The sequence below is a fragment of the Colossoma macropomum genome, unplaced genomic scaffold (assembly GCF_904425465.1).
Source record: "Colossoma macropomum unplaced genomic scaffold, Colossoma_macropomum, whole genome shotgun sequence".
Taxonomy (NCBI): Eukaryota; Metazoa; Chordata; class Actinopteri; order Characiformes; family Serrasalmidae; genus Colossoma; species Colossoma macropomum.
Genome location: NW_023494792.1, coordinates 39739552 through 39811241, shown reverse-complemented (window position 1 = coordinate 39811241; position 71690 = coordinate 39739552). Strand labels below are relative to the sequence as shown.

Below are 71690 nucleotides of genomic sequence, written 5' to 3'. Positions count from 1 at the left end.
AGAGAGTTAGTCATTTTGTATTATTAGAACAAAATGAAGAGGAGTGATGTCTGTTTATTCAGTTGGAAGCTTTGAATTGATCAGTCACTTCTATTAAATAGCTTACAAACATTTGTTTTTAATAAAAAATACAGTTAACCGGGCTCAAAACTACTTCTCTGACAGGAAACAATGTGTGGCACATGATAACTGCCAATCAGATTTAATGCCTGTCACTAAAGGGGTCCTGCAAGTTTCAATCCTTAATCCATTCATATTTAATTTATATATCAAAGGTCTTGCTATATGCCCCCTTAGTGACTTTACATACTGCCCTGTAAAAGCATAAGCTAATTTTAAATTTATATATATTTGGAAATGGCTCTTTGGTTTCACAAAAGTACACTGACAAAATGCATCAATGCTAACTCAACATACAGAGAAGTAAATACACAATGGAAATCCTCTGCACAAATCCAAGTCTATGACAAAGCTAAAAACAAAACTATTTACAACAGAGCAAGGAGAGCATGTCATACCACTGCCAAAGAAGTCACCATCATCAACACTCAATGACTACCGCCCTATAACACTCACTCCCATCATGATGAAGTTCTTTGAAAAGCTGGTTAGAAATCACATAACATCCAGACTCCTGACAACGCTTGACCCACTCCATTTTGAATACTGCCCAAAACTGCAGAAGTAGTAAAAATTGTAATATAGTACACAAATCTTCCAGAAGAACTGCAGGACATTTCAGACGGAAGTCTTCATGATCTTTAGCAGCAAAGTGTTTCTGAAGCTGTAGGAACTGATATTTAACCAGTAGATGTTGAAATCATAACATTTATTCAATGGGATTCTAAAGTTTCAAGCATGTAGATCATTTATTTATGCTGAAGTTTTCACACCTCATTGCTGGCATAACAAAAACTGGCATCCCCCAAACAGGGATGTCATTAATATTGTGCCCAATACCGCAAAAATGTCTCAGTACAGGAAAATGAAAGAACCTTAATTCTGATGGTTAGTAGATTTTCAGTGAAGTGATCAGCATGTCTTTGTTTGGTTTCTCTGACGTATAATTGATTGTGTCCAGTACAGGAGATATAATGGACAACTCCTGTAGTAATGCATGAGGAGTGATGGGAGACAATTTATCCTTCAGGGCCTGTGGCTGTGTTAATAAATTTACATATGCCACATTTATGGCAGTTGCAAGCTACAGTACAGCAGCGTACAGTCCCACAGCTAATTCTATTGATAGTTGATACTTCTGAGTGCCAAGTTGTTGGGGTTTTTGTCTCACCTTTAGGACATTAGCATGGTCTTCACATCTTCCTGGAGGATTCAGAAGTTTTAAGTATAATTTGTATTAAAAAATTAAAAAATAACTGTTTTATTAGTCTGAATGTACTTAGATGAGCTAAAACATTATGACCACAGATTAAGCGAATAGTGCTGATTATCTCACAACAGTGCATGTCAAGGTCTGGGATATATTAGACTGTGAGTAAGCGGTCTGTTCTCATAGTCGGTGTGTTGGATGTGAGACCTCAGCAACTGACAAGAGCAAAAATGTTATAGCCAGATGCCTGGGACAAACCAGGAACCGGGTGTTGGGAGCTTAAGGTTAATCGATTTGCAAAGGCAAAAAGGCTGCAACGGCACAAGTTAAAGAAATCATCACACCCTGCTGAGTACGGGGCTGTGTATTCACAGACCAGTCAGAGTGCCAATGCTAACTCCTGTCCACTGTCAGAAGTATCTACAACAGGCATACAACCGTCAAAACTGGACAAAGGAGCTATGGAAAAAGGTTGCCTGGTGTAAGACCTCAGCAACTGCCAAGAGCTAAAACGTTATAGCCAGATGACTGGGACAAACCAGCAACAAGATGTTGGGAGCTTAAGGCTCATCAATTTGCAGAGGCAAAAGGGCTACAATGGTACAAGTTAAAGAAATCATCACACCCTGCTGAGTATGGGGCTGTGTAGTCACAGACCAGTCAGAGTGCCCATACTAACTCCTGTCCACTGTCAGAAGTATCCACAATGGGCATACAACCGTCAGAACTGGACATAGGAGCTATGGAAAAAGGTTGCCTGGTGTGATGAGCCGTTTTTTAGCATCACGCGGATGGCTGAGCATGTGTGTGCTGTTAACCTGGGGAAGTGATCGCACCAGGATGCACTGTGGGAAGAGGACAAGCTGTTAGAGGGAGTGTGATGTTCTGTGCGATGCTTTGCTGGGAAGCCCTGAGTCTGGGCATTAGTAACAATTAACATTGTTGTGTTGTACTTGCAATGGAAGTTGCTTCTTTCAGCAGGATAAAGTGCCCTGCCACATTGCACACATTGTTTGGGAATAGCTTGAGGAACAGAATAAAGAAATCAAGGTGTTGCCCTGCCCTCCAAATTTCCCAGATCTCAATCTAATCGAGGCAATTTGTGGCAATCTGTGTCCGATCTGTAGCAGTTTCACCTCGCAACTTACTGGACCTAAAGGATCTGCTGCTAACGGATTGGTGCCAGATACGATAGGGCCCCTTCAGAGGTCTTGGCAGTCAGAGCGGTTTGGTGGCACAAGAAGGACCAGTAGCATATTACACGGCAGTTATAATGTTTTGATATACATAGTTTGTCTTTTGTATTTATACATACAAGGCCATACAAGTTCACAGAACAGGACCACAGAGTTCTGAACCACTTGGTGCATAAAGTCTTTGGTTGCAGCACTTTATACTGAGTTCAAATCTGGAAGAAACATCAGCACAAGAACTGTTTATGGGCAGCTTCATGGATTAGCTGTGCAAAGATCAGCAGCCACACACAAGCCTAAGGTCACTAAGCGTCACTTGGAGTGGTGTTAAGCATACCACCATTGGACTCAAGACATGGCTGTAACTAGCCGTTACAGGAGGACTCCGAGGTGCAGGCCTCAGTAGTTTCAGCATAGCCCTCACAGGCCTGTCCAGTCAAATGGGAAAATATGTATTAAGCCACATTTTAAGATATTTGAAATTTGACATTTTATTTGTTTTCTGTGAGTGCTCCCGCTGCGTTATGGCTGATGAAATCATTACGCGTTGAGGCACACTCTGCCTTACTTTCTTAACCCTCCAGTCACTGCTTAGCAACCATTGTAATCCACAATTGCTTCAAGCCTATCATGTCCATAACTAGCATTAGGACACGGAGGTCTTCGGATGTTTTTGAAGCATTTTATGATGAGACAACATGTTATGATCCCATGTTTTGTCTAGGGTTCTGTGGGATCTTTAAGATGTGGAATTGAAACACTGAACTGGTGATGTACGGTTAAAGCACAAGGAACACATATGAGCTTTTAAAGCTATTTCATTAAAACCAACCACAATACAAACTGTGCTATGATACCTAGTACCATCAAACTGTGGACAGCACCAAAGAAAAGAACGAAAAAAACAACCACGATTGCCTACTCTGAAACAAAAATTACCTAGCTAAACTACAAAATAAAACAAAAGCCAACTATACTAAGCATGCCTGGCTAAAACCAAAAGTACAAGGGACAGTGCCCACCCTCTGACCAGACAGAGCAGATGTGATGCAAATAAATAGGCATGCCCCTCTTACCTGTCTGAAACCCCAGGTGGTACAAATCAAGCAGCTCTTGTTGGGACTGTGCTGGTGTGACCTACCCAACAAAAGCACACCCCCAACGCTATCTCTTAAAAGTATGCAGGCAAAAAAAACAAAACAGAATTACTCCACTAACCAAAGAGACAAGCTCTTGTAAACCAAGTAAAAGGATGTACTTGTAAAATACCAAAAACCAAAAGCACAACCCTAACACAAGAAATTAAATCACAAACAAAAAAGCAATCCTATCTCCCTTCTGCCATCCTGAAAGCCTCCTTTGAAGGCTTAGGCTTTTCCCCTAATTACACCAGCCAGGATTTTGATTGGTTAGAGGTCCTCCTCACATTACATTTACATTTATAGCATTTAGCAGACATTCTTATTCAGAGCGACTTGCTTTGTTGTGTGCTCAGAGAAAGTATCTTTGCTAGTTACAAATAGAAAGCTAGTCCTGAGCTCAGATATTGCTAGAAACAAAAGCATATGTTGATGCCTAGAGAAAAAAAAAACAGAATTCAACATAGCACAATACAATATGCTATGACTGATGGCAAAAGCAGGGACACCTGTGAAGGGAGAGGCCGGGAGAGAGAAAGAAACACAAAAAAATTCGAAAATACATTAAGATGACCAGATTTCCAGATGACCAGGTGACTGAGATAAAAAAACTGGAGAGATTTCCAGTTCGGTAGTCAATATATCATAAAAATATCCAATATTTTTAGCTATACAAATATTGGAAATAGAAAAGGGGGGAGACAGATCCAGTTTCACATACTTTCACCTAAACTATGGTGAAGGCCGACTGATAAAATTGGGCACTAACAAACTTTGTAAACCATGTCAGAAAATCGTATGGTAGCCTATTATGGTGCATGAAGTCACGGTAAAGTATGAAACACTCAATAAAGTTTAGAATGTAACTGCTGCACCAAGGTGGAACGGGAAAATTTAAACATACATGTTGTGTTATGCAAGTGTCACAGCTATGGCAGCTGGGAAGGTCATTCTTGGCATTCTTTTCAGAGAATTTCTGGAGCCCAAAGAAATGGGTTTAAATATGTCATAAAATGGGTAGTTCTGGTCCTAAAATCTGATTGGCCAAGCCTGTTCGAAGCCCAGAGCCATGTAGAGAGGGAGTCGCATCAACAGAAGTTCAAAATGCTTGATGGTCAAAATGCTTTTGGCAATTAGCAATCAATAAATGCATTGATTTACAATATTTATATAACACACCAACATTTGTATGTAGCTGCATCAATATGATTTTTTAACCCTTGTGTGGTATTCATGTTTTTCTTACTAGGTGGGTCTGGTGGACTCACTGAATTATTGTTTTTTTTTAAACAATACAACCATAACAATTTATGTAAAAATACCAGATGTTTAAAATATCACAAGTGGTCAGCATAGGGTTCTCCTTTAGCAGCTGTAGCCAGTCAGCAGCCTGTCCATGTTGTCCACCTTCACACACACGCACACGTATACAAACACATACAAGGGACACAGCACCTCCACACTTTTATTCCCTGCAGGTTTTCAATGAAGTTGCTGTGGATTTAATCTTTCTCTTTTTATTCCTACTCTCTGTCTCTCACTTCCTCTCACAGATATGCACACTCACAAAGTAAGAGTACACTGTGTGTGTGTGTGTATGTGTGTGTGTGTGTGTGTGTGTGTGTGTGTGTGTGTGTGTGTGTGCGCACTGGGCTGTCCCATATAGTGGCGCCTAACAGGTGAACAGTCCCTCTCAAGGGTAAAGTAAAATTTGCTACTGTTTGAGGATTAAACAGCTATCATTACTTGCCTTCTTGACATGTTAGGTTAACGTAAGCTACGTAACGTAAGTACATTTTATGTATTATGTATAAATATGTATAAACATTTTATGTATTTTGTCTTTTTACTTTTGACACATCACCAAGCACTTTTATTACTCCTGACCTAAGAATAGGAATACATCGTAATTGATTATTAGATTTTTTAATTTTTTTTGTATACTTACCTGTAGTGAGTTCAGGTGAACCCAGTTTCCTGAGGTCCTGGGAGGATCCACCATGGCCCATGGGAAGGGGAGAACCTGTAAAGGAGAGAAGATGGTTAGAAGCATGTTAGTGATCATTTCTGGTAATAAAGATACCTAGCTCTCTCTCTCTCTCTCTCTCTCTCTCTCTCTCTCTCTATATATGTGTGTGTGTGTGTGTGTGTGTGTGTATACACCACATCAGCAATGGATAATGGATAATGGATCAATTGGATAATGGGATAATAATGGATAAATTAATGTACATGTTGGAACTGACAATGTATTTGCTCTGTATTGTGAATCTGTTACTCCTTTTTGTTTAGAGTTGGTATCGTCCTGAGCAGGTGGGGGAGGGGCTACCAGGTTAAGAAGGGGGAGACTCATGGTACAGGGGAGATCCATATCCACAGAGAGAGGAGGCAGAGCTGTTGCCCTGTAAAGGTTCTGACCTACAGTCCATGGATAGCTAGAGTTCCATGTGACTAGAATAAGGCCTGAAACATACTTTACGCAAGGACGCGAACGCAAATGACAGTTCTCAGCCAGCGCACTGCAAACGTTCGGTCCTTCTGTACAAACTCCCCGCGCGTTCTTACATTGCTGTAGAGGTTAAAACACTAAAATGTGAGAGTTATGATGGCAACTAACAGATTATAATTGTAAAATGCAACTCACATAACTTTTTTTTATTTGGACCCCTCATAATGTGGCTAGCTAACTGCTAAGTTTATGCTACATACTCATAACATACTACAACATGAGTAAGTTTACTGTTAACTAGCATATAGACCACTGTAGTTGTATCATCATTTTGTAGTCGGCGCCGTGCTCTTATGCCCATAGAAGGAACTCCGGGTCTAGAAGGAACATGTAGGCTAATGCTGTGGCGCACTGAACTGACGTCTTTAGACTGGCAGACTTCCTAAAAACTGCGCAAACCAGCACACTTAGTCGGTGTGATAGTGTATTTCCATGTAGAGACTGATGGCAGATGAAAAGAAGTCAGAACAGAAGAAGCAGGCTTTCCTGCAGTTCTCTGTTCTTCATCTGATACTCACTGAACCACAATAGATCTTTCCATTCTGTTATAGCTTGATTTGAAAAGCTCTATAAACTTACCTACACTCAGGCTAATTCAATACAGACTCTGGTTAATGTTATTGCTTACCACCTGATAAGCTGATTTAGGCTATGAAAATATCCTAATTATTATTTTAATGCTGGTAACATTTTCTGGAGACATTTTCTCAGGACATTCACCAGCTACTTGTTAGAATTTTCCCGTTCCACCTTAAATGTTATATTTATATTCTGAACTGCGGTGCCATTTAAGTTGGAACAGGACAATTCTAACAAGCAGCTGGCAAAAAAGAAGCTGGCCTTACCTTCATGGAGAGTCTAAAGGCATGATATGAGCAGGTAACTCTGCTTGACAACTGAGCAACTTATTTTTGCTGTTTCACAGAACCAACAGGTCAGCATTGTTTTGCTGTACTACCAGAGATTGACTAATGTAATGTTCAGCCAGTCATATCAGACCTCATACGCTGTAAGCCGATCATATCAGACCTGGGCGGAGGGTCTCTGGTTATGCCCAGCAAAGTAATTGGTCACCAAGCTGAAGACAGGATTTTGGCTGCAAGCTCACTAGGATAAACATTAGACCTTATTAAAAATCTATACAGAGTAAAACAGTATTAAACAGAGCAAATGTATCCACCTACAATATGGACTTGTGGCAAATTATGATCAGTATAGCTGGATATCTGTTTTTCACTTGGTTGCTTAACTAGCTAACTAGTAACTTTAGTCACTTTTGGGTTAAAAGTGAGGTAAAGAGAAAAGACTAGGCTAACACTAACATTAGCTAACTAGCTGACAAGCCAAGTAGTTTCACCTCACTTCATAGTGAGTGTGAGAGTGTGGAGGAACAAGAGGGATAGAAATAACATTATTGACAGCTTATTGTATTCTTTGTCTGTAAATTTCAGTATTTTGAAACAATGACATCAGTATTTGCCATATATTTTGTTTATAGTAAGTTAATGTCAGTGAAAAGGACAAGGCTGAATTTGGCTTCTTATTTGGCAGATTCTTGTTCAAACTTTCTCATTGCAAGGTGCCAGAATGTAACTGCTGAAGGCTTTAAGGTGAAATGAGAAAATTCAAGCAAGGAGCTAACTTCAGCTTTGTCTGAAAATGCCAACACAACACAGTTTTATATCCCCCAATTCCTCAACCTGTGGATGGAAATTAAGAGGCAGCAGCTCCGTCGAAGGCCAGTCAGATGAGAAGATTTTTACCAGTTAAAACGAAACAAAATAAAAGATTAAATTACAATTCTTGTAAATCTGAGTTTAATAAAATGAATGTATTACTTAACACAGGAAGAGAAGGACAGAAAGAAGCTGAAGGAGAGACAGGACTGAAGTAGCAGATCTGATCGAGGTTGGTGATCAAGAAGAAAGCAAGGGAGAGTTGTATAAGATTTTGGTTAAAATTAATACTAAATTTATTGTAGCTTAGCTGAGAAAATATTTGTCACCATGACCATGAAATTCTGTCACCTAGCTTATTACACATGCCTGAAGAGCAAAATCGCACTCTTTCTGATTGCACCAACTGAGATGGAACTTATCTATAATCTGTGTGCTTGAATAAAATATTTAGGAGTTTGTTATCTCTGTGCTCAATGCAAACTACAAAAAGACAGGTCCACTGTGTACCAATTGGACCAAAAAAACATTTTTGATATACTTAACACGCCTGATGTACTTGACATTTTCTGGCTGTTGCTACTCTAAAGTGCATTATAAACATTTTGGGGCTATTAAAAAATATTCTCTTTGGGGACCATGCCCCCAGACCCCTCGAGTATAGGCTTAGCCCCACTATCCATGAACCTCTAGTGATACCCCTGACTGCTAGTATTTTTTAATCTTACCTATCCTACCTAGATGTTTTATTTAAAGGCACAAAAATGCACTAAGGTAGCACAACTCGCCAGAAGACCACCACAGCCTGCCTTACTTTCGTTTAGCTTAGTGACATCAAATTGATGCGCAGTAGCTTTAGCTTTTGACTCTTTAATGACCTTGTGAGTCTAAGGATCCAGCGATATTCGGGAGAAAAATGTAAACTGGACAAAACATCAGCAACATCAGTAACAGGTTCAACAGGTCAGCATTGTTTTGCTATACTACCAGAGATTGACTAACATAATGTTCAGCCAATCATATCAGACCTCATACGCTGTAACATGCTTGTACACATATGCTGTACAATGTCTACAGCACAAATACAGCCATTGTATTCACTATATAGTTCTTCCAAAACCCTATTCTTAGGATATTTTAGGATACGATAGCTATGGTAGTGAAGTAGACGTTGCGGTGGTGTTTATATTATCTAATGTAAAAACACAGTGAAATGGTGAATGCTTGCTGTATTATCAACTACCATAAGTGTTTTCACAAACGGTCTGGAAAACATATTGCAAACAAAGTGGGATTTTTCAGTTTTCCAACAGTGGAACAAAGAGATGTTGCATGGTGTGGGTAGCAGCTGTAAGATGAACAAACATCACCTTTAGCAACGTTTTCTGACACATGTTTGGGTGTTCATGGCATTGTCACACAGGTAAGTTATAATCAAAACACATTTAACTGTTATTTGGTTACCACTAGCTGTGCATAGATGGCGTATAGTTGTTGGGTTGTTGCTACCCAGCTAACTTTGCACAACCAGCTGGCTGCACAGGTACTACACTATCTAATTAAAGAAAGTCTGTCTTTTTTCAGGCAAACCAGCCAATGAACTGCTAGAATGCCTTCCTGATTAGGTACCATCATTACACCTTGGGCACACAGAAGTCAAAGCAATATACCAAGCAGTTTAACCGTAGGACAAAGTGGCAGCAAGCTCTCAAAGGGGACAACACTGCACCTGCAACACTGCCGGATCTAGCTGGCCAGAGATCAGAGATAGATGTAGCTGAACAGAGGTCAGAGTCGAATGAAGCTGCACCAAAGCACCACACTGGAGAACAGGAATGCATTTTTTTTTGTAGCCATAGGCGTGCTAAACCACAGACAAGCCGCAAAATGCTCTACTTAACTCTGATGTGCCTGACACTGAATTTGCTAATTCAGCACATTGCACACCTCTTCTGCATAGACTGAAAGAATATGTGTCTTCCACATTCAGAGATATCAATGTTTACACACCTCAGCTCTTTGGTTCACTGGCCAGAGAGACATTGCCTGCAAGGCAGCATGCCATATCAGTTTGTGGAGGCTTCTGGCAATCGTCTTGCAGTTATTGTGAACTGTTTTGAAATTGACATTGAGAGAGCATCTCATTTGCCTTACACCTCTGGGAGCTATCTCTTTTATTTCCAAAGGTTGGGGAGGTCATGTGACTGACAAGCATGTGACTAAGAATAGTGGCCTTCTTCAAAAATTGTTGCCTGGAGCCTTGATGTTGCTTAATGTGTGCAGAAGCGAAAATCCCTGCATTCACTAGAGGACACTGCCAGCTGGATGCAAAAGATGTTGTGGAGTCACGACAGATAGCTCGCCTCAGGGTCCATGTGGAGAGGGTGATTGGATGAGTACATACCAAATACACCATACTAAGTGAGACTATACCAGTGAGCATAGTGATCCCATGTGAGTACATGATTTTCCTTGACAAGATTGTGACTGTGTGCTGTGCCTTGACTAAAATGTGCCCTAGTTTTGTTATGAAACCATAAACCATGTGAACTGAATATCAAATGCATGTGTTGCATACCATGTGTTACCATAATAAATGATGGAAGACTACTTCAATTCTGAGTCTCTTTGTGTAACAACGTTGATTAGTGCTATGTTTAAAAATGTGCAAAATTCACAGTAACAGAAACTGAACTGCAAATACAACAGGTAAAAGATGTGAAGTGGCAATATAAAAAGTAAATTACAAAATGAAAACAAAAATGAGTACAGATTATTAACATATAAACTGAGCTGAAAACATATTGCACTAAAAAGTTCATAGTACCAATGTAGTGCAAATAAAATGAGTAAAAGAAGTGGCAGTATAACCTTCAAAGTATTGACATACACATTAAAACAAAATTTAAAAAGGAATAAATACATAAACAAGTAAAATACAAAAGGCAAACAAAAGTAAATACACTTATATAAAGATACAAACTGAACTGAAAACCTGTTGCACAGAAAAGTCCATAGTACCATGTAGTGAAATGGTTAATTGTAGAGAAACTTACAGATTTAGAGTTATTTACAGTGGTGGTGACAGGAACCAGGGGTCACAATGTCTACCGCACAAGTATAGCCATTTTATTCACTATATAATTTTTACTGTTTATGCTTTCATATGGAATGTTGATGATGGTAAAATAGTCATAAATCTGAAGAAAAAAAAGTTTTCTTTGGGAAGTGTTTTGCCTTACAATGCTCTGAATGTACCCTTCCACTATGAATTGATTAAAATAAATGAATTAAAATACATTTTAAGGCACAACTTTGTCACAAAACTATTAAAGCAATGTGTCAGATGTCAGACAGTATATATCTAACCATTTCATGTAATAACTTTGTGTGAGGGAGCTTTTAGAGACATTAAACTCTTCAGATGTCTGGTTTCTATTACTACTATCACAGTTCTGCCTCAGCAAGTTTCTCTAGAATGCAACATTTCACACCAAACGACTCTGAAGTGCAAGTAAAACAGTTAACAAGTGGCAGTGTACCCTTCAAGTGCTTACATGATGCCACTTAAATAAAAAAGACATTAAAAAACTGTAACAACACAAATTAAAGACAAAAACTATTGAACATAAAAAGTGTTCAGCAATCAACTGGGAGATATAAATACAAAAACATGCTTGTGCTCCACCTTATCAGTTTGCCTTGGAGTGGGACAGAGCCATGGCTTGCCTGTTGAATGTGCCTGACTGAGTCCCCCACACCTGAAGTGGAACCACTGGATTGCACAGTTTTTGCTGTCACAAGCCAGCATGTCGTCATGGTTTTCAGGCAATTTGTAAAGGCACCACAATTTGTTTATGTTCTATAATGCCTGTTTTCTTAAACTTCTTGTGCAAGATGGTTGTAACTTGATTAAGGACTTAGCATGGGGTGTTGTGAAGGCTGCTCTAGTGTAGTAACAAGCCAAAAGCTTGGGTAGAAAGCTTGAAGAAAAAGTTCTGTGTCACTGTCAGAAGTGTCGTCCAGAAGTCCATATCCAGTAAGGTTCGAACCACAACACAGTCTTTCTGTTGTCCATGCTACAAAGTCACAAAACTCTGACCCAGTCACAAAGATCTGTGTTTATGTTTGGCTGTAGTACTTAGATGTCCACTTGAAGTTTAAATTCAGCCAGAAACAAAAATTCCTGTCATCTGCACATGCCTGCAGGATGACATTGTTGTGCTTAGAGGTGCATGTGATTTCCAGACAGACTTTCCCACAACATATCCGTAAATGAGCCCATCAGATGATGCCCCAACTTCAGGAAGTGGATTTATTAAAAAAAACCCCACATTGCTCCACTTTCATGTTCCTGTGCTGGGATGCAGTTAGTCTGGCATGGGTCTGCCTTGCTTGTTCCTCATGGTCTATCCCCCATTTAATGGCAGCTGTGGTTGTTGTTTTTTTTTTTGGGGTAGCACACCTTCTTCACAGTTGATATAGCTGGTCTGGCAACACTGGTTGACACAACAGCATGGATATTGGAAGCTGTTATTCTTCCTGCTCTTGATGTGTACCAGACAGGGGATTTATCTTGCTATCTTGTCTAAGCTTCCACTGCAGCTGCCTGTGTCTCTGTTACTGCTACCATATGTAAGGCCATCACAGTACTGGTGCAGGATAGACAGTTCACATCCATCCTTCACCCTTAATAGAAGCAGTTTTATTAGTGGATTTATTTTCTATTCTCTATGAGACACTTACACACTTTGTCCACATTATTATTTAAAGAGGCTCTGTTCATCTTAACTGAAATTCTTTTTTTAATAATATTTACTACAACCTCATTTCCAAAAAAGTTGGGACCCTGTGCTGAATGTAAATAAAAACAAAATGCAATGATATGCAAATCATGTAAACCATATTTTAAAAGAAAATACTACCATGACAACATATCAAATGTTGAAACTGAGAAATTTTATTGTTTGCTGAAAAATATGCCCATTTTGAATTGTCAACAACATGTTCCAAAAAAGTTGGGATGGGGGCATGTTTACCACTTTGTTTCATCACCTCTTCTTTTAACAACACTCTGTAAGCGTTTGGGAACTGAGGAGACCAACTCTTTTGAAAGTGAAACGTTTTTCCATACTTGTTTGATATATGATTTCAGCTGCTCGACAGTTTGGGTCTCCTTTGTCATATTTTTCATTTCATAATGTGCCAGATGTTATCAGTGGTGACAGGCCTGGAATGCAGGCAGGCCAGTTTAGCACCCACACTTTTGTAATACGGAGTAATGCTATTGTAATACATTCAGAACATGGTTTGGCACTGTCTTGCTGAAATAAGCAGGGCCTTCCCTAACATCATCTGGATGGCAGCATATGTTGCCAAAATGTTTACGGCATTTGGCAGATGCTCTTATCCAGAGCAACTAACAATTTTATCATTTTTTACACAGGTAGGCAAAGGTAACATTAGGACTCTTGCCCAGGGACTCTTATTGGTATAGTGTAGGGTGCTTATCCAGGCAGGGATTGAACCCCAGTCTGCAGCATAAACGGCAGAAGTGTTACCCACTACACTATACCAACCACACACATATATATCGTTCAGCATTAATGGTGCCTTCACATATGTGCACATCACATCATGTCATGTGCACTATGTACCCCTATACCATCATGAATACTGGCTTTTGAACTGTGCATTAAATGGTCTTTAGCTCAGAGGACACAGCGTCCATGATTTCCAAAAAGAATTTCAAATGTTGATTCGTCAGACCACAGGACACTTTTCCACTTTCCCTCAGTCCATTTTAAATGAGCACAGGCCCAGAGAAGGTGGCAGTGTTTCTGGATCCAATTTATATATGGTTTCTTCTTTGAGTTTTAACTTGTATTTGTGGATGCAGCGATGAACAGTTTTTTTCACAGGCAGTGGTTTTCAGAAATGTTCCTCAGCCCATTCGGTGATTTCCACTACAGAATTATGTCTGTTTTTAATGCAGTGCCATCTGAGGGCCCAAAATCATGGCCAGCAAATACTGGTTTTTGGCTTTGTCCCTTGCATACAGAGATTTCTCCAGATTTTTTGAATCTTTTAATGGTATTATGTTTGGTAGACGATGAAAAGCACAGTTCTTTGCTATTTTATGTTGAGAATTGTTATTCTTGAATTGTTGCACTATTTGCCCACTCAGTCTTTCACCAAGTGGTGAACCCTCCCCATCTTTACTTCTGAAAGCCTCTCTGCTTTTTTATACCCAATCATTTTACTGACCTGTTGCCAATTAACCACCAGGTGTTATTTTTAGCGTGACACAACTTTACCAGCCTTTTGTTGCTCCCGTCCCAACTTTTTTGGAACGTGTTGTTGGAATCCTATTCAAAATTGGCATACATTTTTCAAAAAACAATAAAATTTCTCAGTTTCAACATTTGATATGTTGTCTTTGTATTATTTCAATTAAATATAGGGTTTAAATGATTTGGATATCATTGCATTATGTTTTTATTTACATTTTGCACAGCATCCCAACTTTTTTGAAAAGGGAATATATATATATATATATATTGTGGCGGTGGAGAGCGGAGAGACGCAGCCACTCCCCCACACACGTGCGAGCTGCTCCTCTCCCTTGATTTGACGCAGTTGTGGCTAATGAGCAGAGGAGCATAGACTCTTTAAAAACAGGCCCCCTTACTGGCGTGAGAGAGGGGAGGACACTGACCTGCATGCCACACGCTGGAAAAGCGAGCAAGGGCTCAAGAGCGAGAAAAATGACTCTTTATAGTAAGGCTGAACAAACCCGGTTATCTTTGGTTTTGTTTCACTTAAATATTTGTAAATAATGCACTTTGGTTCACTCGCATTGGTGTCTGTCTGTCTTTGAGCTCTCGTTGGGTTTCTATGTGTTGCAAATCTTGAGAACTTGTAGAATAAAACCTGTACTTGTATTTTTGAATAAAAATCTGAACTTGCATTTTAAAATGTTCACAAGCTATACGAAGATAAATACAAATATATTTGTACACAAATTAATTATTGGCTCTACAACCACAAATTCGAGCTCCCAACCTCGTATATGTGACTGCACAACTTCAAATCTGCCCGCCTCGACTTGTGCAACACTTCTATCTGTAGGCTTGTTGCAAAATTGATTTGTGCACTTGTAACTGCTTCACAGAGGGGCAGGGTCCAGTGTGAGACATAAGCTTTTGATTGGTCACAAATAATTTTAGCGTGGGGGGAAAAAAAAACCTGGACACTGAGACGCAGAAAAACGAGCTCTGATCTGCCTCCATCAATGACGGCACACCAAACGACCGCATGTTTATTTTATCTGACCTGACTCCCCATTGGCTGGCTTACTCCAGCAGAACTAGTTCTGTTTGTTACCAACTGAGTGTGGGCTGCTGCTACGCCTTGTAATACAGCTAATAAGATTTTTCACTGCATCTTCAACGTGCGTAAATGTGTTTAGCTAGCTTTCTACTATAGCTAGCTGTTGAACTACAGCAGTGGTCACCAACCCTTTCCCTGTAGATCCAGCTTCCTGCAGAGTTGCCCACTAAGAGAGTATGACCAGGAACATGCTTTTTATTGACATACTTAAACTGTTCCCTTTATCGTTAACCCTGTCATTGTCTTGAAATATGGATAATGTTTTTGTAAAGTGAGGAAAATGGGTTTATTGGCCTGAGGAAACATAGGGTTGAGTGCAATAGAGGGTTATTTATTTATTTATTTTTTTACTTAAACTTTTATCATTAAACCTGCAGATAATGAACTGACTACACACCTTTTGAGCCACTTCTTGACCTACATCTGAACTGTCTGCTTTTGCTGGCCTGCTTTATAATATAATAAAAAAATAAGGCCATACTTTTAATCAATTATTTCTTTAATAAACTAAGGCAAGAATGCTTTCAGTGTTGCTGTTTCGCTCGGTTTTCTTGATTCTGCGGGGTCATTGTTTCTGACTTGCTGGATTTAACCATGTCTTTCCGCTCTCACATAGAAGGCAGTAATCTCACTTCATAGGCCCCCAAGTTTGGCTTGTGGTTGAACGCTCGAGCACTCAACCCCAAAAGCCTAGGTCAGTAGCTAACTTGGAGTTCAATAAAGAACGTGAATTGTATGTAGTTGTCTCCCCAATTATTATAGTCCTGTTTTTATGGATATGAGGAAGGTTCCACAAAATGTTCCGTTGCTATTTCTGTTCTCAAAAAAAAATGTAATTCCCCCATTGATTGAAAGGGCCCATATCTCACACCTTTTCCCCCTCCACTTTATTCCTTTCCTACTGAAAACATTTGAGTGGGTTTATGTACCGAATGCAGCCATCATTTATTTTTACAGGACCTTTTTCCAAGCTCTCTTTATCCCTTAGAACATTGATTCCCAACCTGGTCCTGGAGAACCCCCTGCCCTGCATGCACATTTTTAGCGTTTTCCCTCCTCTCAACACACTTGATCCAACAAATCTGCTAATTAACAAGCACTAGTTGAAGTGGGAGTGTTAAAGCAAGAAGACACAAAAAATGTGCAAGGCAGGGGGTACTACTCCAGGACCAGGGTTGAGAACCTGTGCCTTAGAATTAAACAGGCTGTTTTGTACACTCTAAACTGTACCATAGCATCATTTGTTGTTAAAGTGTAATCCTGAACTTAGACACACTAAAATTAGATGAAATTAATCTTAATTAAAATCATGATGAGAGAACCCTCAAAACATATCTACAAATTCCACCCAAAGCTTCCTAAAACAGTTTAAAAGGGAAAACATGAAAATGCACCAACAAAAATCATTATTTGAGTTTCTGTGGGTTGAAGGAAATTCTTGAGTCATTTTCCAGTGGTGAATCTGTCAATGTGAAGTGTATTCACGGAGTAGTGGTGGAAATAGTTCATCGGCACAAACATCTGTATTAACTTCTTTCTCATATTTTTTGGTGTGGCTACTTGTAGGGACAAGATCAATCTTAAGCCCTCAGTGACCACTTGCTCTATAACGTGCATTACAGCTTTGATCATGGAGATCATATTATGATTAACAATATCATCTCTGCCAACACTGCAAAATTGTGCACAGGAGCTCCTTAATGTGGATCATCTCTCTCTGGCTTATTGATGGGCTAATGATGGACTGTTGAAGGAGAATGTGTTTTTGTATGTTGTGATGTATGTGTATTATATGTCTACAATTTAAATAAAGTTTTTACAGTACAGAAAAACTGAACAACTGCAGAGAACAAATGCATCCTCACATAGGATTCAAAAGATATAGTAACCAAGAGTGAAGCGACAAAATAAACACCTGTCACTATTTCCTTTCCAGATTACATTTATTTTAAGTAAAACAAATAGATGCACGTACCGCAAACAGTCATCATGGCCATGTAGCCTTGACAACACATAGGAGAATGAGTAGTTGAAGGAATGAGCAGACAGGTACTGTTAACTAAAATCATTCTTTGTGGCATTTAATGCTGTGCAATATAAAAAAGAAAACAACAAAAAAAGAATAGAACACTGAATTAATAGCTTAAAACAGTTTTATATGACACAGATAACCATCAGCTGGCCTGTGTTTTCCCGTTGTGTCATTTTTACTCATTTTAACCAGTGTCACCAAGGTCAATTTATGGTCGTCTTTCATAAATAAATACATCTCATACTCTTACAACGACAAGTTTTACCTCTAAATGCTCATTAGCTTTGATTTTTCCCAAGTCACCAAAACACACTTGTTTGTAAATAAAACATCAGCCTCCTGTGTAGATGGTGTAAGCACTTAGCAGAAGGTGTATGCATTAGTATTGTCCGTGCTTGCATGTCCCAGGAACATGCAATACTCTAGAACCCATGTGAATCCTGCAAATGGCAAATAATTTTACAATTTCAGCCACAGTCTTGATTTTTTTTCAGAATTCAAAAATTCACAGTACAGATAAATTCAGCTGATTCTAAAGTCTTTCCCTGATCACTGGCTTTTAACCCTAAAATTACTTTCTGTACAGTATAAACAGATTCCCATAAAAGCCCAGAGTATTTCAAACAAGACATAAACCGTTAAATCCTGTAGTCATCTTGCCATCTAGTGAAGCAGCTTTTTAAAAAAATATCATTAGCTAACTGTTTTAAAATGAGTCAGGTACAGTAGCAATGCAGAGGATGGGTGTTTTATGTTTTCTCTAAAAAAAAATGAGTACCTTTGATATAGTACAGGTAAAGTGTGAGCTCTATCATCAGGCCAAAAATGGTATTTACAACCAATTTTGTTAGCTAAAACTATTAGCTAAGTAAGTGCACCACTCACACTACGCACAAGTTAAAGGCTTTCAAGCTAATCAGCGGTTGTTTAAAATAGATTATGACTAATAATGTAACATTAAGAATGAAGAACCAATAAAAAAGATCAAGCGTGTAAAAAGATTAAATGAAGGCAAGAGAAGAAAAATATTGAATAAGAGAGATGGAATGGGAGAAAGAGCAAAGGATGAATGGATGCATTGTTTCGGGTTTTTTTTTTAGTGTTTAGTATTCATCCTGGTCCGGTGCCTGTTCATCGATTTCATTATCTTCTGGGGGAGCAAAACCATCCTGAAATGAAACACGTTTCACAGTCAGAAATCCACAATCAGCACACTCAAGCAAACAGTGCATTGACTCAATAATGCTGTCAGCAGTCTCTTTTGTAGCTCATCCGATTAGCTATCTAGTTTGGCTTGCAAAGTGTAAAGTGTTCTAAGCTGAGGACATGTGAAAGTGGCAGTGGTGGTAAGAACCAGTTTTCCTAACATAAACTACTAACTAGACTATCAGTCACAGGCTAACAAATTTGTAGATTAACCAGTCGCAGACTATCCAGTCATGGACTAATTATAAGCTAACAAATAACAGGCTAACTAATTGCGAGCTAACCAATCACAGGCTAACCAATCATAAGCTTAATCAGTCACAGGCTATCCAATCATAGATTAACCAGTCACAAGCTAAACAATCACAGATTAACCAATCATACAGTAACCATAGGCTAATCAATCACAGACTAATCAAAAATAGGCAAACCTAACCTTTTTGTGGCCCATCAAATTACCTAGTTTGGCTAGTTTGCTCTGGCTTGCAAATCTGTCTCAAAACCTAGTGAGCTCTCTACATAGTCAGTTTTACGTCATAATATGCATGCTCCCGACAAGTAGGCTGTCCCAATTTATAGATACCTCAAATATGCTGCCTACTGGGGTATCTCATTTTGGCCGAATATCAAGATGTCTCCTCAGCTGCTGAGGCAATCCCGCGATGCAACGCAGCGCAACTTTTGTTTGAAGATGGCGGGCAGAAGCGGCTCAGCAAGTGGCGAAATCATCTTCAAATGTAAGTCATTCTGATTTTCTGTAGTATTTTATTTGTTTTCTTGTCATAAAGGTGAACAAATAACCTATAGTTTGCAATTTAGGTCCGTCAGTGACCATTTTACAGTTTTGGAACACTAATCCATTAGCATGCATGCTAGAGGATTTTGAAGCCTTATGATATTGTTTTGAATAGCCAGTTGGCTAACAAACTTCCTGGCCAATGACCAAGTAGCTTAACTAGCGACAGGTTTTGTCAAACATTAACTAATGACAAGGTAGTGTGATCTTAACATTGATCTGGTTGTGTGTGTATTGAATGATTTGGCAGAATTCCCCTTTTTCAGGGACCAGATCAGCGCTCGAGGCATTTATAAGGGCTTGTATAGAGAGAGGCTGTATACCGGGAGAGAAACTCTGCTTTGTCAGCTAGGAAGTGTAAAAAAAGTAGGGTGTTGGGTCCCCAGTTAGATCAGGGGTTTTCAAATCTTATCCACATAGGCTGTAGCTGCAGGTTTTCATTGGAAACAAGTAGCAGCTCCCCTGATTCCCCTTAATCAGGAAAAACAATTACTGATGAAAACCTGCAGCCACACTCTGCGGATATGATTGGACACCAATGAGTTAGTTATGCATACTCACTTATAGTATAAAATGTAACAACAGCCAGAGGTGTAAAATTCAGGCCCAGAAAGTAAAAGTCCTCCCAGGATTTTGTTCCAACGGCCTGGCTTCTCTAGTTAGATCAAACCACCAGCAGAGCTGTCCAGGCAGTTGGAACAATATTCTGGGAAGGATTTTTACTTTCTGGACCAGAATTTTACACCTCTGACAACAGCTAATCATAACTAAGCAGAAGTAATATGTTTGTGTGGTGAAGCACTTTCCTAATCTAGTTGAATAATGTTGGATCTTTTAATATCTTTATCTATTCTCTAAGAAAGTTAAAACCCCTAATTTGATTTATTTGTTGATAGGACTATCCCTTGGAATTGGGGCTACAGGAAAAGGTGGCAAAACCTAAAAAACAAAATACAAGTTCCAACACGGAGCTTATAATTAAGATTAAATTAGCACCGTAATTGAAAGATTAGGAAATTATGTATTTTAAACCTTAGTGTGTGTTTCAAACATAATTTGAATATTTTAAAAATGCTTGATTATAATTCAGCTAGGCAAAAGTAAACTGAGGTTAAATTACAGGTCTGCATTTATTTTAGGAACTGAAGCCTCGACCGTCCAGGAGGGGGACTAACAACCATCACCAAGGATCATGCTCGCCTACTGTGTGAAGGACGCTGCATCATGCACTGATCCAGGAAAGCCTACAGAATCATCCAAAAACCTTTGCCTGATGATCACATACAGCCTGCAGCTGCACAGATGGGTAGAGCTTCTAGTTACTGTAACACTGTGCATCAGGTTCTCACCATGTGGTGGTGATGTGTTAGCATTGCTGTCTGATCCACTTGTACCAGCGCAACACACACTAACACGCCACCACCGCGTCAGTGTCACTGCAGTGCTGAGAATGATCCACCACCCAAATACTACCTGCTCTGTGGTGGTCCTGTGAGGGTCCTGACCACTGAAGAACAGGGAGAAAGGGGGCTAAAAAGTATGCAGAGAAACAGATGGACTACAGTCTGTAACTGTAGAACTACAATACAGTATACCTATATGGTCAGTGGAGCTGATAAAATGGACAATGAGTGTAGATACAAGGAGGTGGATTTGATGATGTGGCTGGTCCATGTGTAATTGTATGAATAGTTATATAAATTAATTGTAAATTAATTAATAAAGTAATTATGGTTAAGTATATAGCTGTACAAATTATTTGATTGCTAGTGAATGACTGTATTTAACTGTATTAAATTGTGTAGTTGTGTATATCATTGTTCTGTTTGGTCAATGAAAGTTATCTGCAGTTGTGTGTGGAGTATGTAGATTTTAATTTGATGTATGTATTAATATATATGTCTTATTAAAATAATCAAAACAAATAAAACAGTATCTGTTTTTAAAAAACATCATTTATCTAACTGGCAGCTATTTTGCTGTTTCATTCAGAGCAAATACAATGAAAATCACCATATAAACCGCCAGAGCAGGTAAGTAAACGCTGGTCTCGTGCAGTGGGCGGAAACTAGCGGCGACGTCATTGCTGTCTAACTACAGCGTCTCATTCATCTGTCTTGTAAGGATAGGTGACAGATGGAACGCTGCCTACTTAGACAGCTGCCTATGTAGACAGCAGCTACTAAGAGAGCTCACTAGGTTTTGGGACACACCCATGGAATGTTCTAAGCTGAGAACAAGTGAAGGTGGCAGTGGTGGTGGCAACCAGTCACCCTAACCCAAGGGTGTCCAATCTTATCCCCAAAGGGCTGGTGTGGCTGCAGATTTTCATTCCAAACAAGCTAAAGCACTCCTGATTCTACTTGTTTAATCAGTTGGTCTCAAAAAGTCTTCAAACAGCTGATCTCATGTGCTTCTGCTTTGTTGGAAAGAACTTGCAGCCACACTAGCCCTTTGTGGACTGCCCTAACCAAATCAACTATCTAGACTAATCAATCACAGGTTAAAACATCATAAATAAACCTATCATAGATTAACCAGTCGCAGGCTAATTTATTATAGATTAACCAGTCATAGGCTAATCAATCATAGGCTAACTAGTTATACACTGACCGGCCGCTTCATTAATCATACCTTCTTGTATCTACGCTATTTGTCTGTTTTATCAGGTATTACCATATAGGTGCACGTTGTAGTTCTATTAAACAAAATGTAATCCATCAGTTTCTCTGCATAATTTGTTAGCCCCTTCTTACCCTGTTCCTCAATGGTAAGAACCCACACAGGACCACCACAGAGCAGGTATTATTTGGGTGGTTGGTCATTTTTAGCACTGCAGTGACACTGATCTGGTGGTTGCATGTTAGTGTGTGTTGCACTGGTAGGACCTCCATTACCTAGATCAGGTGTGTTAAATTAGGGTTGGCAGTAAACTCTGCAGGGTGGTAGATCTCCAGGACGAGGACTCAGAACCCCTGACCTTGTGGATGTGAAGTTAGAGACAGTAGCTCATCTGTTGCTGCACAGCTTGTGCTCCTGTCATCCTCCAGTCCATCAGTGGTCACAGGACGCTGCCCACAGAACACTGCTGGCTGGATGTTTTTGGTTAGTGGACTACTCTCAGTCCAGTCCAAACACTAAGGTTACAAAAATCCAACAGCACTGCTGTGTCTAATCCACTCTTAGCAGTGCAACATACATTAACAAGCCACCACCACATCAGTGTCTTTGCAGTGCTGAGAATGATCATCCAAATAATACCTGCTCTTTGGGGGTCCTGACCATCGAAAAACAGGGTGAAAGGGGGCCAACAAATTATGCGGATAAACAGATGAACAACAGTCTGTAATTTAGAACTACAAAATGCACCTACATGGTAAATGGAGCTGATAAAATGGACAGTGAGTGTAGGTACAAAGAGTTGTACTTAATGAAGTCACTGGTGGATGGATATTAACCAATCACAGGTTAACCAGTCATAAGCTAACTACTCATAGCTTAACCAGCCACAGGTTAATCATACACTAACTAATCATAGGTTAACCAATCACAGGCATACCTATCAAAGCCCCATTCGAGCTGGAATAGATTTATTAGAGGGGGTCCGGTAATTCAATTAATCTGTGATTTGACCAGTCGTTTCATACAGAATAAAGGATCTCTGTAATTTCCCCAAATCACTCTAAATAGCCTATACGCAGACGTTTACAAGTTTTTTTGATGCTAATAACTTTTAAATGGACCATAGTAGCCAGTAAGGACTGACATATCCATGACAGATGACCATAGAAAGTGATGCACACCTTTTCTTTTGTGACATTTTTTTCTGTGGGTGACATTTTGGGTGACATTTAACTTACCCCTCTCTTAGTGTTAATACTGGAAAACTGGGACAAAATTTCCAATTAGAATAAAATGCATGCATTTCTAGACCACGCCTACATCTGTGCACACACATTTCTTTTCCAAATTTCAGTGCACCTAAATACATATTTTATTGTTCCTGTTAACAATAGATAATGTTGGATAAAAACAAATAGCTCCAGTATAGCTCCATAACCTCTATGTCTATACACATCTGACTAATTGTGTTATTTGCTTTGATCTATGGGGAGAATTGCACACAACTTTTAATAGACACTAATTTTGAAAATGGATATTTATTTAACCAGTAACTAATATGTACTTGCCAATACTTATTCTAACAACAGTGAGCATACCATACCTGTAAAAAGTGATATTATCTGTATATGATATAAAACTGGATGATCAATATTCAATATTCACCAGACATTCACAGTCTTTAAGGTTCAATAGATGCTTAGTCATCTAGAATGTTTGCTTAAAAATGGGTAGTTTCCTATCACATGAGAGTGTAGAAAAGTCTTGTTTAATTTATTTCAAGCGGAATTTTTTTCATTTTGAATTTCAATAGTATTTTAGCTGCATTACATTCAACATTGAAATCAGCGGTGTTTGCAGACAGGTCTCAGTAATAATGCACAAACTTGAATTTTACTTTTGGATGTAACGCAGCTGATCTTAGTGTTATATGTAATGCATCTAAAAAGCTATTTAAACTCAAAATGGAAAAAAAAATGAAGCAGTTATTGTATTACATTCGAAATCCAGAGGTTGTGCATCATTGCTCAATTTGGCAACAACATTTGCTTTGTTTTAGTGTTGTATTTAATACTGCTGAAATGCTATTGAAGATCAAGACACATAAAATTAATATAAAGTAGTTATTGTATTACATTCAAAATCCAAATGTGTATGATTGTTGATATCCAGTTGCACCATATACAATTGTTTTTAGTGTTGTATGTAATGCTGTTAAAATATTATTGAAATTAAAAATACATAAAATACATATGTAAGTTGCAATACATTCAAAGGTTGTGCATCAATGATACTTTGCTGCACTATACACAATTGATTTTAGTGGTGTATGTTATGCAGCTAAAATGCTATTGAAATTCAAAATCCATAAAAATTAATATAAAGAAGTTATTGCATTACATTCAAGGTTGTACATCATTGCTGACACCTTGCTGTACCATAAACAGTTGTTTTAGTGTTGTATGTGGATATGTTAAATGTCACCCAAAATGTCACCCAAACTGCAAAAAAGGGTGCGCATCACTCTCTGTGGTCCTACTGTTGTGAATATGTAAGTTTTTACTGGCTTTCATAGTCTGTTCAAAAGTTATTAGCACCAAAAAGACGAATATCTAAAATAAAACTAACTTCATTGTGGTTTACACCAACAATATGTACAAGCGGCCTACTTCTGAACAATAGCACATTGCTATACAGCAAACAGGCTAGCATTAAGGCAGTAAAGTGGGTTCATTCAACTTACCAAACACCGCCCAACAAAACACAAAACACATTGCCTTTTTCCTTTCGTTTGTAAATCAGCCATCACTAAAAACATTATGGATTTCTGTATTCTTGTCATAAATTTGAGGATTCATTAATTGGGTCTAATCAACCTTCATTTTAGCTGATACTCTTGTCTTCAGATCATAAAAAGAAAACAAAAGGCAGTTGATGCTGAAGTCAGCTTCTTATTTGCCAGCTTCTTGTTTATTTATTTATTTTTTTTGAAAATTGAGGCACCAGAATGTAACTGCTTCACCATTTAAGATGGAACGGGAAAATTCAAACAAGAAGCTGGCAAATAGGAAGCCAACAAAGTCTAACCAATCACAGGCTACCCAAATAAATGCACTAAAAATTTCAAAGACTGAGTTTTCAATTCCAAGAAGCCTGGATCAATTACGTGAGTCTCAAAGTCAGTTCTTTAGGTTGGCAACCCTAACTATAAAACTAACTATTCAAATTCTGTTGGTATAATGGCGAGGAACCATGGACTTCCAGAGTTCAAAAGGTTAATATATAGTTGGAGTGTTTATCATTGGGAGCTCATTATACCTCAGTAGCATAGAGAATGTCGACAATCTTGGTAAGGATGGGATTATTCTTGCTTTCATGCTCCTGGCAGATGAGCTCAATGTCACGGAGTTTGCTGAAGTAAAAGTCTCTCTCCTTCTCCAGACCATCTATTGTCAGCTTCAGGTCCATCAGCTACATAAAGAGGACAACACAGCCAGAGCAAACCAAAGGTTAAAAGCAAGAAAAAAATTCTCTTTTAGTGCTCAGTGTTGAGGGTGGGAATCTCTAGTCACCTCATGATTCGACTCAATTACAATTCAGAGGGCTGCGATGCGATTATAAAATTATCATTGATGCATCTTGATGCATTTTTTTTTCTATACAGGATTTCTTTTTTTCTCACTGTGTGACAACTTGGTACTTTCAAAGCAAAGCATGTGTAATAGTCCATAATGAATTTACTTCCAATATCGTTCATTAATGAATCAAATGGAAGCAATGTGCCAAGTCAAGTGGAAGGCTCTCATTCACTGCTCTTGTTTGGAGCACATGAGAGGCTAGCTGCCACTCATCTGTGATAAAATGCGCTGTTACGGTGACATAAGATCCTGTGGAAATGGATGTCCAGGCATCACGTTACAGCTATCCTACCCCTTTTTTTGTGATTTCATAACTTCGGTTTTGGTCTCATTGTAGAAAATGAGATCAAAAATGAGGTCTCAGTGAGTTGCAAAAATATTAAGATAATGCAAACAAAGAAGAAAAATTGTGCTACCTTTTTTCTCTTGCAACGTTTTTTTTTAGGATAGATCTTTTGCGACACTATTTTTTCTTTGCGTTTTACGCTCATATGTTTTTTCCTGCAGTACTTTCCTCGTTTGCATTACTGTTTTTTGTTTGCGGGTCAGTTTTGACCTTTTTTGGGGGCGTGGGAAGAGGAGAAAGGCGCAAGATGGAAAGTCGTGTCATGGATGTTTCACGTCATCAGCTGGAGCCGCTGCCGCCCAGCCCGTCATTTCAACTAATGCCATCATGACAGACGCTAGCCAAGCTGGTCCACAGGTATATAAATATATGTTGTATATATTATTTAAATATATGTTATAAGTTGACACAATCAATAACAAACGGCCGTGTAACATTAACATTTCCTGAACTTATTCTTTTTCCGTAGTTCCAGTGTTGCTTGGTGTTAACTTCTGTGTAAGTGTAGTGCTGAGAAAGCCCAGGGTCATAAGAATCCTTAATTCTATGCACGTGTTTGTGCTTTCCCTCATCTTGTACACCTGATTGAACTCAACTGCTAATTTACAAGCTCCTGTTGTGCTGGTTGATCAGTGTAAGGAAAGAGTAAGGTGTGTCAGTGTACGGAAAATACAACACTATGCAGAGTCAATTCTCAATTCATTATAAAGAAAGCAATGCAGATTCTTCATGATGAATTCATAATGTTTGTACCCCCTAAAGTAAAGTGATGAACTAATCATACTTTATTACTGATTAAATATAGATTTTTCATGATGAATTCATAATGTTTGTGCCCCCTAAAGTAAAGTGATGAACAAGTCACAATTTATTACTAAGAGCTTACGAAACAGCAGGGGTTAATTATTACTTACCAAAATGGCAGACATTCGTTTACCCTCACAAGAACAGTAATGAGTGATAAGTACAATATGGCTCATATAAAAAATGACAAAATTTATAGGACTAAAAAAAAAAAATTATCATCATCTTATGACTTTCACACAATACACAGAACCAGGGCATGTGAATATGTCAGTGTAGTGCATAGAAAATGAAGAGGGGCCAATACATACTGGTTTTTCACAAACATCTGTAAAAAGGACAGAACTGCTACTTAACGTCAAGAAGATATATTAATATTGCAGCATGCGGTGTTTCCAAAGAACTCACACAAGTTCGAATCCATGACTCAGCTTTACTGAAAAACTCAGAACGGCGTACAAAAAAAAAGGGAGAATATTGCGCTAGGTTAGCGCACAGCTGTGTGCAGTTGGCACGCCCTCTTGCTGTCTCGGCTCAGTCTGTTTACTACTAGGCCCTGTGACGCACTGCCACTGCACGCACAGAGCTCTTCAGGATAAGGGTCCCTGTCAAAGAAGGAATAACAAATGAACCAAGCAGCCTAAAATCAACATGTAATTTTTAACCAAACAGAACAGACGTGCCTGACGCCACATATTAATGGACTCACACAATGTTCGTGAAAAACACAAACTCCTTACTACTCTTAAAACCAAAAAGGTTTACTGCAAATAAGTAAGCAACAAACCAAATATTTAAGCTACTTTACAACAAATTCAGAAAAAAACAGCATCTGAAAATCTGTTCTGTTTCACCAGAGATAACAGCTGCATGTTTTACATTAGTCTAAAAAGATGTGAGGCACGAAAATACATACTAGCAAACACTCACAACACTCAGATAACTAGGCAATACCATGTGTAAACATTATATCTGCAATGTAACTTGCGTATTACTCCAGTATGCATATGCATAACTCACCTGTTAAAGTACAAAAAATGCTTTCATGTTTAAGTTTTTCTTTTTCAATGATTTTCATTCTCTTGTCTTAAACAGTTTCATAGAGATATTCACTCAAGAATCTATGGCCGCTTGACATATAGCAATTATTGCAATTGCTGCCACCTTCTGGCAAAAAAAGCAGCTTTAATTTTCAGCTGCGGAAACAGTTGAATAGTTTCATTCCAAAATGCTGTGTTTCCATTACTAAAAAAAATAGATATAACACATTTAAAAAAAAAATAACAGATGTATATGGGAAACACATTTTTAGTTTACTAAAGGTGGTATTTTTCATAGTAATGGTGGCATATATTAAGATAATTCAGTTTTAATTAAATCAAATGCCTATTTTCAGTAAATAAACTAAACAAAAACAACAGTTTACGTTAATGTTGTAACAGTATGACATTGCAGTATGACATAGGTAATCATGAATTGAATGAATAGAATGACACTAACAGAGCTTCTAGCAGCACGCCAATGTGTACTAAATTTTTTTTGTATGCTTAAATAACACATGAATTCCTGATAAATTCAGATGCTGAAGAAAGCCTTTATTACCATCATCTTTATTTATTAGTACATGCATTAGCAATTTAACCTTATGGTTGTTAATATATAACTTATTTGTTTGTTCCTGATTGATGACTCATTACTTTCTGATTAATTAATAATTAGTAAATGCCTTAATTACTGGCAGGTCATGTACCCCTAATGTAAAGTGTTACCAACAAATCTAATGAATTAGATCTTATGTCTATAAATAAAAAAATCAATTATTAAAGCATCTTATAAACTATAAATACCTGTGGTCCAGCTTGGCTGGCATCTGTCATGATGGCATTAGTTGAAATGATGGGCTCTGCGGTGGCGGCTCCAGCTGATGACGCAAAACATTCATGACACGCCTTTCCGTCTTAGTCGCAAACAAAAAAGAGTAAAATAAAAGGGGAAAGAACTGCAGAAAAAAATAGAAGCGTATAACGCAGAATGTCGCAGAAGATTTATCCTAAAAAAATGTTGCAAGAGAAAAAAGGTAGCACAATTTCTCTTCTTTGTTTGCAACATCTAATTATTTTTGCAACTCACTGAGACCACATTTTTGTGATAGTTTTATTTTCTCGTCACTACTAAAGACCTCAATTTGACTCCATATGAGACGGGGGAGCTGTATCTCAGCTCCAAAGTGTGCAACATAGCGTGAAAGCCCTGCTTCTCAACGACTGAGAATGATCCCAAATCCTTGGCAATAAAAGTTGAGATAGAGTTCGTAATTTGCTTGGCCCTTTCCGAGTTGGGTGGAAGCTTTGACATTGCTTGCTTGTTGGCAGCAACTACAACTGGGCGTAAAATGGGTGGAAACATTATGGTTTCTCAGGTTTGTTGTGTTTCCAAAATATTTAAGTTTAGTGTGACATAGAGATGAAACGGTTACCGGTTTCACGGTAAACCGCGGTAAAATTAATGACGGTTAGTAGTACCGTTTGAACTTTAAAATATCGTTAAAACCGCGGTCGATTACCGCGGTGTGAAAAACTCGGAGATTCGGAGATATTTCAGCCTTCTAAGAAGACCAAGTCTGACGTTTGGTCATGTTTTGGGTTTTATAAGGATGCAGAAGGAAAGTTAATTGAAGATGACCACCCTGTCTGCAGAACAGGCCGAAGGAAAATAGCGGCGAATGGGGGAAACACATCAAACCTTACCGAGTCATCTTCGCGACCCCCACCTGCTACTTGCAAGAATGCAAGGTTAACTTTAAAGTCTGTGACGGGACTTCGAAATAGAAGAAATGTCATGGTCTGTGTGGTTTAACCTATGCTTATGGTTCGTTAATAATATAAAATGAAGCTTTTAGCATCAAAAAAAAAAGAAAAACAATCGGTGAATCAACTGTGAATCGAAACTAAAGCTTTTAACACGTATTTCTGTGGAGCAGAGTCTCCAAAATGAGCTCTGGAACGAGACGCTGCAAAAGTTCAATCTGCACAGCTCCGCTTTCTCGTCTCGCTTTCAGTGTTTACTTTCTGAGAAGAGAATTACACCATCTCAAATCCCCTACATAGTGCGCTACTGTTCAAACAAACACGATCATCATTAACCAGCAGCTGAGCTTTAAATAGGGAATTTGTAACCTGTTGTTAATGTTGATTATAGATGACTTAGTCGAACATTTCTTGCACTCTTTGGGTGAAGGATTTGCTATTTCATGATCCACGAAGTGCACTACATAGGGAAGATAGTGTGCTTTGAGACGGGCCCTTGCGCGAGTAAACGCTGTGTTTCAGAGATTAAACTTTAGGAGTGTTTCTGCCGCAGCACAGACGCATGTTAATTTTAAGTTATGTTTTAGTTTTAAAATGCTTTTAGAGAAGCAGCTCCACAGGTGAAGACACGCTGTGTGAGTTCTACACTGTCTGCAGCTCACAGCACGGTCACGCAATTCCTCTGTGATTTTGTTTTTCCTGGTGCACTGTATTGATTAGGGGTACAGCGCCACAACGGCACAATAATGCTGCAGCTGCAGTTCGGACAGAAATCCCCCGAGTGCAGCACTTCTTAGAAGTAGTAGTTTTCCATTAAGACCCATCTCAGAGTTGGTCCAGATTTAATTCTCTATGCAGGGAAATCCCTAGTTATTGTAATTAATAATAATAATAATAATAATAATAATAATAACAGTAATAATAATACTTTTGCTATTCTTTTGTTTACAGAGAATTACAAGTATTGTATGTAATACAAAAGTAATACTACAAATGTACTGACTATTTTTTAATGTTTATGCAAACAAAAAGTGCATATTGCTGCCAATTCTATTTGTGTTAATATAAAAGTTGGTGAAATGAGTTTCAGTTTGTGTATCAGTATTGATTTTTTTATTTATTTTACTTTTCAACACATTTGAACAATATCGTGATAATACCGATAATCGTGATAATTTTGGTCATGATAATCGTGATATGAAATTTTAATATCGTTTCATCTCTAGTGTGACACAACTTGAATGTGGCTCTTGTCCAGGTCCTTTTCCCATTCAAGTCCATAGAAGCCAAAGTGCTTCCATACGCTAACTCAGGGGTTGGCAACCTGTGACTCTTTTACTGCCCTGTTGCAGCACCACATCACAATTAGATTTCTAGGTGAAAATAAAAGAATTCTCTTTTGCTGTAAAATAAAGCTCTGCTGATTGTTCTAACACAGTTTTAACAATAAATGGTCTTAGACACTGCAATTAATGTAGCCTATGACTGCTACTTTACCTAGCTAGTAGCTAACAAAAAGGCAAAAAGAAAAAATTAAGACAAACATTGATAATTTGGAGACGAATAGACTTGCATTTATAATCACTCCAGCTAGTTTCTTGATACGTTTAATCTGCACTGAGATTCAACTCAACTGTCAAACACTAAAATAAATGTGAAGCTGAAGTCAGCTTCTTGTTTCTTGTTCCACCTTAAATGGTGCAGCAGTTACATTCTGGCACTTCAAGCACCATTTAAGGTGGAACGGGAACATTCAAACAAGAAGCTGGCGAATGAGAAGCTGACTTCAGCCTCGTAAAAAGTAGAACATTGAGACACATGTTACAAGAAACTGTTCTACTTTTGTGAAGAAGTTTCCTGCTAGTGATGCGGCTACAGCTGAGCTAAAGTTTAAAGCAGAGCAAAGTAAGTCTGCGTTTTGGTTTGTATTATGTTTTTAGCCTACGCTAAGACATTAACATGTAATGGTAAAATGGACTCAAAATGTTGTGGCTCCCAAGGTTGTTTGATTTTTGTTGAAAGGACAAAATGACTCTTATTAACATTTGGATTGCCGACCCCTGCACTAGCTTTTAATGTAGTGTGCACGCCACAGACTGTCCGGGCGCTGCACTTCCTCACTTCCCTCAACATAACGGTTATCAAGTAAAATTTAGAAAATCGATTTTTGACATTTGTGAATCGATTCAGCATCATCCACATCCTCCATCGCGATGCAACTAAGAATCGATTTTTTCCCACACCCCTACTCAGTGTAGGGCTGCCTTGATACCAGTATTTTGACACTGATGCTAAGTGTAGAATCACAGTGTTCATACCACAATTACATCCTGACAAAAATTAAAAACACTTCATCACCCAGTGCTTAGTGGACTGAACACAGAAAAATTCTAGCTAAAACAATCCTTATAACTTCACGAGCGGAGCCAACCTGCTGTAGGCTGAATACGGACATACGCTATATAGCCAAAGGTATGTGGACACCACCATAATTATAGAGTTCAGGTGTTTCAGCCATACCCATTGCTAACTGGTGGATAAAATTAAGCACATATCCTTGCAATCTCGATAGACAAAAATTTGTTGTAAAATGGGCCACATGGAAGAAATCAGTGACTTTAAACATGGCACTGTCATAGGATGGCACAAGTCAGTTTGTGAAATTTCTGTCCTGTTAGATCTGCCCCAGTGAACTGTAAGTAGTATTATTGTTAAATTTAAGCGTCTAGGAGCAACAACAACTCAGGCATGAAACTGTACACCACGCAGACTCACAGAGCAGGGCTGCTTAGTGCATCTTCTATTGAATAACTTACTAGTTCCAAATTGCTTCTGGAGGCAACATCAGCAAAATAACTGTGCATTGGGAGCTTCATGAAATGGGTTTCCATGGCCAAGCAGCTATACACAAGCTTAAGATTAAAACGCTCAATGCCAAGTGTTGGGCAGGGGAGGGTGACGGGTGTAAAGCATGCCACCACTGGACTCTCGATCAGTGGAAATGTTTTTTCTGAAGTGATGAATCACTCCTCACTGTCTGGCAGTCTGATAGATGAATTTGCATGGTGAATGCCAGGAGAATACAACCTATCAGAATGCACAGTGCCAACAGTAAAGTTAAGTGGAGGAGGGATAGTGGTCTGGGGTTGTTTTTCAGGGTTTGGGCTTGGCTCCTTAGCTCTAGTGAAGGGTAATGTTAATGCTACAGCATGCAAAGACATTTTAGGCAAATATATGCTTCCAACTTTGTGGCAACAGTTTGGGGAAAGCCTTTCCTGTTTCAGAACCAAGCTCCATAAAGACATCGCTTGACGAGTGGAGTGTTGTGGAGCTCCACTGGACTGCACAGAGCCCTGACCTCAACCCCACTGAACACCTTTGGGATGAATTGGAATGTTGATTATGAGCCAGGCCTTTTTGTCCAACATCAGTGCCAGACCTCACAAATACTTTTTTGACTGAATGGGCACAAGCTCCCACAGACACACTCCAAAATGTTGTGGAAAACCTTTCCAGAATAGTAGAGGCTGTTATATCCACAAAGGGGAGCCAAATCCATATTATTCCCTACAGTTTTGGAATGGGATATCCAAGCTCATATGGGCGCAATGTATAGGTGTCCACATACTTTTGGCCCTAAAGTGTATGTAAATGTCTTGTTTTTATAATGTACCAAAAACAGTGGAGTGTTTTTCCTGCTTCATTTTTACATATGGACTGTTTAGACTGGGAAGTAAATGGTACATTTTAAAACTTCAACAGTATTAACATACTACATACCATTTTTATTTTTTAAAAAAAGGAAAATTCAGTTTTTCACAGTCTTTTAAAATTAATACATAAAGGATTATACTTTATATTGTTTCTTGAAATGTAATGTCTCATGATACTCAAACTCTTCACCGTTATGTTTCAGATACGCTAATAACCATCTCTGCCCACCTGAATCAATTAGCTTAGGAAGTTTCCTTAACTTAGGGAAAACACAATGTCAACCTGGTGTTTCCCTATTTAAGTGAAGAACTGAATGTATCAAGAGTATTGAATTATTAACCAAGTTGTAGTATAAACAAAATATTGAACTTTTTGATTTTCTAAGTTGAAATAAGTGCACATTCTCTACAGAGAACACTTATGCACACTTTAATACACATTTACCGTTTATTTGCTGAATTTAACACACTGGAAAAAAAACATACTGGCACATTTCATATTTTATGTTTTAGTTTTTCCAATATAGGAAAGTCCTTATGGGGAAGTCTGTTCACTTAGCGGCCGTCTTTGCAACACCGTCAGGCAGTTATTTTCAACCATACAAGATGCGGCTGCTATCTCTCTGAATGGAGAAAGACCTAAAAACTTAAACTAAAGGTCAAATTTCTAAAACATATATGAAATCACTGGTAAAATCTGAAGAACAAAAATGTTTTGTGGTGTTTGGCTCAATAACATAAAAAATTAGTTTTTTCAGGTTGTTGTTGCTGGTGCTCTTGCATAGATTTAGACAACGAGGGGGCTTTACCCACTTGTGGCATAACCAGCAAGTCAACTGGCGGGACTTTCCCTGTAAACAGATGCCATGTTGAGTGTTATGAGCTTTCCCATTCATGTTTCAACCAGTGTCCAGTTTCCTCTTTCATAACGTCTCTGGTAAAACTTAGCAAGCAAATAGAAATTGTGCACTAAAATTTGCAGACAGAAGTGTCATATTTAGGTTTGTTTGCCATATTTGAGTATGTGTTTGAGTATAACTTATTTTCACTTAGCAAATCAACAAAACATCTAATCTGACCAGGGGTGTTCAAACTTTTGCATACAACTGTATTTATAAACATCTGTGTTTGGTTTGTGTGTGTGTATTTGTGTAGACCTGTTGGTTGAGTTCCATGATCTCAGCATCACTGCCTCCATTCCGTAACATGGGTGTGTTGCGTCTCACACCAGCGAAAGGGGCAGAGCTAGGCGGCCGCTGGGGCGTGGGCATGTTTTTAGGTCCTGTTGGAGAAGTCCTTTGAGGCCCTGCACCAAACCAGCTCAGTCAATCACTGCACAGAGGTGAATACAACAACCAAAACCAGACATCTCACTAATAACTAGTGAGAATCAAATGTTTAAAATAATCAAATGGTGCATGGGTGACTATGATTATTATTTGAGTAAATCAGGCTAATAAAACATACAGCTCTGTGCAAGTTTTTGGCATTTGAAAAAATGAGATGTAAAGCTATTTATCTTTGCCAATATACTTCAAACAAAAATGACATTTCAAAGCAAAACCAGAGGTGTCTAGGTCTCAATACTACGAAGTCAGTTATGAAGTTGTAGATTAGTAGCATCAGAAAAAAACAGAAAAAAAAATAGAAAAAAATGTTTCGTTGTGCGTCTGCAACAGCATTAGTTTTATATTATTGAAAATGGTGATTCCACTTTTGAGAAGCACTGTATGTCAATATAAAGTGAGTTTTACAATTAATTAAGTAAACCACTTCTATTGGTTCAGTCAGCATAAAATGGTCATGCAATGTAAACTGGAATTTTCAAATGATTTCAAAAATGGGAAAAAAAGAAAATTACAAGGAGTTAAAGAGTTACAAGGTTTTAATGCGACAGCATTGATATCCTTAATAAAAACCTTTTCATACACCAAAAAAAACTAAATTTGTTTGCTAGTTGTTTTAATGGCCCACTAAGAAACTCACATGGGATCAGGTATAATCAGTTTAGTTTTGGACTATGGTTGCTCCAATATTTCCTGCTTTTCACAGAAATATTTTTAGGTTATTAAAGAATGAGTTTACCTGGGTTGGACAAAGGGATGATATCCTGGCCTTGTCGTGCTGCCTGGGGGTCGTACTCTTTGCCATCATAGTTTGCATCAAAGAATTTCTTAAACCACTGAACAAACTCAAAGTTATCCTGGAACTTTCCCTTCACCAGCTTTTCAACTGGGATGATCTGCATCAAACACAAATAATGTACATAATAAAACACAGTGATAATAATAATAATAATAATAATAGTTTTCTGATAACTTTTTTTTATATTATTATTAATGTATCTGTTACACTGAAAATTTCTTCTCATCCTACAGCAGTGTTTCCCACCCCGGTCCTCAAGGCCCCCAAGACGGTCCACATTTTTGTTCCAACCTAACTCGTAACACATAGGCATGAAGGAAAAATGTAGACCGTGTGGGGTTCCTGAAGACCAGGTTGGGAAACACTACTGTACTGTAATTTGACAGTTACAGTATTCTTAGGTCATTCCTTAAATTGTAAAACGGATTGTCAGTCCAACCTTAAAAAATTACTTCATGTAGTAAGAAGCAAAATTAGCAGTAGATTTATGCTCCTAAAATTCCAAGCTGCTGTCTGCTCATAACTGTATGGTCATTTCAGAAAACAAACTGTTTGACAGTGGCATCTTCAAGGCAACATAAGCAACCCATGACACCATCAATTCAGTGTTGTTCAGTCCTACACGTTTGAGCAGAAAAACAGACCACTTTGCTCTTCTTGGTTTCTGAAAGGTGAGTAAAAAATACAAAATGGAGAACAAGCTGTCTAATGGATATTTTAGAGATCTAACTACATTTTACACCCATAACCTATTGCTATAGATTTATATTTGTGAATATACAGGTGGAGAAATTTCTCGTGTGCCGTATTTTGTGCCACTCCTGTAAAGCACAATTGTGGGGAAACACTGTGAGCTTTGATGTTCAGGAGTTTGCTAACATCATTTTATACAGTTAAGGTGGACCGTTAGCAATCGAGCTCTCTTAAATTAAGTTAATCGCTTATAACAGGATCCTGCAACAGGTGGCAAATGCATGTAGGAAGCAGCATCTAGCCATGCTACAAACAACATCGTAGTTAACCTTCATAACCAACACCATTAACAGATATAGAAAAACTTAACCTACTCAGAGTTTTGGCTGGGACTTGGAGCATCAGCAGAGAAGTCACTTTATATGAGGACGAGGAATGTGAGTAGCTGACGTATACATATTGCTAACTCTCAGTGGTACTTTGGCAGGTCTTGCGACACCCAACTCAAATCAAACAGAAGAAACTGGCAGAAGGAATTTGAAAAATCTCTCAACAGAAAACAACAGCAGCGTTCTTCTCTTCCAGTTCATTTTAAAAACATCACAAAAACTACACATAATAGTTAAGGCAAAAAACATGAAATTGAGCAGACACCTAAAAAATTTCATGTGGCAACAAGCAATTGAACTAGTTTTATTCAACTCAAATAAATACTCTGATTAAACAATGGTTCATTGAAAATATTTTCTTGAGGTTGAGCTGACAAACAATTTTTTTTACAGTGCAGGTTTACCAATGGCTCTCACCTTGTCCACATTCATTTTCTTGAAGGCTGCTTGTAGTACTTTGAAGTTGTGAATGTACTCATGCTCCAGTTTTGCTTGAAACTTCACTTTCTTCAGTAGAATGCACCCAGGAAACAACATGTCCATAAACTGGCAATATGCTGCACCTGAGAGACAGCATATGGGGAAACAAAAGATGTCTCTCGTGTGTAGAATGAGTGATTTAACCATTGTGCTGTAAAGCCAATTACAAAGCTTATACACACTCAAAAACAACTTTATCCTTACTAATCTGTGATAATACTTCAAATGTGATGACTGATCTCAGTCCCAGTAAAACATGTGATGCAGTAATGGCCACTGTCACATATTTCTTCATTTTTGTAGTTTTTTTTTCCCATATTTTTCCACATATTAGAGATGCAGCGATACCACTTTTTCAATACCGATACTATCTAGCTAACCTAACCTATAAGTCTTAATATTTATACAACTGCACTTTAAAAATATTTTATTTAGGTAAAATCTATGTTCTGCCTAGAAGGAATTGATATAACTTATCACTTCACATCACCACAATATCCTAATCCTATCCTAATATATAATAATTTGTGGTTCTGGACATAGCCACAGTCTTTGATTAGCTGGATCAGGTATGTTAGATTTAGGTTAGAGATGAAACCTGCATGAAAGTAGATCTCCAGAGGCTGTGAACTACTGGTCTACTTCGCCAGAATCCCACCCCCCTCAGTGTAAATTAAGCGGCACTAATCTTAGGTTACGCTTCAATGACAAGGACATCTACACTGCATGCTGTATAAAATACAGTATCACTAAGGATCTCTCTCACTCCTCACATGAGCTGATCACACTCCTTCTGAAAGAAGGCTACAGAACATCCAGGTCCAGCCCTCCAGACTCGTGAACAGTTACATCCTGCAGACAGTGAGACTCCTGAAAAGATCTACTTGATGGACTTTGACATTAACACTGCACTGATACCTCAGCCTAAATATTCACCTTTATGGACTGCCCTATACCTTGGTCACTTTACATGAGAGACATTATATTTCAGTCCACTTTACATGTACAGGACTCTCTCCACTGTACAGTCACATGCAAAAGTTTGGGCACCCCAGTCAAATGTTTTGTTGATTGTCTAAGAGAAAATAATTATACATACTCTACAAAGAAAACACATCACATTCTTCACAATTACTCTTTATTTAGATTTACTATATATTATAACTATATACTATAGTTATATATCCACTTTATTTATGTTAATCATAGCTATTAAATAGATATTGTGCATGACAATTTGCAGAAAAATTACATTACATTACATATATCTGTAGAGAATGTAGTAACTTATTTATATAACATTACATATCTGTAAAGAATGTGCTACTGTATTTTCATTTAGAAAATCAATTAAACATGTCATTTGACTGGGGGTATTCAAACTTTGGCATACAACTGTACATCTTGCCTGCATTTTTGACAAAGATGTCTGCTACTAATTACCAAGGGTCACTTACTAAGGATTACTTTTATTATAATATTGCATAGACAAATAGTCTCTAGTTTCTGCTCACTGGCTGGTTATTCTTTTTAAGTGGTCTATATTCTATTTTCTTTGTAATTGGACTGTATTTCGCCCTCATTAGAGTAGGTTGACAGCAGAGAGCTAACAACAAATTATAACAGCTAAACAAAATTAGACCTTACCAACTTTCAGTACTTGCTCAAATATGAAATCGAATTATATTTGTAGTAAACATTAAATTATATTTTATATATAATTTAACAATTTCAGTGGCTGTGTATACAGAAATTGAAAACATCTGTATTTATTAAAAGTTGTGGATGCTCCATGACTCCCCAACCCCATAACATTCACCATTCAAACCATTACTGCCCCCCTCGCCCCCCCCCCATATGGCCTGCTGAAATATCCTTCTAATGAAGATGTAAAATTTGCAGTGTTATCATTATTATTATTACAACCCCATTTCCAGTTGGAACGCTGTGCAGAATGTAAATAAAAATGCAATGCAATTGATTTTTTTTAGAAAAATACTACAAAGACAATATATCAAATGTTAAAACTGAGAAATTTTATTGTGTTTTGAAAAATATATGCCCATTTTGAATTTGATGCCAACAACATGTTTCAAAACAATTGGGACGGGGGCATGTTTACCACTGTGTTGCATCACCTCTTCTTTTAACATCACTTTGTAAGCGTTTGGGAACTGAGGAGACCAGTTGCTGTAGTTCTGAAAGTGAAATGTTTTCCTGTTCTTACTTGATACAGGATTTCAGCTGCTCATCAGTTCGGGGGCTCCTTTGTCGTATTTTTCATTTCATAATGCGCCAAATGTTTTCAGCACCCGGACTCTTTTAATCCAAAGCCATGCTGTAGTAATGCAGGCAGAATGTGGTTTGGCATTGTCTTGCTGAAACAAGCAAGGCCCTCCCTAAAAAAGATGTCGTCTGGATGGCAGCATTTGTTGCCAAACCCTGTATATATCATTCAGCATTAATGCTGCCTTCATAGATGTGCGCGTCACCCATGCCATGTGCACTAATGAACCCCTATACCATCATGAATACTGGCTTTTGACCCGTGCACGGATAACAAGCTGAGTGGTCTTTAGCCCGGAGGACACAGTGTCCATGATTTCCAAAAAGTATTTCAAATGTTGATTCGTCAGAACCACAGGACACTTTTCCACTTCCCCTCAGTCCATTTTAAATGAGCTTGGGCACAGAGAAGGTGGCAGCATTTCTCAATCTTGTTTATATATGATTTCTTCTTTGTGTTTTAGATTTTTTATAGACAGTGGTTTTCAGAAGTGTTCCTGAGCCCATGCAGTGATTTTCTCTACAGAATCATGTCTGTTTTTAATGCAGTGCTGCCTGAGGGCCCAAAGATTCTCTGTATCTTTTAATGTTACTATGTACTGTAGATGATGAAAAGCAAAGCTTCTTTGCTATTTTATGTTGAGAAATATTAGTCTTGAATTGTTGCACTATTTGCCTTTGCAGTCTTTTACAGAGTGGTCAACCCCTCCTCATCTTTACTTCTGAAAGACTCAGCCTCTCTGGGATGCTCTTTTTATACTCAATCATGTTACAGACCTGTTGCCAATTAACCACCAGATGTTTTTTAGCATTACCAGCCTTTTGTTGCCCCCGTCCCAACATTTGGAAAGTGTTGTTGGCATCAAATTCAAACTGGGCATACATTTTTCAAAAAACAAAATTTCTCAGTTTCAACATTTGATTTGTTGTCTTTGTACTATTTTCAATGAAATATAGGGTTTAAATGAGTTGCACATTATTGCATTTTGTTTTTTATTTACATTTTGCACAGCGTCCCAACTCTTTTGGAGATGAGGTTGTATTATTATTATTATTATTATTATTATTATTATTATTATTATTATTATCTCTCTTTTTCTGGCGTGGGATATCAATTGCACAGAACAGCAGAATGCCACTGCTGTCAGAATAAGATTAATGATTAGCCTACTGTTTAAATTAAGTAACTTGATTTACTTAAGAATTAAAAACATTAATATTAATTTACTAAAAAACTAACCTGATCAAAAATAAACTGAAATTATCAACTGATTTAATAGACAGGCTTCAATATGTATTTTCACCTGAAAAGATTGTAAATAAATAGTTATGAACAAAAACAGTCTAACTGGAGTTAAAGTAGTTTATAGTTGGGTGAAGCAGTGCATGGAAGAACAGAGGTAAATGACAAAATTAAATAGATACATAACAAACACGTAAAAAAGGAGTAATAAAAAACATAACACATTTCTGCACATGCACGTCACTGAAATATCTTTCCTGTTCACAGCCACACTAACTGGCAAGGGTAGCCTACTGTGATTATTCCAGCATCACCACCACTACGACATGGGTTATCTGGTGATGGAACATCTGTCCGATTCTCAATATCAGCATTAGCTGGTTCATGTGTCAAACTGAATCAATTCTAATTCTCCTCATTCTGATTGCGTCACTGTGTGTAGTTCGACATTGTGGCGTACCAGGCTGGAATCAAGCCTCCTTATTAGAACGTTAGGCCATACCAACATCAGATGGGTCTGATGCTCTAATTAAAGTGGTTTTTGAAGTTTTATTATGTTTTTTTTTTTATTCAAACGTTGCTAGATGTTTAATATAACACTGAAGTGTGGTATCATACAAGTATGTTTCATATTTTATACTATATTGGACTTTAAACCTCTCAAGTATTTTAGATTTTTGTATGCACATTTGTTGCATGCTTTGGTCTGGAGGCTGATGGCCTCTCTCACATACTGCACCCAGGTATGGACAGGATCAAATCACAAATGAGGCCCCTCATCGCATTGTCCATGCTTTTAAAGAGCTGATAATTCATTTGTTTGCTTGGCAGCTTTCATTCTGTCTAAATGTGCGAGTGTGTGGAGTGGGGAGTGGATTGGGTGCTGTGTCGTTGGTACTTGATGATTCATGCTTTGTAATTGCTCTGAATAAGCTTACGGCATCCTAAGTTGCTGTATTTTAATGTTTTGCTGCTCAGGAGGAGTAAGCTCTATTTGTACGAGCTTTGTAATAGATGAGCTTTGTAAAATATTCATTGTATGCTGTGACAGAAAACAATTAAGATTTAAACTTGGGGGCTTAAAATAATATCTAATGCCCTATCTGTTTTCCATCTTTGACTTGTCGTGAAGATGTAAGTACACTCCATGAAATCTTGTTCTTTTTTGACATATGTGGACATATCAGTATTTGATCTTCAGTTAAACAGTATGTATGGATAAACATAATATAATAAAACAAAAACAATGGAAATTTGACATTGCAATCATTTATTAAACAACAAAAAAAGAACTGAGATGTCATTTGTCTGTTAAAACAGTAGTACACCCCTGTCTTCAGTAACTGGTACAGCCCCTTTTGGCAGAAACAACTCTATGTAGGTGTTTTCTGTCTCCCAATTTCCGGCATCTACTGGGAGAAATTTTCACCCACTCTTTCATGCAGAATTCTTTCAAATGTGCAATTTTTGAAGGCTCTGGGGCAGCAAAGCAGCCTCAAACAATGATATTAGCAAATATTAGTCTTCCCTGATGTTTTTTTTAGACAGCAAAGGCTTCCTCCAAGCACACCTCCCATGTAGGTCAAATCTGTGTAGTCTTTTTCTAACGATAGACGCATGCACTTTTATATTAGCAGTGTCAAGTGCGACACATGATCAAATTTTGGGATTTTCAGAGACTTCTTTTAGCATCTTACAGTCTCCTCTGAGGTTAAATTTGCTGGGGCAGCCATCTGGAAAAGTTTGCAGTGGTTTTAAATCCTCTCCATCTATAGATGATCTTCTGGACAATGGAATTATTGATTTCCAATAAAACCCCTTCCGAGACTCACTGGCATCTACAATTTTCTTTCAGAAGGCCTAAGAGAGGTCTTTTGATCGAGGCATGACAATACCCCACATTCCAATAACAAAGAGCAAACGAGACCAGATATCTGAGGTTTGAATGCATTCTTCCATGATATTTTAATACCCACAACATGTATAAGACTGTTCTAAGCATTAGCACCTGATTGGGTGTACTTAATTTCAACTTTACACGTTTGAAGTAGTTTTAGATGTTAGATTAACCACCAGCATAATTAGGAAGTGACAGAGTAATCAACCAATCACATTTTGATTTCCAATAGACAGGACCAATTTTGTGAGAAAAACACATCACTCTAGGCCTTCTGGAAGTCCTAGAAACATCACTCACTGTTAATACGAGTGGCAGCCTAATCAGTCAGAAAAGTGGTAAACAGTGTCAGCAGCTCTGTACCAGGCCTCTCTACCAAAACAGTCAGTGTGAAATTGCTACATGGTAAAATACATGCTAACATCTATTGTATGCTTCAAGTAAATCAGAGAATGTTTTTTAGAAGCTTCAAATGTCTGTGGTTAATCTAGAAAACACATTCATGTGAATCGCCATTAGCTTAGCACTAAAAACTATTAGAATCTCAAAGGGTCACTAGCAGAAGTAAGCATTATTGTAGAGCTGGGCTTTATCCTTGTTTTTGACCAAACATTGACATCCCAAATTGAAGGCACAGCACTAATAGTCATGTTTTGACACTGCTTGCAGACATTTTAATATAACCACTGCACTTTGTTTTGTGTCAAAAAACTTAACTGTGATATTACTGATGATTTGGGGTGTCATTCTGGTAGTCTGATCATATTGATAGTCTGATGTTAGCAAGTCAGACAGACTTACTAATATCAGAATTAAAGCATTTATGTTCTAAATATGTAATCCAACTAAACATCTAGGGTTGTAATTGATACACTCTATAAATCTATAAAACCTATAAATCAATTAAATTCATGATATTGGGTTCATAATTCAGTATTTTCACAATATTTTGAACAAAATTCAAAAGAAGAAAAATGATGAGTATAGTCATGTTGTTGGACAACTTACTAATGACCCTAGAGCTGAGAGGCAAGGGGAGGGCTGGGGTGAGGTGCTGATTGGTGCTGATCGTTTTCATATTTTGGTATTGACATTATTAATTGCATGTCCACTGTCCACAGTGCATCTTGTCCCAGTTTTGCATTGCGATATCACGTCATGATACTTTATTCCACCCCTACAGGCATCACATTTTTCCATGCTAACAAACTGACAAAATAAATAACAATGTGCAATATACCCTCCTTGAATTTAGTTTCTGGTCCTGGATTTTGCTATAACAGATTGGTATGACACTAGGTGACCAATTAGTCACATCAGGTCAGTTAAGTACCAGTGATTACAAAATACAAGAATATCAGAAACTGGATTCTGGAACTGGATTCAAGATGTGGATCTGAAGACCTCTGCACTGGACAAAAGCAAAGTGACAATGTAATGGCAAGTATGTTAGCTTGAAAAATGACTTGGTATACAGGAGGCTGCTAAGGCATTACGAATGATGAAAATAACTCTGATTATCCAATAAAAAACATTCCTAAAAATGAAGACTAGAAGACAGTGGCAGTTCAATAAGAAGAACCAGCTAAATCTAAGTCTAGCTTCACATGTGGCTCATTAAAATTGAACGTTCAGAAGTTCAGGAGATTTTTTTTCCTCATGCTCTGTTGTGTAAATGCAGTGAACCTACCTGAGCAAAGCTGCTCTATCTTGGTGTAGGTGAGCTGTAGAGAATCATTGACCCAAGCAAGCATGTCATGTCTGCTCAGGTTCTCTATGGTCATGGATGTGGAGTACACATTCACCGCCATCCCCCAGCTAAAGAGAGAGAATATGATATGTCAATACCACACAGTACAAGTAATGCAGACCAGATATTAGTACAGTAATCTTATACTCTATGCTAAAAACACAAAGAATGAAAGAGCTCATTTTGAGCATTAATCAAAAACTTTAGCCAGTACAAAACAGCTTTGAACAGTTGTACACACATAAAATACTAATATTTTTTTTTTTTTCTAATTATGTAATTTATCAAAACAATGGGACCTAACTGCTCACCATGTGGCCATGAGAGGCAGTGATGCAGTCCCACTTCCTTCTTTAAAGTGCAGGGGTGTGGCTAAAGCAGGGCTCTGTCTATGGACTAATACTCTTTGTGTTGCAGTTGTGACATGAAAACCTGAGACATGTCACAACTGCAACACAAAGAGTTTTTAAAATGTGAAAGTGCAGCCTTTTTGTATGTAACATTTACCGTTTGCAAATATCTGTGACCTATCCATCCAGAATTTTTCATATGGAATTAAAAATAATGTAAATATAAGTAGGTAGATCTACAGATCATTTTACTCAAGATAGCTGCTGTTCTCAGAACAATCCATTTTGCAGCAGGAGATTATCTAAACATTGCAACTTTGAGCATCAAAATCATTAATGTAAATGTCTAGATGATGAGAAAAAGTATTAACATGACTTCAGATAAGGGATCCTTTAGAAGTCTGTGGCTACTGACTAAAAGTACACTCACGTTTCATGTTTCCATAAAAATTGGTGGACTATGCATATTTATCCTTTGTGTATTTTTCAGATTTTTTTTTAAACAAGAGTAGGCTAACTTTTACCATGCTCATGCCTTTGCCTGCATTCTTGGGGGTTCTCTGGCAATTCTCAACTGGGTTATTCACTTTTGTAACTGTAACAGAAACTAGCAGCTTTACCATAACAGAGCTTGCTGCAAAAGCCTTAAAAATGCTCTCAGGCAACTACCACAATTTATTTGCTGAATTTGACATGTCCAAAAAATATGATGAATAACAATGATAATATTTTGTATTTTAATATTTTTTCCAATATCTTAAACTTGGTAAATAACCTAAAAAACTGCAGAAACGTTTGTTCCCTACCGAGGATATGTTAACTTTTTCACTAAGAAAATCAAAAAAACATGTAATTTGACCAGAGTCTACAACTTTTGCATACAACTGCATGTGACAAGTAACTGAGAATCAAAGATCTGTTATTGTTGCATGTCTAGAATTACAGACCTTTCTGCCCAAACAAACACTTCAAACAGTAGGGGAGATCAGGGCACATGGAGTAAAATGTAACATGGATATTTTATGCATTTAAACACGTTTAAATGGAATGTGCTTTTGGTCACCTTCCAGTATTCCCATAGCAACCTCATGTGTGAAGCCTGTAACAGTAGAAGAACCCTTTTGGTGCTATATAAAACCCTTTTCAGAAAGTTTCTATACACAACCATATACAACACATTCTCCATGAATTTGAAGAATCCTTTCATGATGTAAGGAACTATGCAAAGGGTTCTTTTAGTGTTCATGGTTTTATATAGAACCATTCTCTTTACTAAAGAACCCTTTAAGAATCAGGTTTTTTAAGTGTGTGATATTTTATTCACATTCATGGTGGCTGTAATAGAGCACCGTTTTGAACCATGTAAACAACTCACAACAAGTGCTAGCAAGAGTTAACTACAGCCTCCACACCATAGGGTTAGTTTTAATGTAGTGTTACCTCTAAGCCTCCTATAGCAAACAATGACAGAGGTCCATGTTCCCTGCATATCAATTCAAATAGTTCATTTTCTAGAAGACTTTATGCATAGATTCATCCAAAAACATACTACTCATGTAAATGAAATAATGCAACAATAATTCAACTAAACAGCCTGATTTTCCACTCGATCAAGTTAAAAATGTTCAACTTCAGCTGAAAAGCTCCGCTCGTCATGTGTCACTTTTAACGAGGTAACATTTAAAAAAAAGAGAGTAAAACTGAGCTGTAGAGTGAATACGGGCTATACAGTAGGACATACTTACTCACATTTGTGATTAAAAATGTTCAGCTCCAAGACAAATATTCACTGTCCTCTCCACTGTAGCTTGGTGATTAGTAACAGTAATGTAGAAATATGATACTGTGTCTCTGTGCTGGTTATGGTATTCAGGGCACTTGCTAATGTTGCTAATGTTTACATGGACTGAGTAGGAAAAACTAAACCTGGTGGACTCCTTCTACTCCAAAATGAAGCGCAATGAGTGCAGATCTGTTCAGGGAAGTGTGATGTGGTGCTGAACATAATAATTCGCTCCGCTCCTTCTCTGCCTTGTAAAACCTGTCTCAGGCAAATTCTTCAAGGTTCCGATGCAGACACTGGTGGAACACTAAACTTTGACCAACAGGATTTGCAACTTGTAACTATTACTCATATAAACAAACACATGAAATCATTTTGAGATCATATCCTGCTGATGTGTGAACCCACACTTCAACAAAGTGTGAATATGACTTGCAAAAAGTGATTTAGGCTATATTGTTAACATGATTAGACTATTCTTTAGAGTAAAGGGCCCCTGCACCCATTATGTTATTTGGTATTTGACACATGTTAAGTTTATCATAAAGTTGATTCAAAGAGCTTAACTGTTTTTAAAAGCAGTTTTAATCCCTGTGCTTGCTTTCTGTAGCTTAGCTACTTTTGAAGGGGAGCAACCTAGCTTAAGCAACTTCCACAAAACGACTCCTAATTACACTTAGTAAATAAAAGTTGTGATTAAAAGGAAATAAAGTAAAAAAAAAAATCAATTTACAAATAAATAAAAAGTAAATAAAGCGTTAAAATGAGGCATCTTTTCCTCAGTCCAAATTTTTACACTGTAGTTTTTTTTCAAAAAAGCAGTATTGATGCCCTACCTCTTATTCTTTAACAACACCTTTTCACATTTTTACACTGAGACAGTGAGACAGTATGTGTATTGGTTCATTTTTAATAAAAAGATACACTGGTGTGATTTTGTGCTCAAAAGCATACTTTTGAATTGAGCTTATCAAAGTAGCTGAATGCTACGTGACTGCTACAAAAAACATCGTCACTCTCAGATCTCAGTGGTCATTGTGACTACATAAACGGTATTAAAATCTAGACCTCAGCTCTAAATTGGGTTCAGGATTTTTGTTGGACTACAAGGTGGCCAGCCTATGAGAGTCGATGTCTCTTACTGAGTCAGTGGCTAAAAATTAACAGAGGACTGCTAAAACTAATCTTGGGGTCATAGGGAATCATGGGTCTTGAAACATAGATCTTACAACCCCATTTCCAAAAAAGTTGGGACGCTGTGCAGAATGTAAATAACAACAAAATGCAATGATATGCAAATCATGTGAGCCATATTTTAAAGGAAAATACTACAAAGACAACATATCTAATGTTAAAACTGAGAAAGTTTATTGTTTGCTGAAAAATATAGGCCCTTTTTTAATTTGTTGCCAACAACACATTCCAAAAAAGTTGGGATGGGGGCATGTTTACCACTGTGCTTCATCACCTCTTCTTTTAACAACACTCTGTAAGCGTTTGGGAACTGAGTAGGACCAATTGCTGTAGTTTTGAAAGTGAAATGTTTCCTGTTCTTGTATGATATAGGATTTCAGCTGCTCAACAGTTCAGGGTCTCCTTTGTCATATTTTTCTTTTCATAATGCGCCAAATGTTCTCAGTGGGTGACAGGTCTGGACTGCAGGCAGGCCAGTTTAGCACCCGAACTCTTTTAATCCGAAGCCATGCTGTTGTAATACATGCAGAATGTGGCATTGTCTTGCTGAAATAAGCAAGGCTTTCCCTGAAAAAGACTGGATGGCAGCATACGTTGCCAAAACATGTATCTATCATTCAGCATCAATAGTACCTTCACAGATGTGCACATCACCTATGCCTTGCGCACTAATGCACTCCTATACCATCATGAATGCTGGCTTTTGAACTGTGCACTGATAACAAGCTAAGTGGTCTTTAGCCCGGAGGACACAGTGTCCATGATTTCCAAAAAGAATTTCAAATTTTGATCTGTCGGACCACAGGACACTTTCCCACTTAACCTCAGTCCATTTTAAATGAGCTTGGGTCGAGAGAAGGCGGCGGCGTTTCTGGATCCTGTTTATATATGGTTTCTTCTTTGCATTTTAGAGTTGCATTTGTGGATGCAGCGACGAGGTGTGTTCACAGACAGTGGTTTTCAGAAGTGTACCTGATCCCATGCAGCGATTTCCACTAGAGAATCATGTCTGTTTTTAATGCAGTGCTGCCTGAGGGCCCAAAGATCATTGCCAGCAAACACTGATTTTTGGCCTTGTCCCTTGCATAAACAGATTTCTCCAGATTCTCTGAATCTTTTAACGATACTGTTAATATGTACTGTAGATGATCAAATCCCCAAGTTCTTCACTATTTTACGTCGAGAAACATTAGTCTTGTATTGTTGCACTATTTGCCCACACAGTCTTTCACAGAGTGATCAACTCCTCCCCATCTTTACTTCTGAAAGACTCAGCCTTTCTGGGATGCTCTTTTTATACTGAAACACGGTGCTGACCTGTTGCCAATTAACTACCAGGTGTTTTTTTAGCGTTACACAACTTCACCAGCCTTTTGTTGCCCCATCCCAACTTTTTTGGAACGTGTTGTTGGCCTGAATGAAATTTAGGGTTTAAATGATTTGCTATAGACTTTGTGCAAATTATCACTTTGTAAAAACTGCACCAAGTTAACATCAGCTTGTGAGAGTAAAAATCTTCTTAGAGTCTGAGTATGCAGGCTGTGTTTATGTAACTTCACAAAGTGATTATTCTAAAAAAAGAGACTGACACATCAAAATACATCCTATCCTATATCCATAGGCTTGTCTAGTTTTGTTTAGTCTCTGATATTTAAATGAACAGTTTATGTATCGGCTGGCCACCAGTCCATCACAGATGAAGGGTCTGTGTGTGTATACAGTATACCTCTGGACAGCATCAACATGCTGCATGAATAATAATATGACAATTTCGATTACCTTTCCAAAAACCTTCCAAAACTTTGTGAAAAGTCTCCAGGCTTCTTCTTCTGATATAGTTCTAACAGTCAAATTTTCCAAATGCAGTGTGCTTTATGCAGTACTAGTCACAAGTGGATAGTAACTAGCTCCTATTTTGGATGTTTAATTTGATACTATTTTGTTGCACCTGAACTGCTTTGCTGTTCCACTTACTTTGAAGCTTTAGCATTTTATGTAAGGGTAAAAGGATGCTAAAAATAGAAGAAAAGCACCTATAACAAACTTTGGTTCTTGTGCTGATGCTGGATGTATTAACTACAGTTCCGTAGGAAACTCATTATTTGAAGCTTTTATTGACTTGACTAACCTGATTTTTTAAAATTCCAACTCTGGTTGTATTTTTATAGAACCTGAGTAAGAATTTAAAGCATTTACTATACACTCAAGTCTTACAATAATCTTACTTTTACTTCTACTGTAACAGTACTTAAATATGGTTAAGACTACTCAACTCATCACTGGTCCTAGTTAAAATTACACTAAGCTAACTTGACTGTAAGTACATCATCACATTAAAGGTCTAACTCATTGTGCAAATCAGGCTAGTTAGTTAGATACTTGGCTATTAAGCTGGCTAGCAACGATAACGATATCAAAGACTGCAAGAGCATGTTGGACAGGACATTAATATTTAGGTTTTACTTATTACACCAGTATATTATAGAGCAAATAAATACCATTACACTCCTATTAGCGACAACAGCTCAGTAGGTGGCTGTCATGTAATTAGTAACGTTAAACTTACTCAGGGGGCCTTTAGCTAGAAACAGACTGGTCAGCTGACAGTTCAACGGATGCACTAATCAGGACTCTCATACTGTGAAGAATTCAAGCTAAACTGTTTATCAAACGCTTTAGTCTTACGACAATCAGCAAGACTACGAACGTTTGTTCAGTTTACATTACCGAACGGCAAAAGCTTCAGCTCAATCCTTAAATGGGTCAGGATTCTCACCTTAAGAACATATAACGCTAATGTATATATTCTGTGTTTGCTAGGTCGCACGATATTCACAGTAACATTAGTCCAATTTACACACCATCTACATCGTGATAAATGTTTTAAGAGTAGACATTTTACTCACAATCCTCAAAAGAGGTCCTTTTTTGTTGTGTTGCGTGTCCCTCGGCCCGTGGCTGTGTGCGTTAGCGATGTCCGAATGGTGAATGAGTCGTTCTTTTGAACCGGTTGTTTTCAACACATTGGACGAACCGATTCACAAGTTAAACTGAATCACACTTTCTGTAGCACTTACGCAACTTTGGCCCATCATAGGATGACTATGTCTTGTAAATTCGAATTCCATTTTTCACATTATAACAGCATACGATCTTACATTGTAACCATAATCTCTTTGAATTTACTTGCAGTTTCCAGCATTAGTCTGCTCCCTCTTTCAGTAAATAATGCTGACTTAAATTTTTGAATCAATGATTCTTTGAAACGGACGTTCGATTCATTGAAACGGACAGGTTGAAAGAGTCGGTTTGATAAAACTGAATCAAATTTCCCATGACTACTGAGCGTAACATAGCGACCGGCTAAGCCAAAGCAGCGCGTACTGAATAGGCAGAGCGCAACCACTTTTTTCCTGGTTCGTCACTTTAAGCAGACAAGACGAAACGGGCTACGCTATTATTTATCTTTATTGTAATGCTTGTGCTTACATGTAACAAACCAGTAGATTACCTCTAGTCGAAATCGGAGTTTTTTGTTTTTTTGTTGTTTATTCTGAGGAACACTGCAGGGCCGTGTGAGTTCTACACATGCGCAGTAGTGTTTTTTCCACATGCTGCTAAGGAATGAGGTAAGCTTGACGCTACGGATGGACGAAATGAAGCCAACTTTATAAACACAATGTTTTCCCTTATTCGGACACCAGTAATATGATATCACGATATACAAATAACAATACTAACAAGAACAAGAACAGCAATAACAACAACAACAACAATAATAATTATAATAAGGTGTGCGTATTTTAGCCTAAAATTGTTGTGGTCATTTTATTTCTGTTGTTGCTGCTTTTATTATTATTATTTTATTATTATCAGGTTTTTCTCATCTCCACGACCATTAATGTTTGGTCATATAGGCTGCCATATTACTCTCATTTAACCATCTGGAACATTGATGTAATGTCAAATAAACAGAGATCCTCCCCCCAGGTGCAGGAACAATCCTTGGCATAAACAGTAACAGGGTGCAAGCAGGTAGGCCAGATGCTCTGCCTGGATTAAAGGGAGTGAATGAATGGAGGAAATTCCTGAAAACCCTGAACTGCTGTTTTGTGGAAGTAGATTGCAATATAAGAAACTGACTGTCCTTTCATTTATTTTCAACTTTAATCATTCTATCATATATCTATTTCTTAACTAGTCACAATGTGTGTAATAAAAAAAAACTACCAAAAAAAGTACTAGCAGATAATATGACAATTATGGTTCATTTATGGCACAAAGCCAGTGTCTTGAAAAACTCATTTTACATTGCCAAACAGAGTTGATATGACCAACAAAACATTAATAGACGTAGTTCCTGTTTTTCTAAGTTGCTGGCAGGAGTGTTTACTGCTTTCTCTGCTCTATCTTGCTAGTCTTTTGTGGCTTTTTACATTTTCAATTTGCTGTTGCATATTACTCGCAATTAATTACAATCACCGACTTTTGGAAGTCACTTCTTCTCTCATCGGCTTCACGAGACACCTGGGAAGGACTTAACTCAGCCGACGAAACAACGTAAGTATCAGTATGGCAGACTGCGAGCTGTTGCTTTGCTCTGAGTGCAGCATGTTTAACTAAGCTTCTCTGTCTGTCACTAGTTTCTGAGCGAAACCTACAGAATCTAAGATGGACATAAATGCCCTACGTAGTGGATCCTGTGGTTTATCAAAGTGGATATTAAAATCTCCGAGAATTATTACTTTATTCAAAAACGTTATTAAATTTAAGAGAAAGTCAGAAAATTCCTGTAAGCACTGAGAAAACAGCCCTGGCGGCCTATCTATTGTAATTAATGAAAATTAATTCTTATTTGTTCCTCGATCACTTATATTAAGAAAAGGAATTTCAAAAGAGTTAAATTTTATGTCTACTTTTCATGCCTAAAGCTTTTGTATAAATGGTTGCTTTACCTCCACCCTGGCCGCTTAAAGGAGGGCTATCTGCATAACTGTAGCCTGTGGGGGTGGCTTCATGTGGACCAAAGTATTCATCAGGTCTAATTCACATTTCTTTGAGGCACAGAGCATCAAAATCATGATCAGTTATAATTTCATTTACAACAAAGGCCTTAGATGTAAGAGATCGTATGTTAAGCAGTCCTAGTTTTACACCAAAGGTGCTGTCACTGCAAAATGGTTTAACTTGTCTGATATTAATCAAATTAGTAGAACAAACTTTTCGAGGATTTTCGTTTTATTTGGGGAACAGACACAGTCTCAATTTGGTGGAACCTATGTGGCGTCTCAAGGCAGCTAGCAGATGGTTGGTTTAGCCTGTTTGTCTGCTGCTTGGCCTTGGCCCTGGTTTGTCAGCGACTGACTGTCCTACACTGATGCCTATCTGAGAGATTACAAGCTATGCTATGGGAAATGAGAGCAGCACCCTCCTGCGAGAGGTCCATACCATCCCCACTCAAAAGACAAGACTTGCCCTCAAAAGTACTCCAATTATCTACAAATCCCACATTGTTTTCTGAGCACCACTTTGACAACCAGCAGTTCAGCAACCATAACCTGCTGTAGTTTTTGGTGCCACATCAAACTGGGATGGGGCCACAGTATATTACGGCATCGAACATTGTCTGGGCTAGTTTACACACCTCTTTAATGTTATCTTTAGTTATTTCTGACTATCCTCGAATATCTATGACTAGCTAGCAGATTCAGGTTCCCTCTAATGTCCGAGGCCCTGGCTCCCGGTATACAGCTAACCGCTCCCGGTGTCCCTAAAGGAGAAGCTGTTTTCATGTGTCATAAAACAGAATCATCAATAACCAGAGCTCTTTCAACAGGCATCTCAGAGGGTGTCTCACTGAGTGGGGCAAACCTGTTGGACACGTGAATGCAAGATAAGTGGTGCTCGTGTGGGTTAACTTTAGCATTAGCTTTAGCTTTGCGACTATGCCGCCGAGATGCCACCCATTTGCCCCGCTGTGAGGGCTCTGCTGCCTGATTTGAGGGCGTGCTAGCTCTCCCTGAGATACCTGGAGCTTCTAACAGCGAGTCCGAGCCCTGCTGACTAGCCCTTCCGGATGCACACCCCTAACTGCATAATCTTCTCCGTCAAGCAGGAAACAAGCACAAACAAAGCTCGTAACACTGCTGTCACAAGGGGCCCACTCATTATTGCAGACACACTCTAGACTTAATTTTGACCCTTGGTGTAAACATAGATCATGTAGCCATCCTCCCACAGAGCACAGCAGTCTCAGATCCTACCTAATCTCATATGAAATTTCCTTTAGTCATAATATACGTTCATTGCCATGCTATTGTGTTAAGCGGACTATAACTTCCTCCACAGCTGGTAGCTTTATCAGAAACCTCCTACAATTTTCAGCTTTTATCAGCTGTCTGTCTAATCCTACCAAATTAGATATTATGACCAAGGGCTTAGAGGATATTTTTTGTTCTACTCTATATATTGTGGCTCCATTAAAAAGTAAAACAATAAGGCAAACAGTCTGTCAGACAACTAGAGTCAAAATGGTGCCTGACTAAGTTCAGTCAAAGAAATTTTGACAGAAATAACTAAGCTTATTCTGTCAATAATAAACTCCCCTCTTAGCTTTGGCTATATTCCAAAAACTTTTAAACTAGCAGTAATTAGACCTCTGATTAAGAAAGCTAATCTTTATCCCTGTGAACAATCAAATTATATATATATTAACTTTATATCAAAGATCTTGAAAAAAGTTGAGGCAAAACAACTAAGTTCCTATTTGCATAGGAATCATATTCATGAAAAAATTCAGTCTGGTTTTAGGCCACATCATAGTACAGAAACAGAACTAGTAAAAAAAACAATTACTTATTATTCTCTTGGCTTTTACATACATGTCTATTGTTCTTTTTAAAAAGAAATTAACTATGCCGTGTGTCATATCTTAGGCGTTATCCCATTATTAATACCTTAAATGACAATCTAAACATCTTAGTTGTCCAGGATTTTACTTTACCTCAGCTAGCCAAAGTGGTCTTACTCATGTCGAATCAACATTACTAATCACTATCTCCATTCCATTTTATAACAGAAAAATGAGCTGAATAGGAAAAAGTAGCGTACTAATGGAAAGCCAGCAAGCATCCAAATTGTGTTTTTTTTTTTTTACTAATTTCATTTCAATTCACAATCTTTGAGCAATAAAAGGGATGTTCACGTTACAGCTTGTAGCAGACAGTAACCCAGAAAAAGTTCTCATAACAATGGCTCCATATACTATAAAAGCCACATTAGGTAGGACTGAGAAGAGAATGGCTTAGCTTGAAAATTTGAAGGAGCACAACTTCCAGGTCCCTACCGCTCCCTTTCCACTGTGTTCCAGCCCTGGCTCCAAAGCCCCTCCCTGCAGAGGAGGCTGCCGGCATGTGCAGGCTGGCAACCATGGCAAACAAAGAGACCAGGTAAACAGCATGGAGCACACAGCAATAAGAACACGAACTAAACACCACTTAGCTAGACATAATATGCTTTACAGTAATTTTCACCTGGCTGTACTTCGTCAGTTTAGCAATAAATAGTTGACTTGACTGATTGAGAGCATGTGCAGGCAGAGACTGTGCAAAGGGGAGGGAGGCTGCTCGTAGTGTGTGAACAAGCAGTGACTGACACTCCGTCAGACACTCGTCCCGGCTCAGTTTCAGCAAATATGACAAAATGTTATTTTTATACAGGTTATCTACTGCAGCTTTAAGGTAAGTTAGCAGAGGGTAGTCTGATAATATCCATAGAACGGGAGAAAGGAAGAGATAGAGATTGGGAGTTCAACTCCCAGTTGTACACAGGCCAACCAGATCAGCTTTGGAACATTTTGCATGTGTGAACTTTAGGAAAGGGAGAATAGCTAGACTTTGTGATTATTCTTGCTTTAACCCATCTGACCTCTTTCTCTCTCAGTTCATCTGTGTTCCTCCCATGTTGCTGTAAATTTTATCATTCATCTTTTATCGTAAGTATTCATTGCATGTTTTTTCTTCTACATGAGAACATATTCAAACATGCTTTTGTTTTCTAAAATAGTTGACTGTTTTCAACATATACTGTTATCTTACAATGACAGACTATTTTGATCTTTTAATGGTGAAGTTATTATCTGGGTAGGAAAGAAACAAAACATTGTTCAACCTTTAGTTATCCCCTGTGTGTGAACCCCCTGGTATTCGGGAGGTCCCATGCGGACTGGCTAGTTCTATGTTGGCTTGCTGCTAACTTACTTGCAATAGCAATGTTGATGCTTGTTTCAGTGGCAGCAAATGTTTGTTTTAACAATTCTTCTTTTGGAAATAAGTAATACTGTCTTCTGCGCATCATGTGTCTTCGATTTGGAAAATGGATTTTTCCACCAAATTTACAAATGTGCTGCATTTTGAAAGGTTTTTAGAAGTATCCCAGCATAGTTACATTTGCTAGGCTATAAAGGACCAACTGGATGAACCAGTTTGCTACAGCACTACCTCAATAGTAAAGATTACCAAACACAAAAGCTTGTCATATTATGGGTGAATTGCAATTTGAGTGACTATTTTTACATAACAGACATCATAATGTCATAATAAGTTTATTTTCAGGGATCTCCCCCAGAATTTTGATTTTGAGACATTCAGGGGGTGCAAGAGGTTAACAAAGGAGATCCCAGAGCCTCCCCAGGACTCCCTGTGTTTTGAGCCTTAGTTACCCCAACAGAATACCAAAAAATGATCACACAGTTTAAACTGTTGGTGCACTAAAAATCAAATCTACTCTGACTCTTTCACAAACAAAAATGACAAATCATTAATCAACTTCCCTGAAATGATCTGTTAATATTATTCCATATTTTCAATGCATTTTTAAGCAATGTTATATCTGGAAGTAGACACACATATATGCTAGTATACAATTTTCCTTTCAACAACTATAAAAGATTATTAATGATAAATGATTTCCGATTTGGTGTAGGAGAATTATGAAAATTCATATATTATAAAGCCTGTTAAGAAGTCTTTTTTGTTGAGGTGTCACTGTAGCCCACTGCTGAAACCTTAACTCCTTGGGATAACTGATGTTTGAGGCACAGAGAAGACCCACATAAAGGGCAAAGGCATGAGGCACATCCTTCAGGTTTTGCAGAACAATGTGCTCCTCCACAACCGCATTAATAATCTCTCTGGGAAGAAGCCTGGTAGAATTGTCTTCTGTTATCATCACAAGTCCAATACTCATCCCCTTGACAATCTTGTCCTCATCCTCAGTTGGCTAAGAAGGGAAAAATAAAAAGTCATCAATGAATCTGTCTTAGGCTCCTAGATCCACATTTGTTCATAACTTGAAATTTGGTTAACTATCATGTCAAAGGATAATGAAGAGGATACACACCTTACATATCTTGAACTTAGAGGGCTGCTCTTTGAGATAAAGAATAAAGAATTCAATAAAGAATTCAAATGCTCTAAACCAGTAGGTCGCAATTCTGGCCCTAAAGACACTCTGCTCTGCACATTTTAGTCTTTTTCTTGCTCCCAAAACACCTGATCCAAATAATCAGCTCATTAACAAGCCCTTATTGAGTTGATGTATTAAAGGGAAACCACAAAAATGTGCAGGGCAAAGTGCCGACAGGAGCAGAGCTGGGAAACACTATTCGAAACTCTTCCCTGATTATATACTCTACATTAGAATCTGACTTCAAACAGACATAAGACTGCAACTAAAACCAAACAAGGTTTCTCAGTAGAGGAAGAACAACAACAAAAAAAAACTTACACTGAGATACTGTAAAAGAGTCTTGAGTGCTTCAATGCCAGGGTCTTTGTGCAGTATAACCTCAAGACTCTTGGTACATACTTATCAAGCCCATTAAAGAAAGGTCTTCTTCAGGCCTGTGGATAATATATGCTGGAATTCTGCTGCAATCTACAGAAATACCAAAAACATACTGGAACTATTTCATAAAGATAACAGTGGTCAGTTTTTTGTTTTTAGACAAAGTAATGCAGTAATTTTAATCATTTATTCTACAACAAAATTGTTAGGTAAAGGTAATCCATGGCCATGTTCTCTTCACATTTTTTGACCAAAGGCTCAGCTCAATCACTTAACGTTTGCCTTAATGAAAATGAGCTGTCCAAAAGGGTAACAACTTGCTTCCAGTCCACTGTCCTCATCTTCATCTCAAAGTACTTTACTACCACTTTAAGCCTGTCAGAGCTTTTTTTCTTGAGGGAAGCCAGGCAAAAAAATTCACCCCTGGCCTCTTGGGCTTCTTTGCTGTTCTGGCTTTATCTGCTGACGCATCTTCTGCCTATTCACAGGGAGTTCTGCAAGGTTCACAAAAATGACATAAATCACATAACAGCTGTGTCTTTACTGGAGCAAAGAGTCCAAACATCTTTTATGTTGGGCCACCAAATGTCTTTTTAAAGCTACTTAAGTTCTTAATGAATAAGAAGTCTATATATATACATGACAAAGGGCAAGACCTTCCATAATGTCCATGTTTAACTTCATAATGATTGCGGAGAATCCGCTGATTTTCTGACAAAATTTACAAAGCTTACAGGTTCAAAAGATGCATCGCCAAGGACATCTTATCCACCACACTCAGATATTTCTAAGGGCCAAGAGGAAGAAAAAGTGTTTTAACATACAATATATTAAGCGATGAGTTGTAACATTAACAAATTAAGTAAAAATAGGAATTGTAAATAACGCTTAATATAATTATTCAATATGAATTGAGATTAAAATTAAACATCAAACAACTCAGATTAGACTAATGCAAACTTGTTTTATACCAGAAGCAGCAAGACGCTGCATGGCAGGCAGTAGCGGATCGCTTCCGTGTGGCAGGAATTTATTTTGAACAAGCCTATAGAGGCATGCAGCCAACTGGCAAATTCAGTAATGATAGTAAAAACAGTCCATCTCCAGTAACTTTAACTACAGGCAGAGGTCTCAAGAAAATTTTATAGTCCTTCTGTTGATAATGAGGCAAGATCAAGTCAAAATCATAAATCCAAAATCCGAGGGAAAATAAGACGGAGACCATTAAGTTCTACAGCATGTTAGCTAATGTTACCAGATTTAAAGATGATACGATTATGGTTCTAAAGTAACATCATAAACCCCACTCAATTTAAGTAATTTGTATTAACATTACTACACACCTGCAACCTAACTACCTAGCTAGCTAAAACTATCAGAGCTAAGTTAGTTAGCTATCATTAACTTGCAAAAAACGCTAGGTTATGCTAGCAAGCTAGCTAGCTGCATGTCAAATATGGGCTTTCATTAGCGGGCAAGCTATGCGTTTACACAAGAAAGTCAACAAGGCAACAAGTTTTGCAATGTACTCACCATAAAATGCCGCAGCTAAGTCGCCTCCTCATCAGCCGATAAAAGGGGAAAAATATTCAAATGGCTCTGGTATCGTGCGCAGGGGGGGCGCAACCAATGGTGATATAGAGACACCTAACTAGTTAATGGTTGTTGTAGAAACAACAAAAAACATTATATCAATTAAATGAAAACGTACATTTAGTTTAATCAGCAAACACGCATAATAGTATGTTATCTGAACAACAATGGTAAATCTAAATTGACTTCACAAAGAAAGATATGTTATGATAACTAAAAGTCCAAATAATTTTGTGAGAGTCACTCTAAAAGCTTCTGCCTGCATTTCTTGAAGTACAACCCCAATTCCAAAAAAGTTGGGATGCTGCACAAAAAAATGAAAACAAATGTAAATAAAAAAAGAATGCAATGATTTGCAAATCTCATAGACCCATATTTTATTCACAACAGAACATAGAACACATATCAGATGTTAAAAGTGAGACATTTTACCATATCATGAAAAACATGAACTCATTTAGAAATTGATGGCATTAACGCATCTCAAAAAAGTTGGGACAGGGGCAACAAAAGGCTGGAAAAGTAAGTGGTACTAATAAAAAAACTGCTGGAGGAGCAATTTGCAACTGACCCATATTACTGGCTATGAAAAGAGCATTTTAGAGAGTCAGAGTCTCTCAGAAGCAAAGATGGGCAGAGGTTCACCAATCTGCCAAAAACTACGTCTAAAAATTGTGGAACAATTTCAGAAAAATGTTCCTCAAGATAAAATTGTGAAGACTTTGAATGTACCACCATCTACAATACATAATGTCATCAAAAGATTCAGAGAATCTGGAGAAATCCTTATACGCAAAGGACAAGGCCGACGGTCAATATTGGATGCTCGTGATCTTCAGGCCCTCAGGCAGCACTGCATTGAACACAGGCATGATTCTGTACTGGAAATCACTTCATTGGCTTAGGAACACTTTCAGAAATCACTGTCTGTGGACACTGATCACCGTGCAATCCACAAATGCAAGTTAAAGCTGTATCATGCAAAGAAGAAACCATATGTCAACACGGTTCAGAAACGCCGCCATCTTCTCTGGGCCAAAGCTCATTTAAGATGGACTGAGGCGAAATGGAAAAGTGTCCTGTGGTCCAATGAAATAAAATTTGAAATTCTTTTTGGAAACTATGGACACTGCATCCTCCAGACTAAAGACCTGCCAGCTTTTTATTAACACACAGTTAAAAGCCAGCTTTCCTGATAATATGGAGGATTAGTGCACATGGCACGGGTGTCTTGCACATCTGTGAAGGCACCATTAATGCAGAATGAAATATACAGGTTTTGGCAACATATGCTCCCATCCAGACAGCATCTCTTTCAGGGAAGGTCTTGCATATTTCAGCAAGACAATTCTAAACCACATACTGCATCCATCACAACAGCATGGCTTCGCAGAAGAAGAGTCCGGGTGCTGAATTGGCCTGTCTGCAGTCCAGACCTTTCACCAATAGAAAACATTTGGCGCATCATGAAACGAAAATCCAGCAAAGAAGACCCGGGACTGATGAGCAGCTAGAATCCTACATCAGACAAGAATGGGACAACATTCCTCTCCCAAAACTCCAGCAATTGGTCTCTTCACTTCCCAGACGTTTACAGACCGTTGTTAAAAGAAGAGGGGATGTTACACAATGGTAGACACGGCCCTGTCCCAACTTTTTTGAGATGCGTAGCTGCCATTAAGTCCTAAATGAGTTAATGTTTTTCATGAAATGGTAAAATGTCTTACTTTCAACATCTGATATGTGTTCTATGTTCTATTGTGAATAAAATATGGGTCAATGAGATTTGCAAATCATTGCATTCTGTTTTTATTTACATTTATTTACATTTTACACAGCCTCCAAACTTTTTTAGAATTGGGGTTGTAGTTCATGGTAAGTTTTGAAGTATGTTTTGGGTCATTGTTCTGTTGTGGATGCCAGTCTCTTTTCAGCTTGTTTCTTGACTGTGTTAAATTTGCTTTCAAAATTTGCTGATGTTTAGTGGAATTCATTTTTGCTCTACCTGTGCCATGTTTTCTGTGTAACTGGCTGCCACACAACTCCAAAGCATAGCAGATCCACACTCATGCTTAAAAGCTGTCAAATTGTTCTTTTCATCAAGTGTTGCTTCTATGTTTCTACAAACATACCTTTTTTGATTGTGTTCAAAGAGTTCTATTTTTACATCATCAGTTCATAGAATGTGTTTCCAATATGCCTCTGACTTATCCAGATGTTGATTTGCATATTTCAGTAGTTTACTGTTGTACTGAGGTCGCAGGTAAGGTTTCCTTCTGATGACTCTTCCATTCAGAACAAGTTTGTGCAACCGATGCTGCACAGTTGAATAGTGCACCACCACCCCTGTCAGCCAAATCTTCCTGCAGATTCTTTGCTGTCATCCAAGGGGTTTGCTTTGCTTTTCTGGCCAGTGTACAAGCAGTTCTATCTGCTCTATCAATTGGCTTTCAAGATCTTGCCCTGACAGTTCACCGTAACTGTCATTTCTTAATTAATTTCGAACAGTGAAAATTGTGATCTGGAAGTGATTTGAAATCAGTTTATAGCCTTCTCCTTCCCCATTGTGGTTCAGTGTTGGTTGTTTTAAAGTTTTACAAAGTCTTGACAATTCTTTATGATAATTATTAACCTGCCTAGTCAGAGTTTTTTTTTTCATAATTCATGAATTGATTAAAAATAACTGCAGAAAAAAACTTTTAGTTTTGGACAATGGTAGTTTCGAAAGGTTTTATTTCACATAATCATGAAATTCAGTTTGCAAATAATGACATTCTGATAATGTGGTAGCCCACTATGAAGAAAAGCTTGCATCCCAATACTACTCAGCAAGCAGTGAATGATTCTCAGCTGACCTCAGAACTTTGTTTAGCTTTGAACTACCCAGAGCGACTCACATTCTTTAGGCTAATATATGAAATAGCTAAGATATACATGTGAGAGTTTATGAGGGCAATTAATCCCTTAAAACCCCAGGCTTATTACATATTAAGGCTTATTATTCAGTAACTACAAGGATACATGCTGGAGCCAATCCCAGTCATTGGGTGGAAGACAGGATATTTTTGGCTACATTAGTGATGAAATGAAAATTTAATGGTAATTAAAAGTTGTAGTATTGTGTTACCTACTCATAGCATACTGCAGTGATCATAATACAGATCACTGTTAGCTAGCATACTCATAGCATAGTAACTGAATAATCAGCAGGTAGATGAGGCTATATTCTCAGTAACTGTATGTTTATGATTGATACTGAAATTATCAATCATAAACATACAGTGTGTTTTCTTCAAGCAGTAAACTGTATATACATTTGTATTATTAAACTGATGCTAAAAAAGAAAAAAAAATGATCGTATCAAATAAATGTATAGGATAGGAACTACTTTTCCTTTAGTTATTACTACTTTTTCTCTCCCTCTGCTTTTTACACAGGCACAGACAGCCACATGAGACATAGTGAATAGTCTTTAATGGCAGATCATTTGGAGTTATTTCCCTAAATAGACAATTTATGTGGCAGTTTTTAATACTAATGCAAAAGCTTTCAAATATAGCCCATACTCTACAGCTGTCACTGTAGAAATCACAAATAATTCCTTCTTTTAAAAGTATCCATATTGGTAATGGTATCAGGATATTAGCCTTGGTATAATCTGGTATCAGACCAAAAAAGCCCCCCAAAAAGTTTGTGGAATTGCCCATCTCGGCTGTAGGAATAGCCTACTATCCTTCCTGTTAGCAGACACATTTTTGACATATTGTTTAATGAATGCAGCAAACAGTGACAAGCGAGAAGTGAGAGAGAGAGGTAAATGCTGTAAAGAGGTAAAAACTTACACCTAGGGGCAATTTAGCATGTCCAATTGGCCTGACTGCATGTCTCTGGACTGTAGGAAGAAACCGGAGTACCTGGAGAAAACCCATGCAGACACGGAGAGAACATGCAAACTCCACACAGAAAGGACCCTGGTCACCTGGAACTAAACCCAGGCCCTTCTTCTTGTGAAGCGTCAGCGCTACCCACTGCCACCCTAAATACTGTATAGTTGAATAATAAACTAAATAAAATTGAACAGTGCAACTGGAGTCAAATCAGTTTATGGAACAGTAATAGCAGCTTATGGAAGAATGGAGGGATGAAAATTAACAAATGAATACACAACAAAAAATATGGGGAGAATAAGGAGCAATAGGTGTATTACACATATTTAGTGTGTTTATTTACTATATGAAGTCACTTTTCTGCTTAATGGACCTCATTAATACGTGATGCTATTTATGATTTTGGTTATGTTTACTACTTTTGATTTCAAAAATCAACAAAATTTGTAATTTGGCCAGAGGTGCCAAATCATCTTTGTCTGTTAATGAGACATCAAAGTTGATTTTGAATAGAAGTCAGCATGGTCAGTAAGAAATGGCCTTTTTCAATAAGAAAATACACCCATGTTCTTTGAACATGCTCATTTGGCTCCACAAGGCTGCCTTCAGGTAGTTGCTCAGCTTGATTTATATTTTGTGTCACTTTCAACATACACAGTTTACTTATATTCAAGTTCAAATACATTCGAGTGTTGTGTATTAAATAGATAAAGTTGAGGACAGAGTCATACAGAGAGATACAGTCACAAATGTTTTGATCAAAACTCTTTTTTTTGAACACATGGACGGCTCACCACCTCAGATTGAGGAACAACGCCACACATGACGAGACACTGATTTAAATCACAGTTTAATCAAAGAAGAATTTTAATAACTGGACTGGAAAAGAAATGACAATGAGGTTTAAAATGAAATTTTTCGTATCACAATATGCTAGAAACATCATAAATATTCATGTCAGCTGAAAGGATAATGTCCAACCAAATACCTTAAAAATTCTTTACTCTTTTTTTTTTGCCATGGACATATTAACAAATGGATGGATAAAAAAAGTTAAAACATTATTGTCATTATGACATCCTGAGAGGTCTAATTGTCTGATTTTAAAACTATAAAATACAGATATTGTTTCAGTTTGCTGAGTAGTCACAAAAAAAAAGAAAAAAAAGTTTTTGCAATTTCAACTTAATGAACAAAACAAATTTTTTTGTATGAAAATATTTTGATGCAAGACTAGTAATTTTTCAGGTTTTCAGGTTTGTGTTAACATATCAACCAAGGGTCCAGCCTTTGGCTCTATGCTCTGTGATCATAGCAGAGGATTGCTATTGGGTTGAAATAGAGAAGCTCTTTTGTAGGATAATCATTTTAAGGCATTTTTTAAACCCCAAATATAATTTGCAGTCAGTGCCTAGCCCCAGTATCTGAAAGCTTTGATTATCTGGATCAGATAGAACTAAACTCTGCAAGGCGGCATATCACCAGGACCAGGACCGGGTACCCCTGTCTTGGGAGAATAGTTATCTTAGAAAGTCTTAAAATTACACTTAAGTCCCTTAAACCCCCAGGCTCATTACACCCCAAGGCCTTTTATTCAGTAATTACATAGAAAAAAATTGCAAACCGTTTTTCCTGTTACACAACTGAACACTGGACTGGCGGGTCTTGGTTACTGAAAGGCTTAAGACGTGCTTTTCCCTCAGCAGACTCAATTTTGTCTTTACAGCCAAAACTGAAAAATGTTCATAAGAACAACTCAATTTGGCCCAGTTTATTATTTATAGCAAGCCACTTGTTTGAGAATCCCCCTTCAACAATGTTTACTAATGTATAATTACTAATGTACTAATTACTGAAAGAAGAGTACTATTTAGCTGTTGCATGTACTGCAAAACAATATGGAGTGCTATTTTTGTTTTTTTTTTTGTGGGTTTGTTCAATGTCCTTACGCTATAAAAAGACACTGCAAAACATTTGAGAGGACTAGTGTAACTTCTAGCATTTTTTCCATTCAAATTCATAATACTGTCACTAAAATGGCATTATGACTTATAATGAGTTAAAAATTGCAATGATTAATTAAATCATTTATTGTAACAGCTGCCAATATTGTGATCTGTTGAAAAGTGTAAAACCACAAGCTGCAACGAATTTTAAACGGCTGGAAATTATTTGTGCACCCAGTCCACTCAGTAAAGTGTGATTAAGCCATCACATAAATAGCATCACCTGTCTGTTTATTCATTGTATAACATGATCCACAGGTATCTTGGATAATTACTGCTGACTTGGCAAATCATCAGATGTCAGAGGTTGAATATTGGACATTTGCTATTCTGGCATTCATTCACTTGACACATTTAGTGTGTTATTTAGTACAGTGAAGTGCATATACAGTGCTTTGCAAACATATTCAACCTCCTTAGAAGTCATCAGATTTGTCTGGATTACAAATTACACTTCTTCAGGAGATCTTAAAAAAATGTAACAACTGAAAATAGCTGCTTGCATAAGTATTCAGCCTTATGTCTGTTGGGTAAGTTTCTGCCAAGTCTGTACACTGTTTGGGAGTGATTTTGACCCATTCTTTCCAGGTTGTTCAGGTTGGTTGGATGATGCTCGTGGACCCCAATTTTCAAACAGTGCTACAGATTCTAGATTGGATTGAGATCTGGACTTTGGCCTGGCCCTTGTAGAACATTCACCTTTTTGTTATTCAACCACTTCTGTGTTGCTTTAGCTTTGTGCTTGGGATAATTGTTCTGTATTTTGCACTAGCAATTTGTCCTTCATTTTTAACAAGATGCCCAGTCCCTGCTGAGCAAAAGCATCCCCACAACATGATGCTTGCACTCCCATACTTTACTGTTGTGATGGTGTTTTCTGAGGAATGGGTAGGGCATGACATATAGCGCTTTGAGTTTTGACCAATAAGTGTCATTTTTGTCTCATCTAACCAAAAACCTTATCCTACATTTTAGCCGGGTCACTCTGATGCTTTCTGGCAGACTTTAAATGTGCTTTGATGTACATTTTCTTCTATAATGGCTTCTTTCTAGACACCCTCCCATACAGGTCAATTGTACGCAGAGACTTTGTAGCTCCTTCAGAGTTATTGTTGGCCTCTCTGTGGCTTGTGCCTGGGTGGTATGATGCAGCTTCCATTTCTTCACAACTGATCCATCATTTGGAATCCAGACCTGGACTTTTAAGGGGGTTCAATACTTTTGCAAGGCACTGTATACAGTAGAGAGCACCCTTTTGTTCATTTAATTTACAGTCAAAATGGCCATTAAGTAAGTTTCTATCAGTTTCAGGAAAAAAGCAGAAAACATACATTCATTAAACCAAAGCCTTCAACACTAAGTATACCATACCTATCAGTCTTTAAGTTGTTCACTCTTTTGCACTTTTGTGCACACTGCTGCTACTTCCATTTCCACTTCCAGTCTTTAAATCAAGGAGTTGCAGTTGAGTCCTCACAGCCAAAGGTCTTTCCAAAGGTGTCACTGACATTGTTAACACTAACCTTTACACAAGTAACTACCCAAACACAGCTTAGCTGCCTTGCAAATTTCTGTCATGTGCATCTAAAATGGCTAAAGGAGATATTTCTGAGGAGATGTAAGATATAAGATGTAAGTGAAAAATGGGAGTTTACAAAACTGTTTACAACTTAAAGCTGTTTAAAAACTTTCATCTTTGAAAAAAGGGGAAAATCATGCTTTACTCTTGCTTCAGATCTGAAGAAATCCACAGGTTTTTATGTCCATCAATCCACTGTCTGAAGAAAGCTGTAATAATGGCGAAGGGTGGCCACACTACAGTACTTAAAATTTTGATATTGTAATGCTCATTGCTATTAAAAGAGATACATTTCAGTGCTTTATTTTCAAGCTGTTGTCAGCTACAGCCACGCTGTTTATAAGCAGAGTTTTTTCACTAACAGCTTGCTCTTTGACTCAGTTAATCTCTCTCTCCTCTTTGCTCACACACGTTACACGCCCCCCGGGATGCTTCCCAGCCTCTTCAATAAGAGTTCACAGCAAATGTACCAAGTGCAATAAATGCTGGACAACACTTAACCTAAAACTAATATGTCAAAACAGTTCTTGAATATGCTATAATATTATATTTAGTTGTTGAGGCTTTTGTGTTATTTTCTTTTAAATATAGTTTTTATGCTTGTACTAATACTAAATGGCTGTTTTGAATTAAATAAATGAAAAAATGGTCTCTGAAATTTGCACATTACTGTATGTATTAGCACTGGCATAAGAGATCATGTTTAGGGTATTTCAACAAAATAATCATTTTATATTATATTTTATATAGTAATATGGGAACTTAATATGGTAGTTTAATTTTGGTACATGTTTGATATGTTTTTGTGTGTATTTACAGTGCAGCCAGTAACAGTGGTAATAGTTTATGTTGTTTTGGCTATGTACTCCAGCACATTGAATTTGAAATGAAACAATAAGTATGATCTATGGCAATGTCTCTTTAGTTTATGCACAAGAGAGATAACAAAATTTCTGAAGCTGATTCTGAATGTCGTATTAGCATCTAAAGTCTGGTGTCTCACAATATTTAGATCAAAGTGTGTCAGTGTGAGTTAAGCAGAAATTCAGGAGGCTAAAAAATCTGAACAAATCAACTAGAACCTCAAAACATGAGGTCTCAAAATAAATTCTTTGGTACATTTTTCATAAGCAAGAATGCACAAGTGAGCTTGAGCAACAGCAAACAACCTGTTTTATCACAGGTTGTATCATCAGATCTCAGGAGTGAATATCCAAAGCTTACTCTCAACTATGAAAATCCTTCCAGGATGGATTCATGATGGATTTTACAATAAAGAACACATCAGCAAGATTTATCATAAGATGCAAACCACATCTAAGTCATAAAGGGGAATTCCATCTATTTTCAAAAATTCTTCATAATTGAGTTATTTAGATATAAACAAAGTTATTCTGAACGGTTTGATGTGAAATGGTTCATTGTAAGAAACTCACCAACTCAGATTTCCTGACAGGAACTGGGTACTGATAGGAACCAGGGGTCATGATGCAAAACTATAACCATTTTATTTACTATCAGAAACAACCAGTGAACCTACACGTGTCTTTGTACATGTAATATTGCTAATAGTAAAATAGTGGTAAACCAGAAAAAAATGTTTTGGGTACTATTTTACTTTTATAAGACTCTGAATATACCTCTCTGCCATGAATGGCCAAAACATTATATCAAAGCCATATCATAAAATAGTGGCATCTTAAAGAGAAATTGCTCACCAGAAAAAAAAAAATGTAAAAAAAAATTGTAACATAACCAATTTCACAGCTTTTTTGAGTTAATTTAGGTTAGTCAATTTCTCTTTACTTACATTTTGATTTTTGTACTTGTAATTGTATTGTCAGGTGAACAATACAATTTAAGTTGAGCTTTCTCAAAAACGTGCTACCTCACGGTACCTCAGTAAATGTGCCATTTCACTGTAAGTTAAAGTTGCTCAAATCTTTACTTCTGTCCCCTTCTAATTTCCACATGCAGTTTAAGACTCCCCCTATCAATGTATTTAATTTCACAGTTCTAGAGTGGTACAAGTGTCACATCATCAGAAGATCCTTTGTGAATCCAGGTGATGCTGTAGCCTTTCATGGTCTAAGAGTAAGAAGCTCTCACCCCTCCCAGTCTAGGGACAAAGTAAGAGTCCTATTATGCAGGTGGCAATTAGCGATGAATAAACTGAGGAGGAAGTAATGATCCAACATATGATGTAAGCAATTTTAGCTTATAATAGAGGCTGTATGTTTACAGCTTTTACCTAAATTACGTAAAAAAAAATGTTGCTTTTTGTTTTATTGTTCAACACTGTTTGCATAATTCAATAGTTCAGACATAATTGTTCAAAGTAGTGGTGATAAGAACCAAGTGTCAAAAGTTTTAATGCTGCCAAAAGCTAAATCATAGGAAGTTATTGCATGAAATGGCTACAAATATGCTACCTGATGAGATATAGTTTTAAAACAGATTTAAGAGAAGATTTTGGCATGTTTAAAAAATGCATTCATGGTGAAAAGGTACATGCAGGGTGTTGTAAGGCAAAATAGTCCCAGAATAAAGCTGTTACCACTGTTATCCACCATTATTAACATTACATTTAAAAACTCAGAAGACACATCTGGGTACACTGGTGGTTTTTAATTGTAAATGAAATGGCTATATTTGCATTGTAGACATCACAATCCCTGGTATTCATCACCACGGCTGTAAAGAAATCAGAGTCTAGAGAAAAGAGAGTCTAGGGTTATGGTTAGCTAGTTCCTATCAAAAATCAATTCCTATTAAGAATTCTGAGTTGATAAGTTCACATCAAACCACTCTGAATGACTGTATACATCTCAATCACCAAATTTTGCAGAAATTTTGAAAAATTAGTTGAAAGCCACTCTAACATCAGTAGTCAGTTTCTCTTCATTTTTAATGTGCAGGAGTAGGAGTCTAAATTAATATTGCCACTGTCCAGTTAATTGGCTGCATTATAAATGCACAGGAGCGTGTCCTTTTTCTGATATGCACAGTGAAAATTGTGCTTGATAGGTGGTGTGTCAGATAACTCACATACACATACATAATATATTGGCAGAAAGGCCTTTGCAAACAATGAGCCCAAGAGAGCTGAAGTCTGTCTAAATGGACCACACAAAGGCTGATAATATGCTCTTGTTCATATTGAGTTGTTGACAGCAAGCGTCTCCACTGCCTAGTTCACGAGTATGCAGGTATCTCACTTGAGCAGGGGTTCGTGTAAACACAATGATTCTGGATATGGGGTCATCAGTAGACGTTTCTTGGTAGCCTTGCTCAGTTTCAGCACCACAGGAAACATCTTCATTTTTATCTCACTTCACCAGCTCAAGACTATCTCACTGCACTCGAGCATGTTCATTCCACAAACATCTGAAACACAGTGCAAAAAGAAAGAGATCAGCATTCCCTTTCTTATTTATTGTTGCTGCCTCATATAAATCTTCTGCTTTGCTAGATGATATATAACTTCAGACTTGGGACAGTATGGCCAAAAAATTATTTGTACAGTTTTTCTCTTACCACAAAATGTAGTCGTACACCTCAAACCACACTTGGGTTGTTAAGTAATATAGACATCTTATGTTTTCCAATGTATGACATACTTTATCTATAAAAATGTACTAAAGTGCAAGCAAAATTGAAGCTTCAAGATGGCTGCTACAGCGGTTTTAGCTATAGTATGTGACATACTTTTGTTTTGTTTACTGCTGATGGAGAAGTGTCTGCAAAAATATTGAGGGTAACATAATGACTTGAACTAGCAGCAGTTAGGGACACTTATACACAAAGTAACAATAGCTACAAATATTTTTTCACAATATATGGAAAAAAAGGATTTGTGAGTGTGAAGAACCTTTTACAGGTTTAAAGAACTTTCCCAATTCATGAATTCGTCCTAAAACCTTTACATTATGTACATTTTTATGGACATTATATACATTCTTTAAAATAAAAAAAAGTAAGTAAAAAGGTATTTTTTAAAAAAATATATCATTTTTATTTTTATTCATAGTTTGAAATGTAAAATTATGCGATAACGAGATTAGGGCTGTGAAAAGTTGAATATTCTGTTGTGGCAATATGGAAAAATAATACCTCACTATAAGTTGCAGTGGATGGTATTTCCGGTATAATGCTCAGGATTACTGTAGACGTTATTAAAGTATAAAGTAACAGCTTTAGAATCATATGCTCTGAGAAATCCTTTGAAGGCTAGTGTTGCAAACGCACAGGCATGATGTGATGAAACAGAGGTGTTACAGTCACACATGCATTTATATATAAAAACTTCAAGTCAGATACATATACACAACTGATGACACACACACACCCACACACACATACATACACAAATTACATGTATATATGTAGAATATAAAGGCATAGTTTAATGCAAAAAGGTGCATGTAACATAAATAATCAAGAAAGACTACATGTGCAGTCACGTACACATGCACACACTATATATATATATATATATATATATATATATATATATATATATATATATATAAGCTTCTCATTTTTGCAGTAACCTGAGAACTCTTGCACAGTAAAGTCTTAAAACACCAACATCTGGAGCTATACACAGAGTCTCTCTCTCTCTCTCTCCCCCACCCCCCCTCTCTTTCTCTCATTCTTAGACACACATACACAATTGCACACACACATTAACGGGTAAACTTGTGTCTGGGTTTTTGTAAGGTTCTCTGGTTTCAGCCTTTTTCTGTACTGATGCAACTTTAGAGCTATGAGAAGGACTGTTCAACTGTTAGGCGCCACTATGTGGGACAGCCCAGTGCACGCACACACTCACACACACACACACACACACACATGCACACACACACACACACACACACACACACACACACATGCACACACTCACACACACACACACACACACACACACACACACACACACACACACAGTGTACTCTTACTTTGTGAGTGTGCATGTCTGTGAGAGGAAGTGAGAGACAGAGAGTAGGAATAAAAAGAGAAAGATTAAATCCACAGCAACTTCATTGCGTAAACAACTGTTCCTATTCCAATCCCATTTCTTCAGCTTAATAGCAAATCAACCAGCAGGATCATCAAAATGCTGCTCTGACACCTAAGTGTACCATCAGTGTATTAGTGACTGTTGCTACTGATATACACATTAGGCTGACTCAATCTTTGTGTGGTGTTCGGGTCTGTGGGACCCATTTTTAATGTTTATCAAAAGAAAAAATGATGTGATTTATTATTATTTCAACCCCAGATTCCTTGGCCTTTGCTCATTTTCTGTGAAGAACAAATAAAATAACACATTTTCAATGACCTCACACTGCACACCCCCCAC

General features: G+C 37.7%; 2 protein-coding genes across 2 annotated transcripts in view; both read right to left on the bottom strand.

Moving 5' to 3' along the window:
• Positions 1-17169: 17169 nt before the first annotated feature.
• On the bottom strand, positions 17170-50399 carry mapre3b (microtubule-associated protein, RP/EB family, member 3b). Its single transcript, XM_036577164.1, has 7 exons — positions 50320-50399; positions 44027-44154; positions 36848-36993; positions 35289-35445; positions 34361-34509; positions 25214-25366; positions 17170-18440 (listed from the first exon to the last, which is right to left on the bottom strand). The coding sequence occupies exons 2-7, from the start codon at positions 44145-44147 to the stop codon at positions 18375-18377; spliced, it is 792 nt and encodes a 263-aa protein (XP_036433057.1). The 5' UTR covers positions 44148-44154; positions 50320-50399; the 3' UTR covers positions 17170-18374.
• An 18454-nt stretch (positions 50400-68853) lies between these two features.
• sobpb (sine oculis binding protein homolog (Drosophila) b) overlaps positions 68854-71690 on the bottom strand; it is a 17514-nt gene continuing 14677 nt past the window's right edge. Inside the window, exons 7-8 of the mRNA XM_036577163.1 lie at positions 71287-71303; positions 68854-69712 (exon numbers count right to left, since the gene is read on the bottom strand). Coding sequence (XP_036433056.1) covers positions 69679-69712; positions 71287-71303 — 51 coding nt within the window. The 3' untranslated portion in view covers positions 68854-69678. The remainder of the gene's footprint in view (positions 69713-71286; positions 71304-71690) is intronic.

What these genes read in the sequence shown, in the direction of transcription:
- mapre3b (XM_036577164.1), bottom strand. Translation starts at nt 44,147, where the DNA reads ATGGCGGTGAATGTGTACTCCACATCCATGACCATAGAGAACCTGAGC. An exon ending in GATAGAGCAGCTTTGCTCAG is followed by an intron (nt 36,994 to 44,026) that starts GTAGGTTCACTG and finishes GCTGTCTCTCAG; the next exon opens with GTGCAGCATATTGCCAGTTT. An exon ending in TCATGGAACTCAACCAACAG is followed by an intron (nt 25,367 to 34,360) that starts GTCTACACAAAT and finishes CTCTTTATGTAG; the next exon opens with CTGATGGACCTGAAGCTGAC.